Below are 72,089 nucleotides of genomic sequence, written 5' to 3'. Positions count from 1 at the left end.
AACTTAGGGCCTTAGTAAGAGAGAGTTCAGACCGTTAGTTAGGGACATCGTAAGAGACTTTCTTAGGGACATATTCAGGGCCTTAGTTATGGACAGGATCAGGGCGATAGTGTTGGATATCTCAGTCTATTAGGGTCACCGTCAGGGACTTAGTTAGAAATAGTTCAGGCTGTTCCTTAGGTATATTCTCATGGACTTAAATAATGCCAGAATCAGAGCTGTCAGGGCGAGTGTCAAGGTGTTATTGTGGGATGTCTGCAGCTATGAGGGACATCATCAGGGTATTAGTTAGGGAAAGAGGCAGGCCATTATTGTAGACAGTGTCAGGGCCTCAGGTAGACACAGCGTCAAGGCCTTAGTTAGGAAGAGCATCAGGGCCTTAGTTAGGGACAGTGTCAGGACCTCAGAGAAAACTTGAGGGCCTTAGTAAGAGATAGTTAGGGACACCTCACTGACTTTTTTAGGGACATATTTAGGACCTTAGTAATGGACAGGATCAGGGCATTATTTAGTGACCACTTAGGCTCTGAGGGACAGCGTCAGGGCCTAAGTTAGGGAGAGTGTCAGGGTCCTAGGGACAGGGTTAGGGACTTTGTAAGTTCTAGTTCAGACCATTAGCTTGGAACAGCATCAGGGGCTTCGTTAGGGAGAATGTCAAGGCTTCAGTTAGAGATAATTTGCGGGCCTTAATTGGACACAGTTCAGGCTGTTACTTAGGGACATCTTCAGAGCCTCAGTTAAGGACAGCATCAGGGTGTTAGTTAGGGAAAGAGTCAGGCCATTATTAGCCCTGATTTTCCCCAAATTTGTATGCACTTTGAAGCTGCAGAAGAAATGTTTGCTACGTGGTTCCCATGCAGTTTCCCATTAGTACTACATGATGAGTATTTAGAAATAACATCATCTGTGCCCTCCCCACAGAGTCTGTCTGTTGATCTGGGTGGGAGCATCCGTGTTGTTTTAACTCCAGGTGATTCTAAGGTGAGACCAGGTTTAAGCCCGAGGGCTGCTGGGTAATCGGTGAGAGGTGCTTCCAGTCTTTGGCCCTTCTTCCTTTGGGGAGGCATCGGTGTCTGCTCTACATGGGACTGGAAGGGGCAGGGCAGTATAGTCCACTGACTCTGTGCTGTAGCAGAGTTTTGGGGCATCTGCGTGAGGGGAGAGTATGTGTAGACAGGAAGGAAAAAGCTTACAGTTTGGTCTCCATTCAGGGGTCATCGTTCCTGAATCTCTCTTTTTCAAGACATTGGCATTTCAGCGTTTCGAGGTGTTTTGTCTGTGGCTCTAGTGGGAACAGGTGAAGGAGCTGTGCTGATGGTGCTGAAGGCATATTCTCAACATGCTGATGGGGTGCCTCAACATAATGTCCATGAGAAGACGACCAGAGCAGGAGGAAGATGAGGGAATGGCAGCTTCCCAGGTGAGTGTCCTGTCCTGGGTCAGAGGCTGTGTCTGCTTTTCCTCCTGAAATTTCATGGATTGCGAACCTACAAACCTTTAATTTTCTACTTCTGATGTTCCTGCCTTGCAAAGTTGTTTTCAACTACTTATTTTTTTCCTTCTTATGATAGTCAAAGTCCACTCTTTCGAATACCTGTCCCCTGTGATCCAGAGCCTTTTCCCCATTGTCTGCATCCAGGCTCCCTACAGAGCATGGAGAATTCTCACTATGAATAAACGACATTCAACTATTGAAATTATTCTCTTTGTGAAAGATCAACATGGGAAGGCAGTAATATCCGAAATGCCCTATGGCATAATTGCAGATGCTGGATATTAGTGAAGAAGGGAAAGTGGAATGCTTAATCTACATCTGAATGCAACAGAAACGTCAGCTTATCACAGCAGGATTAAGAAAATGCTCTTTTAAGTGGGATGGCATTAGTGGCCCAGATAACTCAAGGTTCTGGGAGAAAAAGTAATTAGGAGAGATTTGCTCTGTATACTGATAAGAAAGACTATTTAAATACAGTGTAACAGTCAGGGAACATGGGAGGTATATGCGGTCTGAAATTTGCATAAAACTGACATTTTTTTCATGATAGTTTCAGACTGTGCTTTTCTTATGTATTTTCACCCAGAATACCACAGTAGTGATAATGTGTCTTGTGAGCTTCAGTCACCTGATAATCATTTGTCCCATTACACCTGCTGTTCACTGGTTCAGGTGCTTTCTGCAAGATTCCTCCACTATGAAGTTCATATATTTTATCTTTAGTAAATGTCTGGTGCGATTCACTGAGAAAATGTGCATAAACCATCAAGGTAAATCTGGAAAATCCCATTTCTTCTTATTTTTATTTATTTATTTTTTGCTTGTAGTTTTCTTTGGAAAATGAACATTGTCACCTTTGTTTATTAAAGATATTGGCTTTTCCAGACTCATCAAGAGAAAAAGGGAGAAGACTCAAATCAATAGAATTAGAAATGAAAAAGGAGAAGTAACCACTGACACTGCAGAAATACAAAAGATCATGAGAGATTACTACAAGCAACTCTATGCCAATAAAATGGACAACCTGGAAGAAATGGACAGATTCTTAGAAATGCACAAACTGCCGAGACTGAACCAGGAAGAAATAGAAAATATGAACAGACCAATCACAAGCACTGAAATTGAAACTGTGATTAAAAACCTTCCAACAAACAAAAGCCCAGGACCAGATGGCTTCACAGGCGAATTCTATCAAACATTTTGAGAAGAGCTAACACCTATCCTTCTCAAACTCTTCCAAAATATTGCAGAGGGAGGAACACTCCCAAACTCATTCTACGAGGCCACCATCACCCTGATACCAAAACCAGACAAAGATGTCACAAAGAAAGAAAACTACAGGCCAATATCACTGATGAACATAGATGCAAAATTCCTCAACAAAATACTAGCAAACAGAATCCAACAGCACATTAAAAGGATCATACACCATGATCAAGTGGGGTTTATCCCAGGAATGCAAGGATTCTTCAACATACGCAAATCAATCAATGTGATACACCATATTGACAACTTGAAGGAGAAAAAGCATATGATCATCTCAATAGATGCAGAGAAAGCTTTCGACAAAATTCAACACCCATTTATGATAAAAGCCCTGCAGAAAGTAGGCATAGAGGGAACTTTCCTCAACATAATAAAGGCCATATATGACAAACCCACAGCCAACATTGTCCTCAATGGTGAAAAACTGAAACCATTTCCACTAAGATCAGGAACAAGACAAGGTTGCCCACTCTCACCACTATTATTCAACATAGTTTTGGAAGTGTTAGCCACAGCAATCAGAGAAGACAAAGAAATAAAAGGAATCCAAATCGGAAAAGAAGAAGTAAAGCTGTCACTATTTGCAGATGACATGATACTATACATAGAGAATCCTAAAGATGCTACCAGAGAACTCCTAGAGCTAATCAATGAATTTGGTAAAGTAGCAGGATACAAAATTAATGCACAGAAATCTCTTGCATTTCTATACACTAATGACGAAAAATCTGAACGTGAAATTAAGAAAACACTCCCATTTACCATTGCAACAAAAAGAATAAAATATCTAGGAATAAACCTACCTAAGGAGACAAAAGACCTGTATGCAGAAAATTATAAGACACTGATGAAAGAAATTAAAGATGATACAAATAGATGGAGAGATATACCATGTTCCTGGATTGGAAGAATCAACATTGTGAAAATGACTCTACTACCCAAAGCAATCTACAGATTCAATGCAATCCCTATCAAACTACCACTGGCATTTTTCACAGAACTAGAACAAAAAATTTCACAATTTGTATGGAAACACAAAAGACCCCGAATAGCCAAAGCAATCTTGGGAACGAAAAATGGAGCTGGGGGAATCAGGCTCCCTGACTTCAGACTATATTACAAAGCTTCAGTAATCAAGACAGTTTGGTATTGGCACAAAAACAGAAATATAGATCAATGGAACAGGATAGAAAGCCCAGAGATAAACCCACACACATATGGTCACCTTATCTTTGATAAAGGAGGCAAGCATATACAGTGGAGAAAAGACAGCCTCTTCAATAAGTGGTGCTGGGAAAATTGGACAGGTACATGTAAAAGTATGAAATTAGAACACTCCCTGACACCATGCACAAAAATAAACTGAAAATGGATTAAAGACCTAAGTGTAAGGGCAGACACTATCAAACTCTTAGAGGAAAACATAGGCAGAACACTCTATGACATACATCACAGCAAGATTCTTTTTGACCCAGCTCCCAGAGAAATGGAAATAAGAACACAAATAAACAAATGGGGCCTAATGAAACTTAAAAGCTTTTGCACAGCAAAGGAAACCATAAACAAGACCAAAAGACAACCCTCAGAATGGGAGAAAATATTTGCAAATGAAGCAACTGACAAAGGATTAATCTCCAAGATTTACAAGCAGCTCATGCAGCTCAATAAGAAAAAAACGAACAACCCAATCCAAAAATGGGCAGAAGACCTAAATAGACATTTCTCCAAAGAAGATATACAGGTGGCCTACAGACACATGAAAGAATGCTCAACATCATTAATCATTAGAGAAATGCAAATCAAAACTACAGTGAGATATCATCTCACACCAGTCAGAATGGCCATCATCAAAAAATCTAGAAACAATAAATGCTGGAGAGGGTGTGGAGGAAAGGGAACCCTCTTGCACTGTTGGTGGGAATGTAAATTGATACAGCCACTATGGAGAACAGTATGGAGGTTCCTTAAAAAACTACAAATAGAACTACCATACGACCCAGCAATCCCACTACTGGGCATATACCCTGAGAAAACCATAGGTCAAAAAGAGTCATGTACCAAAATGTTCATTGCAGCTCTATTTACAATAGCCAGGACATGGAAGCAACCTAAATGTCCATCGACAGATGAATGGATAAAGAAGATGTGGCACATATATACAATGGAATATTACTCAGCCATAAAAAGAAATGAAATGGAGGTATTTGTAATGAGGTGGATGGAGTTAGAGTCTGTCATACAGAGTGAAGTAAGTCAGAAAGAGAAAAACAAATACAGTATGCTAACACATATATACGGAATCTAAGGGAAAAAAAAAGCCATGAAGAACCTAGTGGCAAGAGGGGAATAAAGACACAGACCTACTAGAGAATGGACTTGAGGATATGGGGAGGGGGTGGGGTGAGATGTGAAAGGGTGAGAGAGTGTCACGGACATATATACACTACCAAATGTAAAATAGATAACTAGTGGGAAGCAGCCGCATAGCACAGGGAGATCAGCTCGGTGCTTTGTGACCACCTAGAGGGGTGAGATGGGGAGGGTGGGAGGGAGGGAGATGCAAGACGGAAGAGAAATGGGAACATACTGTATATGTATAACTGATTCACTTTGTTATAAAGCAGAAGCTAACACACCATTGTAAGGCAATTATACTTCAATAAAGATGTTTAAAAAAAAAATATTGGCTTTTCATGTGGAGGTTGCAATTGGTCAAGCCTTGTTCCTGTAAGTTTCCGTTATACTCCATACTCATGTAACAGACATATTCTTCTTTATCACTTCTTTGTATTTTCAGAAAAGTTTACAAGAATCACATTATTAATGTATGCTCATTTGTCTAATTTATGAAATAAAGCTCAACTCAAATGATAAATAATTTTTCAAAGAAATCAGAGATTAAGAACCAATAGCTCTAACTTATTTTATATCATTGTGGGTATGTCTTCCCTAGTGTATTTATAATATACAAAGTGTATCACCCACAAATAGATTTCTATGATTTACCCAATTAAAAATAATTCGTATTAATTCTTCTTTAAAAGTTTCGTAGACTTCACCAGTGAAGCCATCTAGTCTTGGTATTTTTTTGTTGGAAGGTTTTTGAGAACTGATTCAGTCTCCTTAATAGTAATTTGGTCTGTTTAGATTGTTTCATTTCTTCATGATTCAGTCTTCTAATTATTTATTTTTTTAATAAATTAATTTATTTATTTTTATTTTTGGCTGTGGTGGGTCGTCGTTGCTGCACGTGGGTTTTCTCTGGTTGCCGTGAGTAGGGGCTACTCTTCGTTGCGGTGCGCGGGCTTCTCATTGCGGTGGCTTCTCTTGTTGCAGAGCACGGGCTCTAGGCACGCAGGCTTCAGTACTTGTGGCGTGTGGGCTCAGTAGTTGTGGCTTGTGTGCTCTTGAGCACAGGCTCAATAGTTTGGCGCACGGGCTTAGTGGCTCCGCGGCATGTGAGATCTTCCTGGGCCAGGGCTCGAACCCGTGTCCCTTGCATTGGCAGGCAGATTCTTAACTACTGTGCCACCAAGGAAGCTTGTAATTTATTTGTTTATTTATTTATTTATTTATTTATTTATTTATTTATTTATTTGGCCCATTGATTATTTAGGATCATGTTGTTTAATTTCCACATATTTGTAAATTTTCCAGAGTCTGTCCTGTTGGTTTCTGGTTTCTTACCATTATGGTTGAAAAAATACTTAGTATGATGTCAGTCTTCTTAAATTTGTGAAGATTTGTTTAGTGACCCATCACATGATCTGTCCTGGAGAATGCTCAATGTGCACTTGAGAAAAATATGTATTCTGCTGCTGTTGGGTGGACTGTTCTGTTTTTGTCTGTTCAGTCCATTTGGTCTAATGTACAGCTCAGGTTCAGTACTTCCTTGTTAATTTTCTTTTTGGATGACCTATTCATTGTTGAAAGTTGGGTATTAAAGATCCCTACACTTTTTTTTTAGTATTGTCTATTTGTCTCTTCAAATCTGTTAGTATTTGCTTAATATATTAAGATCTTCCACTGTTGGGTGCATATTTATTTATGATTTTTGTCTTGATAAATTGAAAACATTATCATTATATAATGACCTTATTTTTTTTTTCCTTGTTGCAGCTTTAGGCTTAAAGTCTATTTTGTCTGGTATAACTCTAGCTACCACTCTTTTCTTTTGGTTTCCACTTGTATGGAATATCTTGTACCAGAGCTTCAATTTGAGCTTATTTGTGTTTTTAACTCTGAAGTGAGTCTCTGATAGCCAGCATATAGTTCGATCCTGTATTTTTATGTCTAGCCACTCTATGACTTTGGACTAAAGAATTTAATACATTTATGTTTACAGTAATTATTGACAGTTAAGGACTTACCGATGCCATCTTATTGTTTTCTGGATTTTTTGTTGTTTCTTGTTCCTTCCTCTGTTGCTGCCTTTCTTTGTGAATTAGTGATATTCTGTAGTGGTATGTTATGATTCCCTTCTCTTTATGTTTTCTGAATGTACTGTAAGATTTTTGCTCTGTGGTTCCATGAGGCGTACAGAAAACATCTTACAGATATAACAGTCTATTTTATGTTGATAATAATATAACTCCATGACACAAACACAAAGCTCTGCTTTTACTCCCCTCCATGAATTTTTGTATATGGTGTTACAACTTACCTCTTTGTATATTGTTTACATGTTAAAATTATTATAGCTGCAGTTATTTTAATAATCACATACTTTAACATTTATACTAAAGTTAACTGGTTAACACACCACCATATCACATTATTAAAAGTATTCTTACCTTAACTATATACTTATGTTTACAAGTCTTGTGTATTCTCATATGTTATCATGGTACTATTTAGTTTACTTTTATTGTAGCTTGAGGAACTCTTTTAGAATTTTTTTAAGACAGATATAGTGATTATGAACTCTCTCAGCTTTTTGGAGAAAGTTTTTAATCTCTTCATTTAAAAAGGACAATTATGATGAAGAGGATATTCTTTGTTGGCAGTGTTTTTTTTTTTGTCATTGGGTAATTTGAATGTATTATCCCACTCTCTCGTACCCTGTGAGGTTTGTGATGAGAAATCAATTGATAACCTTATGAGGTTTCTCCTGTAAGTTATAAGCTTCTCTCCTCTTGCTGCTTTTCAGATTCTTTGCTTTTGATGGTTGACAGTTTTACTATAATGTGTTTTGGGGAATGTTTTTCTTTTTTTTCTTTTTTTTTAATTTTGGTGCTCTATGAGCTTCATGAACTTGGATATCCAAATCTCTCCCCTGATTACAAAAGTTCTCAGCAACTATTTCTTTAAATAAGCCTTCTCTCTCTATCTCTTCCTTTTAAGACTCCATAATTCAGAGAAGATTTCTTTGGGTGATATCCTATAGATCACAAAATCCTTCTTCACTCTTTTTTTCGTTGTTCTCTTCTGAGTGGATACTTTCGACTTACTGTCTTCTAACTTACAGAAAATGTATTCTGCTTGATCTGTTTGTATATTGACTTTGCTTATTGCATTTCTTTTTTCTTATATTTAACATAAAATATTACTTGAATTTAATGGTGCTTTGATACATTTAAGCCTTATGCTTTGCCACTGTAGCAGTAGCTATCACCTCTATCATGTCACGTAATTATTATTTCTTTATTGTGGTTAGAAAAATTAAGATCTAGTCTCTTAGCAAGGTTGATGATCATAATACAATACCATGGTCTATACTGACTATCGTGTGCATCAGATCTTTAGGAATTATTTACTGTTAGTTAAAAGTTTGTATCCTTCGGCTTCCCTGGTGGCACAGTGGTTGAGAGTCTGCCTGCCAGTGCAGGGGGACGTGGGTTCGAGCCCAGGTCTGGGAGGATCCCACATGCCGTGGAGCAACTAGGCCCGTGAGCCACAATTACTGAGCCTGCGCGTCTGGAGCCTGTGCTCCGCAACAAGAGAGGCCGTGATAATGAGAGGCCCATGCACCGTGATGAAGAGTGGCCCCCACTTGCCACAACTAGAGAAAGCCCTCGCACAGAAACAAAGACCCAACACAACCATAAATAAGTAAGTAAATAAATAAATATTAAAAAAAAAAGTTTGTATCCTTAAATAACATCTCTCCTATTCCCCACACCCCAGCCCCTGGTGACCAACATTGTATTCTCTTCTTTTTATTTCTATATATAAAGGATATCACATAGTATTTGTCTTTTTCTTTTTGACTTATATCAGCATAATTACCCAAGGTACATCAATGTTAAAAATGGTAGAATTTCCTTCTTTCTAATGGCTAAATAATATCCATTGTGTGTATGTAGATATAGGTAAGTATATAGATATAGATATCATATCTTTCTTATCCATTCATCTTTTGATAGGAACTTAGGTTGATTCCATATATTGGTTATTGTGGATAATGCTGCAAGAAATATGGGGGTGCATATTTCTTTTCAAGTTAGTGCTTTTATTTTTTTTGGATAAATACCCAGAAGTGGAATTGCTGGATTGTGTAACAGGTCTATTTTTAACTTTTCTGAGCAACCTTCATATTGTTTTCCACAGTTGCTGCAAAATTATATCCCCACTAACAGTTCACAAGTGTTCCCTTTTGTCAACATCATCACCAACACTTATTTTCTTGTCTTTTGGATGATAACCATTCTAACAGGTGTGAGATAATATCTCATTGTGGTTTTTATGGGCACTGTACTGATGATTAGTCATGTTGAGCACATTTTTTGTATACTTATTGGCCATCTATATGTCTTTTTTAGAAAAATAATGTTTCCTTTGCCCATTCATACATTGGATTGTTTGATTTCTTGTGGTGTTTTATGAGTTTTTTTAAAAATGTATTTTGATTGCATGCCCCTTTTCCAGTCTATGGTTTGCATTTTTTTCCCATTTGGTAGGTTTACTTTTCATTTTGTTGATTGTCTATATTGTTGTACAGTAGCTTTTTTTAAGCTTTATTTATTATTTATTCATGTATTTTATTTATTTATTTTTGGTTGCGTTGGGTTTTAGTTGCGGCATGCGGGCTCTTTGTTCCAGTGTGCGGGCTTCTCCCTAGCTGTGGCATGCGGGGTTTTTTTCTTTCTTCTCTCTCTCTAGTTGTGGTGCGCAGGCTCCAGGGTGCATGGGCTCTGTAGTTTGCGGCACACAGGCTCTCTAATTGAGGCGGGCAAGCTGAGTAGCTGTGACGCACGGGATTAGTTTCCCTGCGGCATGTGAGATCTCAGTTCCCCGACCAGGGGTCAAACCCGTGTCACCTGCATTGTAAGGCAGATTCTTTACCACTGGACCACCAGGGAAGTCCCTAGAAGTTTTTAAGTTTGATTTCTTCTTGGTTGTGGATTTCTGCTTTTGTTGTTTGTGCTGTTAGCGTCATATTAAAAAAACTAATCATCAGAACCAATGTGGAAGAGTTTTTTATGCTTTCTTTTAAGACTTTTATGGTATCAGTCCTTAGGTTCAAGTCTTTGATCCATCTTGAGTTAATTTTGTGACTGACCTAAGATAGTGGTTCAAATTTCTGTTTTGCTTGTGCTTATCCAGATTTTCTAAACCCATTTATTGAAAACTCTATTAGTTCCCTATGGTTGTTCTTGGCTACCTTGTCAAAAATTAGTTAACCTTAAATGTAGGGGTTTAATTCTGGGCTCTCTGTTCTGTTGCATTGGTCTGGGTGTCTATTTTGATGCCAGCACTTTACTGTTTTAATTAATATAGATTGTAGTATAGTTTGAAATTAGGAACTGTGATGCCTCAGGTTTTGTTTTTCTTACTCAGGACTGTACTGGCTATTCAGATTTTCTCTGGTTCCATAGAAAGTTTAGAATTGAATTTTTTATTTCTGTGGAGAATGTCATTGGATTTTTGAGAGAGATTGTTAGAATCTACAGATGGTGTTAAGGACTTTTAATCTTAGAAATTCTTCCAATCTATGAACATAGGATATCTTTCCATTTTTTAGTGACTTCAATTTATTTTATCAGTGTCTTGCAGTGTTCAATATAGAGACTTTTCAACAACTTTGTCAAATTTATTTCTAGATACTTTATTGTTTTTGATGCTATTGTAAATTAGATTGTTTTCTTTATTTTTTCAGATGTTTTACTATCTGTGTATAGAAATACAACTGATGATGTATGTTGATTTTATATACTTCAATTTTACATACTTTGTTGATTAGTTACAACTTTTTGGTGAATTCCTTGGGATTTTTTACATACAAAGTCATACCATCTTCAAATAATGATAATTTTAGTTCTCCCTTTCTGATTTGGACACCTTTCTTTGTCTTGCCTAATTGCTCCAGCTAACACTGCCAGTACTATATTGAATAAGAGTGATTAAGAGGGCATCACTGTCTTGTTCCTGATCATAGAAAAATAGCTTTTACCTTTTTTACCAACGACTATGATGTTAGCTATGGGCTTGTTACATATGGCCTTAATTATGTTGAGGTACCTTCCCCCCTATACTCAATCTGTTCAGAGTTTTTAATCATAAAAGAATAGCATTCTGTCCATTGCTTTTTCTGAATGTATTGAAACGATCATGTGTTTTTAATTTTTACTCTATTAATGTGATGTATCTCGCCTATTCACTTGTGTATGTTGAAACATTCTTACATCCCAGCGATAAATCCCTCTTGGTCACCGTGTATGATCCTTTTAATGTATTGTTGAAGTTGATTTGCTAATATTTTGTTCAGAATTTTTACATCTATTTTAATCAATTTTATTGACCTGTAGTTTTCTTTTCTTACAGAGTCTTTATTTGACTTTGGTGTTTTGGAAATGCTGGCCTCATAGAACAAGTTTAGAAGTATTCGTTTCTCTTCAGTTTTTTGGAAGAGTTATTACTGGTGTTAATTTTTCTTCATAGGCTTGGTAGAATTTACCAATAACGTCATCTGGTCCTTGAGTTTTCTGTGTTGGGAGTTTTTTGATTACTGATTCAATCCCTTGTTATTGGTCTGTTTAGATTTTCTATTTCTTCCTGATTCAGTCTTGGTAGGTAGTGTGTTTCTAGGAGTTACCAGTTTCTTCTAGGATAGCTAATTTGTTGGCATATATTTGTTCATAGTAGTCTCTTATGATCCTGTATTTCTGTCTTATCAGTGGTAATGTCTCCTCTTTCATTTCTGATTTTGTCTTCTCTCTTTTTTCCTAGTCTAGCTGAAAGTTTGTGAATTTTATGGTTTTGAAAATCCAGCTTTTATTTCATTGATCCTTTCTATTGACTTTCTTTTATCTATTTTATTTATTTCCACTCTAGTCTTTATTGCATCCCTCCCTCTGCTAACTTTGGGATACATTTCTTCTGTTTCTAGTTCCTTGAAGTGTAGAGTTAGATTATTTAGGTGCTTTCTAATTTCTTGTCGTATGCACTTATGGCTGTAAACTTTCCTCTCTGACTGCTTTTGCAGCATCCCATAGGTTTCGGTAGGTCGTGTTTCCATTTTCATTTGTTTTGAGGGGTTTTTTTAATTCACTTTTTAAAAAAATTTATTTATTTAATTTATTTATTTTTGGCTGTGTTTGATCTTTGTTGCTGTGCACGGGCTTTCTCTAGTCGTGGCGAGCGGAGGCCACTCTTGGCTGCGGTGCATGGGCACTACTCTTCATTGCGGTGCACTGGCTTCTCATTGCGGTGGCTTCTCTTGTTGTGGAGCACAGGTGCTAGGCTCGTGGGCTTTAGTAGTTGTGGCACATGGGCTCAGTAGTTGTGGCCCATGGGCTCTAGAGCACAGGCTCAGTGGTCGTGGAGCACGGGCTTAGCTGCTCCACGGCATGTGGGATCTTCCCGGACCAGGGCTCGAACCCGTGTCTGCTGCATTGGCAGGTGGATTCTTAAGCACCACGCCACCAGGGAAGTCCTTTTAATTCACTTCTGATTTCTTTTTTGACCCATTGATTTTTCGGAAGTGTACTGTTTAGTTTCCACATTTTTGTAGATTTTCCAGATAGACTCTTGTTGATTTCTAGTTCTGTATCATTGTGTCCAGACAGTTGATATGATTGTGATCTCCTTAAATTTGCTAAGACGTATTTATGTTTTATGATATGACCTATCCTGGAGTATGTTCCATAAGAACAAGTTGTTGGATGAAATGTCCTCTATATGCCTGTTAAGTCCATTTGGTGTAACGTATAGGCCGGAATCTTCATTGTCAGGAAGTTGTGGTGGGGGATATGGGGGATGCTGTTCAAATGGTATAAAACTTTGGTTATGAAAGATGAGTGAATTCTCGAGCACTGAGTACAGCCTGGTGAAACAGTCGATTATGGAGTGTATTATACTTTTAAAAAAATAATTTAGATTTAATCAACAAATTATCAATAACATTCTGAAACATACCGTGCATTACAACAGGGTTCACCAGTTAAAGTATAATGTTAAAGCAAATCTTCTGCGGTGAAAAATTACTCCTTTTCCAAACTATCCTTGCACTCGTTTAACTTTTTTAATGCAATTTAGTTTTCATATTTTTTATTGAAGTATAGTTAATATACTATATTCCTCCCCCCCCCCCCCCATTTTCCCCTTTGGTAACCATAAGTTTGTTTTCTTTATCTGTGAGTTGGTTTCTGTTTTATAAATAAGTTCATGTGTGTCATTTTTTTTTAGGTTCCACATACCAGTGGTGTCATACGGTATTTGTCTTTCTCTGTCTGACTTACTTCACTTAGTATGATTATTTCTAGGTCCATCCATGTTGCTGCAAATGGCATTATTTCATCTTTTTTATGTCTGAGTAGTGTTCCATTGTATATATATATATACCACATCTTCTCTGTCCATTCATCTGTCAGTGGACATTCAGGTTGCTTCCATCCCTTGGCTATTGTAAATAGTGCTGCAGTGAACATTGGGGTGCATGTATTTTTTTTATTAATTAATTAATATATTTTAAACATCTTTATTGGACTGTAATTACTTTACATTGTTGTGTTAGCTTCTGCTGTATAACAAGGTGAATCAGCTATACTTATACACATATCCCCATATCCCCTCCCTCTTGCATCTCCCTCCTACTCTCCATATCCCACCCATCTAGGTGGTCACAAAGCACCAAGGTGATCTCCCTGTGCTATGCAGCTGCTTCCCACTAGCTATCTGTTTTACATTTGGTAGTGTACATATGTCAATGCTACCCTCTCACTTCGTCTCAGCTTAGCCTTCCCCCTTCCCATGTCCTCAAGCCTGTTCTCTCCATCTGCATCTTTATTCCCGTCCTGCTCCTAGGTTCATCAGAATTATTATTATTATTATTATTATATATATATATATTTTTTTTTAGATTCCATATATATGTGTTAGCATACAGTATTTCTTTTTCTCTTTCTAACTAACTTCACTCTGTAGGACAGACTCTAGGTCCATCCACCTCACTACAAATAACTCAGTTTCATTTTTTTTTATGGCTGAGTAATAGCCCATTGTATATATGTGCCACATCTTCTTTATCCATTCATCTGTCAGTGGACACTTAGGTTGCTTCCATGTCCTGGCTATTGTAAATAGTGCTGCAATGAACATTGTGGTACATGACTCTTTTGGAATTACGGATTTCTCAGTGTATATGCCCAGTAGTGGGATTGCTGGGTCTTATGGTATTTTTAGTTTTTTAAGGAACCTCCATACTGTTCTCCATAGTGGCTGTATCAATTTACATTCCCACCAACAGTGCAAAAGGGTTCCATTTTCTCCACACCCTTTCCAGCATTTATTGTCTGTAGATTTTTTGATGATGGCCATTCTGACCGGTGTGAGGTGATACCTCATTGTAGTTTTGATTTGCATTTCTCTAATGATTAGTGATGTTGAGCATCCTTTCATGTGTTTGTTGTCAATCTGTATATCTTCTTTAGAGAAATGTCTATTTAGGTCTTCTGCCCATTTTTGGATTGGGTTGTTTGTCTTTTTGATGTGGAGCTGCATGAGCTGCCTGTATATTTTGGAGATTAATCCTTTGTCAGTTGTTTCATTGGAAAATATTTTCTCCCATTCTGAGGGTGGTCTTTCCATCTTGTTTATGGTTTCCTTTGCTGTGCAAAAGCTTTTAAGTTTCATTAGGTCCCATTTGTTTATTTTTTGTTTTATTTCCATTTCTCTAGGAGGTGGGTCAAAAAGGATCTTGCTGTGATTTATTTCATAGAGTGTTCTTCCTATGTTTTACTCTAAGAGTTTGATAGTGTCTGGCCTTATGTTTAGGTCTTTAATCCATTTTGAGTTTATTTTTGTGTATGGTGTTAGGGAGTGTTCTAATTTCATTCTTTTACGTGTAGCTGTCCATTTTTTCCCAGCACCACTTATTGAAGAGGCTGTCTTTTCTCCTTTGTATATTCGTGCCTCCTTTATCAAAGATAAGGTGACCATATGTGCATGGGTTTATCTCTGGGCTTCCTATCCTGTTCCATTGATCTATATTTCTGTTTTTGTGCCAGTAGCATACTGTATTGATTACTGTAGCTTTGTAGTATAGTCTGAAGTCAGGGAGCCTCATTCCTCCAGCTCCGTTTTTCTTCCTCAAGACTGCTTTGGCTATTCGGGGTCTTCTGTGTTTCCACACAAATTGTGAAATTTTTTGTTCTAGTTCTGTGGAAAACGCCATTGGTAGTTTGATAGGGATTGCACTGAATCTGTAGATTGCTTTGGGTAGTATAGTCATTTTCACAATGTTGATTCTTCTAATCCAACAACATGGTATATCTCTCCATCTGTTTGTATCATCTTTAATTTCTTTCATCAGTGTCTTATAGTTTTCTGACTACAGGTCTTTTGTCTCCTTAGGTAGGTTTATTCCTAGGTATTTTATTCTTTTCGTTGCAGTGGTAAATGGGAGTGTTTCCTTAACTTCTATTTCAGATTTTTCATCATTAGTGTAAAGGAATGCAAGAGATTTCTGTGCATTAATTTTGTATCCTGCTACTTTACCAAATTCATTGATTAGCTCTAGTAGTTTTCTGGTGGCCTCTTTAGGATTCTCTATGTATAGTATCATGTCATGTGCAGACAGTGACAATTTTACTTCTTCTTTTCTGATTTGGATTCCTTTTCTTTCTTCTTCGTCTGTGACTGCTGTGGCTAAAGCTTCCAAAACTATATTGAATAATAGTGGTGAGAGTGGACAACCTTGTCTTGTTCCTGATCTTAGAGGAAATGGATTCAGTGTTTCACCATTGAGAATGATGTTGGCTGTGGGTTTGTTGTATATGGCCTTTATTATGTTGAGGTAAGTTCCCTCTATGCCTACTTTCTAGAGAGTATTTATCATAAATGTGTGTTGAATTTTGTCAAAAGGTTTTACTGCATCTATTGAGATTATAATATGGTTTTTATCCTTCACTTTGTTTATATGGTGTATCACATTGATTGATTTGCATATATTGAAGAATCCTTGCATTCCTGGGATAAACCTCACTTGGTCATGGTGTATGATCCTCTTAATATGCTGTTGGATTCTGTTTGCTAGTATTTTGTTGAGGAATTTTGCATCTATGTTCATCAGTGATATTGGCCTGTAGTTTTCTTTTTTTGTGACATCTTTGTCTGGTTTTGGTATCAGGATGATAGTGGCCTCGTAGAATGAGTTTGGGAGTGTTCCTCCCTCTGCTATATTTTGGAAAAGTTTGAGAAGGATAGGTGTTAGCTCTTCTCTAAATGTTTCATAGAATTTGCCTGTGAAGCCATCTGTTCCCAGGCCTTTGTTTGTTGGAAGATTTTAAATCACAGTTTCAATTTCAGTGCTTGTGATTGGTCTGTTTATATTTTTTATTTCTTCCTGGTTCAGTCTCAGAGGGTTGTGCTTTTCTAAGAATTTGTCCATTTCTTCCAGGTTGTCCGTTATATTGGCATATAGTTGCTTGTAGTAATCTCTCATTATCCTTTGTATTTCTGCTGTGTCAGTTGTTACTTCTTTTTCATTTCTAATTCTGTTGATTTGAGTCTTCTCCCTTTTTTTCTTGATGAGTCTGGTTAATGGTTTATCAATTTTCTTTATCTTCTCAAAGAATCGCTTTTAATTTTATTGCTCTTTGCTATCGTTTCCTTCTTTTTCATTTATTTCTGATCTGATCTTTATGATTTCTTTCTTTCTGCTAACTTTGGGGGTTTTTTTGTTCTTCTTCTTCTTTCTCTAATTGCTTTAGGTGTAAGTTTAAGTTGTTTATTTGAGATTTTTCTTTTTTCTTGAGGTAGGATTGTATTGCTATAAACTTCCCTCTCTGAACTGCTTTTGCTGCATCCCATAAGTTTTCGGCTGTCGTGTTTTCATTTTATTTTGTTTCTAGGTATTTTTTGATTTCCTCTTTGATTTCTTCAATGATCTCTTGGATAGTTTAGCCTCCATGTATTTGTAATTTTTACAGATTTTTTCCTGCAATTGATATCTAGTCTCATAGCATTGTGGTCGGAAAAGATACTTGATACAATTTCAATTTTCTTAAATTTACCAAGGCTTGATTTGTGACCCAAGATATGATCTATTCTGGAGGATGTTCCATGAGTACTTGGGAAGAAAGTGTATTCTGTTGTTTTTGGATGGAATGTCCTATAAATATCAATTAAGTCCATCTTGTTTAATGTATCATTTAAAGCTTGTGTTTTTTATTTATTTTCATTTTGGTTGATCTGTCCATTGGTGAAAGTGGGGTGTTAAAGTCCCCTACTTTTATTGTGTTACTGTCGATTTCCCCTTTTACAGCTGTTAGCATTTGCCTTATGTATTGAGGGGCTCCTATGTTGGGTGCATAAATGTTTACAATTGTTATATCTTCTGGGATTGATCCCTTGATCCTTATGTAGTGTCCTTCTTTGTCTCTTGTAATAGTCTTTATTTTAAAGTCTATTCTGTCTTATATGAGAATTACTACTCCAGATTTCTTTTGATTTCCATTTGCATGGAATATCTTTTTCCATGCCCTGACTTTCAGTCTGTATGTGTACCTAGGTCTGAAGTGGGGCTCTTGTAGACAGCATATATACTGGTCTTGTTTTTGTAGCCATTCAGCCAGTCTATGTCTTTTGGTTGGAGCTTTAATCCATTTACATTTAAGGTAATTATCGATATGTATGTTCCTATTACCATTTTCTTAATTGTTTTGGGTTTGCTTCTGTAGGTCTTTTCCTTCTCTTGTGTGTCCTGCCTAGAGAAGTTCCTTTAGTATTTGTTGTAAAGCTGGTTTGCTGGTGCTGAATTCTCTTAGCTTTTGCTTGTCTTTAAAGATTTTAATTTCTCCATCGAACCTGAAAGAGATCCTTGCTGAGTACAAGGATCAGCAAGGATGATTTTCCCTTTTATCATTTTAAATATGTCCTGCCAGTCCCTTCTGGCTTGCAGAGTTTCTGCTGAAACATCAGCTGTTAACCTTATGGGGATTCCTTTGTATGTTATTTGTTGCTTTTCCCTTGCTGCTTTTAATATTTTTTCTTTTTAGTTAATGTTTGATAGTTTGATTAATATGTGTCTTGGTGTGTTTCTCCTTGGATTTATCCTGTATGGGACTCTGAGCTTCCTGGACTTGATTGACTTTTTCCTTTCCCACATTAGGGAAGTTTTCAACTATAATCTCTTCAAATATTTTCTCAGTCCCTTTCTTTTTCTCTTCTTCTTCTGGGACCCCTATAATTCGAATGTTGGTGCGTTTAATGTTGTCCCAGAGGTCTCTGAGACTGTCCTCAGTTCTTTTCATTCTTTTTTCTTTATTCTGCTCTGTGGTAGTTATTTCCACTACCTAATCTTCCAGGTCACTTATCCGTTCTTCTGCCTCAGTTATTCTGCTATTGATCCCTTCTAGAGAATTTTTAATTTCACTTATTGTGTTGTTCATCATTGTTTGTTTGCTCTTTAGTTCTTCTAGGTCCTTGTTAAACGTTTCTTGTATTCTCTCCCCTCATTGTAGTTTTGATTTACATTTCTCTAATAGTTAGTAATTTGAGCATTATTTCACGTGCCTGTTGGCCATCTGTATGTCTTCTTGGGAGAAATGTCTATTTAGATCTTCTGCATTTTTTTCATTGCGTTTTTTTTATGTTGAGCTGCATGAGCTGTTTGTATATTTTATTTTATTTATTTATTTTATTTCTTATTTCTTTATTTATGTAAATTTTAAAACTTCAATTATTCCAGTTTTCTGTCCTGCATGCTTTAAAAAATGTACTTTTACAAAGGCAGTTTAGCTACATTGAAGGTCTCTGCCCCTATATTCCATGTGGCCCTATTTTCCATAAAATATGCTCCTAGTAGCACAAATTCTGTTTGTATTCTATGTGGCCACTTACATATATAGTCTTTCGTTCCACTGATCAACGCACTCCACCTCTAAGGCAGACTCAAATAGATCTATCTCCGTATGAAACCAGATGCCAAATGAACTTTGTGGTGACCACAGGTCTGTTTTCCCAGTCAATTCTGTCGCACTTGTTTACACTGGAGAGTCTGTTTCCAGCTGAAAAGAAGTATACTTGGCTGTCATCTCTTTGGATGTTTGACATGGTGGAAAGTTGCCAGATGTGATGTGTGACAACACTGGTTTTGATGGTTAAAAATGTTGCTTTAGTTATTTTACATCATATGTAATAAGAATGGTTTTGTTCAGATGGTTTGTATTTATTTATTTATTTATTTATTTATTTATTTATTTATTTATATTTATGGCTGTGTTGGATCTTCGTTTCTCTGTGAGGGCTTTCTCTAGTTGTGGCAAGTGGGGGCCACTCTCTTTTTTTTTTTTATACATCTTTATTGAAGTATAATTGCCTTACAATAGTGTGTTAGCTTCTGCTTTATAACAAAGTGAATCAGTTATACATATACAATATGTTCCCATATCTCTTCCCTCTTGCATCTCCCTCCCTCCCACCCTCCCCATCCCACCCCTCTAGGTGGTCACAAAGCACCAAGCTGATCTCCCTGTGCTATGTGGCTGCTTCCCACTAGCTATCTATTTTACATTTGGTAGTGTATATATGTCCATGACACTCTCTTACCCTGTCACATCTCACCCCACACCCTCCCCATATCCTCAAGTCCATTCTCTAGTAGGTCTGTGTCTTTATTCCCGTCTTGCCACTAGGTTCTTCATGGCTTTTTTTTTTCCCTTAGATTCCGTATATATGTGTTAGCATACTGTATTTGTTTTTCTCTTTCTGACTTACTTCACTCTGTATGACAGACTCTAACTCCATCCACCTCATTACAAATACCTCCATTTCATTTCTTTTTATGGCTGAGTAATATTCCATTGTATATATGTGCCACATCTTCTTTATCCATTCATCTGTCGATGGACATTTAGGTTGCGTCCATGTCCTGGCTATTGTAAATAGAGCTGCAATGAACATTTTGGTACATGACTCTTTTTGACCTATGGTTTTCTCAGGGTATATGCCCAGTAGTGGGATTGCTGGGTCGTATGGTAGTTCTATTTGTAGTTTTTTAAGGAACCTCCATACTGTTCTCCATAGTGGCTGTATCAATTTACATTCCCACCAACAGTGCAAGAGGGTTCCCTTTTCTCCACACCCTCTCCAGCATTTATTGTTTCTAGATTTTTTGATGATGGCCATTCTGACTGGTGTGAGATGATATCTCATTGTAGTTTTGATTTGCATTTCTCTAATGATTAATGATGTTGAGCATTCTTTCATGTGTCTGTTGGCAATCTGTATATCTTCTTTGGAGAAATGTCTATTTAGGTCTTCTGCCCATTTTTGGATTGGGTTGTTCGTTTTTTTGTTATTGAGCTGCATGAGCTGCTTGTAAATCTTGGAGATTAATCCTTTGTCAGTTGCTTCATTTGCAAATATTTTCTCCCATTCTGAGGGTTGTCTTTTGGTCTTGTTTATGGTTTCCTTTGCTGTGCAAAAGCTTTTAAGTTTCATTAGGCCCCATTTGTTTATTTGTGTTCTTATTTCCATTTCTCTGGGAGCTGGGTCAAAAAGAATCTTGCTGTGATGTATGTCATAGAGTGTTCTGCCTATGTTTTCCTCTACGAGTTTGATAGTGTCTGCCCTTACACTTAGGTCTTTAATCCATTTTCAGTTTATTTTTGTGCATGGTGTCAGGGAGTGTTCTAATTTCATACTTTTACATGTACCTGTCCAATTTTCCCAGCACCACTTATTGAAGAGGCTGTCTTTTCTCCACTGTATATGCTTGCCTCCTTTATCAAAGATAAGGTGACCATATGTGTGTGGGTTTATCTCTGGGCTTTCTATCCTGTTCCATTGATCTATATTTCTGTTTTTGTGCCAATACCAAACTGTCTTGATTACTGTAGCTTTGTAATATAGTCTGAAGTCAGGGAGCCTGATTCCCCCAGCTCCATTTTTCGTTCTCAAGATTGCTTTGGCTATTCGGGTCTTTTGTGTTTCCATACAAATTGTGAAATTTTTTGTTCTAGTTCTGTGAAAAATGCCAGTGGTAGTTTGATAGGGATTGCATTGAATCTGTAGATTGCTTTGGGTAGTAGAGTCATTTTCACAATGTTGATTCTTCCAATCCAGGAACATGGTATATCTCTCCATCTATTTGTATCATCTTTAATTTCTTTCATCAGTGTCTTATAATTTTCTGCATACAGGTCTTTTGTCTCCTTAGGTAGGTTTATTCCTAGATATTTTATTCTTTTTGTTGCAATGGTAAATGGGAGTGTTTTCTTAATTACACGTTCAGATTTTTCGTCATTAGTGTATAGAAATGCAAGAGATTTCTGTGCATTAATTTTGTATCCTGCTACTTTACCAAATTCATTGATTAGCTCTAGGAGTTTTCTGGTAGCATCTTTAGGATTCTCTATGTATAGTATCATGTCATCTGCAAATAGTGACAGCTTTACTTCTTCTTTTCCGATTTGGATTCCTTTTATTTCTTTGTCTTCTCTGATTGCTGTGGCTAACACTTCCAAAACTATGTTGAATAATAGTGGTGAGAGTGGGCAACCTTGTCTTGTTCCTGATCTTAGTGGAAATGGTTTCAGTTTTTCACCATTGAGGACAATGTTGGCTGTGGGTTTGTCATATATGGCCTTTATTATGTTGAGGAAAGTTCCCTCTATGCCTACTTTCTGCAGGGCTTTTATCATAAATGGGTGTTGAATTTTGTCAAAAGCTTTCTCTGCATCTATTGAGATGATCATATGGTTTTTCTCCTTCAATTTGTTAATATGATGTATCACGTTGATTGATTTGCGTATGTTGAAGAATCCTTGCATTCCTGGAATAAACCCCACTTGATCATGGTGTATGATCCTTTTAATGTGCTGTTGGATTCTGTTTGCTAGTATTTTGTTGAGGATTTTTGCGTCTATGTTCATCCGTGATATTGGCCTGTAGTTTTCTTTCTTTGTGACATCTTTGTCTGGTTTTGGTATCAGGGTGATGGTGGCCTCGTAGAATGAGTTTGGGAGTGTTCCTCCCTCTGCAATATTTTGGAAGAGTTTGAGAAGGATAGGTGTTAGCTCTTCTCAAAATGTTTGATAGAATTCGCCTGTGAAGCCATCTGGTCCTGGGCTTTTGTTTGTTGGAAGGTTTTTAATCACAGTTTCAATTTCAGTGCTTGTGATTGGTCTGTTCATATTTTCTATTTCTTCCTGGTTCAGTCTCGGCAGTTTGTGCATTTCTAAGAATCTGTCCATTTCTTCCAGGTTGTCCATTTTATTGGCATAGAGTTGCTTGTAGTAATCTCTCATGATCTTTTGTATTTCTGCAGTGTCAGTGGTTACTTCTCCTTTTTCATTTCTAATTCTATTGATTTGAGTCTTCTCCCTTTTTCTCTTGATGAGTCTGGCTAATGGTTTATCAATTTTGTTTATCTTCTCAAAGAACCAGCTTTTAGTTTCATTGATTTTTGCTATTGTTTCCTTCATTTCTTTTTCATTTATTTCTGATCTGATCTTTATGATTTCTTTCCCTCTGCTAGCTTTGGGGTTTTTTTGTTCTTCTTTCTCTAATTGCTTTAGGTGCAAGGTTAGGTTGTTTATTCGAGATGTTTCCTGTTTCTTGATGTAGGCTTGTATTGCTATAAACTTCCCTCTTAGAACTGCTTTTGCTGCGTCCCATAGGTTTTGGGTCATCGTGTCTCCATTGTCATTTGTTTCTAGGTATTTTTTGATTTCCCCTTTGATTTCTTAAGTGATCACTTCGTTATTAAGCAGTGTAGTGTGTAGCCTCCATGTGTGTGTATTTTTTACAGATCTTTTTCTGTAATTGATATCTAGTCTCATAGCGTTGTGGTCAGAAAAGATACTTGATACGATTTCAATTTCCTTAAATTTACCAAGGCTTGATTTGTGACCCAAGATATGATCTATCCTGGAGAATGTTCCATGAGCACTTGAGAAAAATGTGTATTCTGTTGTTTTTGGGTGGAATGTCCTATAAATATCAATTAAGTCCATCTTGTTTAATGTATCATTTAAAGCTTGTGTTTCCTTATTTATTTTCCTTTTGGATGATCTGTCCATTGGTGAAAGTGGGGTGTTAAAGTCCCCTGCTATGATTGTGTTGCTGTCGATTTCCCCTTTTATGGCTGTTAGTATTTGCCTTATGTATTGAGGTGCTCCTATGTTGGGTGCATAAATATTTACAATTGTTATACCTTCCTCTTGGATCGATCCCTTGATCATTATATAGTGTCCTTCTTTGTCTCTTGTAATAGTCTTTATTTTAAAGTCTATTTTGTCTGATATGAGAATTGCTACTCCAGCTTTCTTTTGATTTCCATTTGCATGGAATATCTTTTTCCATCCCCTCACTTTCAGTCTGTATGTGTCTCTAGGTCTGAAGTGGGTCTCTCGTATACAGCATATATATGGGTCTTGTTTTTGTATCCATTCAGCCAGCCTGTGTCTTTTGGTGGGAGCATTTAATCCATTTACATTCAAGGTAATTATCGATATGTATGTTCCTATTCCCATTTTCTTAAATGTTTTGGGTTTGTTATTGTAGGCGTTTTCCTTCTCTTGTGTTTCTTGCCTAGAGAAGTTCCCTTAGCATTTGTTGTAAAGCGGGTTTGGTGGTGCTGAACTCTCTCAGCTTTTGCTTGTCTGTAAAGGTTTTAATTTCTCCATCACATCTGAATGAGATCCTTGCTGGGTAGAGTAATCTTGGTTGTAGGTTTTTCTCCTTCATCACTTTAAGTATATCCTGCCACTCCCTTCTGGCTTGCAGAGTTTCTGCTGAAAGCTCAGATGTTAACCTTATGGGGATTCCCTTGTGTGTTATTTGCTGTTTTTCCCTTGCTGCCTTTAATATGTTTTCCTTATATTTAATTTTTGACAGTTTGATTAATATGTGTCTTGGCGTGTTTCTCCTTGGGTTTATCCTGTATGGGACTCTCTGTGCTTCCAGGACTTGATTAACTATTTCCTTTCCCATATTAGGGAAGTTTTCAACTATAATCTCTTCAAATATTTTCTCAGTCCCTTTCTTTTTCTCTTCTTCTTCTGGGACCCCTATAATTCGAATGTTGGTGCATTTAATGTTGTCCCAGAGGTCTCTGAGACTGTCCTCAGTTCTTTTTATTCTTTTTTCTTTATCCTGCTCTGTAGTAGTTATTTCCACCATTTTATCTTCCAGGTCACTTATCCTTTCTTCTGCCTCAGTTATTCTGCTATTGATCCCATCTAGAGTATTTTTAATTTCATTTACTGTGTTTTTCATCATTGCTTGGTTCCTCTTTAGTTCTTCTACGTCCTTGTTAAATGTTTCTTGCATTTTGTCTATTCTATTTCCACGATTTTGGATCATCCTTACTATCATTATTCTGAATTCTTTTTCAGGTAGACTACCTATTTCCTCTTCATTTGTTAAATCTGGCGTGTTTTGACCCTGCTCCTTCATCTGCTGTGTGTTTTTCTGTCGTCTCATTTTGCTTATCTTACTGTGTTTGGGGTCTCCTTTTCACAGGCTGCAGGTTCCTATTTCCCGTTGTTTTTGGTATCTGTCCCCAGTGGCTAAGGTTGGTTCAGTGGGTTGTGTAGGCTTCCTGGTGGAGGGAACTAGTGCCTGAGTTCTGGTGGATGAGTCTGGATCTTGTCTTTCTGGTGGGCACGTCCACGTCTGGTGGTGTATTTTGGGGTGTCTGTGGCCTTATTATGATTTTAGGCAGCCTCTCTGCTAATGGATGGGGCTGTGTTCCTGTCTTGCTAGTTGTTTGGCATAGGGTGTCCAGCACTGTAGCTTGCTGGTCGTTGAGTGAAGCTGGGTCTTGATGTTGAGATGGAGATCTCTGAGAGATTTTCGCCGTTTGGTATTACGTGGAGCTGGGAGGTCTCTTGTGGACCAGTGTCCTGAAGTTGGCCCTCCCACCTCAGAGGCACGGCCCTGATGCCTGGCTGGAGCACCAAGAGCCTTTCGTCCACACCGCTCAGAGTAAAAGGGAGAAAAAATAGAAAGAAAGAAAGAAAGAAAGAGACTATAATATAGTGAAGTAAAATAAAGCTATTATAAAGCAGAGCTATACAGACAAAATCTCACCCAGAAGCATATACATATACACTCACAAAAAAAAGGAAAAGGGGAAAAATTAATATATCCTGCTCCGAAAGTCCACCTCCTGAATTTGGGATGATTCGTTGTCTATTCAGGTATTCAACAGATGCAGGCACATCAAGTTGTTTGTGGAGTTTTAATCCGCTGCTTCTGAGGCTGCTGGGAGAGATTTCCCCTTCTCTTCTCTGTTCGCACAGCTCCTGGGCATCAGCTTTGGATTTGGACCCGCCTCTGCGTGTAGGTCACCTGAGGGCGTCTGTTCCCCGCCCAGACAGGACGGGGTTAAAGGAGCAGCTGCTTCGGGGGCTCTGGCTCACCCAGGCCGCGGGGAGGGAGGGGTACAGAGGAGGCGGGGCGAGCCTGCGGCGTCAGAGGCCGGCGTGACGTTGCAGCAGCCTGAGGTGCGCCGTGTGTTCTCCCGGGGAACTTGTCCCCGGATCACGGGAGCCTGGCGGTGGCGGGCTGCACAGGCTCCCGGGAGGGGCGGCGTGGAGAGTGACCTGTGCTCACACACAGGCTTTTTGGAGGCGGCAGCAGCAGCCCCAGCGTCTCACGCCCGTCTCCAGGGCCCGCGCCGATCGCTGCGGATCGCGCCCGTCTGTGGAGCCTGTCCAGGCGGCGCTCTGAATCCCCTCTCCCCGCGCGCCGTGAAACAAAGAGGCAAGAAAAAGTCTCTTGCCTCTTCGGCAGCTGCAGACTTTTTCCCAGACTCCCTACCAGCCAGCTAACCCCTTCAGGCTGTGTTCACACTGCCAGCCCCAGTCCTCTCCCTGCGATCCGACCGAAGCTGAGCCTCAGCTCCCAGCCCCGCCCGCCCCGGCGGGTGAGCAGACAAGCCTCTCGGGCTGGTGAGCGCTGCTCGGCACCGAGCCTCTGTGCGGGAGTCTCTCCGTTTTTCCCTCTGCGCCCCTGTTGCTGTGGGATCCGCGCTGTTAGCCGCGGCTCGTGCCCATCTCTGGAGTTCGTTTAGGCGGCGCTCTGAATCCCCTCTCCTCGCGCACCAGGAAACAAAGAGGGAAGAAAAAGTCTCTTGCCTCTTCGGCAGCTGCAGACTTTTTCCCGGACTCCCTCCCGGCTAGCTGTGGTGCACTAACCCCTTCAGGCTGTGTTTACGCCGCCAACCCCAGTCCTCTCCCTGCGATCCGACCGAAGCCCAAGCCTCAGTTCCCAGCCCCGCCCGCCCCCCGGCGGGGGAGCAGACAAGCCTCTCGGGCTGGTGAGGGCTGCTCGTTGCCGAGCCTCCGTGCAGGAATCTCTCCGCTTTGCCCTCCGCACCCCTGTGGCTGCGCTCTCTTCTGTGGCTCCGAAGATTCCCCCCTCTGCCACCCGCAGTCTCTGCCCACGAAGCGGCTTCCTAGTGCGTGGAAATCTTTCCACCTTCACAGCTCCCTCCCACTGGTGCAGGTGCCGTCCCTATTCTTTTGTCTCTGTTATTTCTTTTTTCTTTTGCCCTACCCAAGTACGGGGGGAGTTTCTTGCCTGTTTAGAGGTCGGACGTTTTCTGTCAACGCTCAGTGGGTGTTCTGTAGGAGCAATTCCACGTGTAGATGTATTTCTACTGTATCTGTGGGAAGGAAGGTGATCTCCGCGTCTTACTCTTCCGCCATCTTCTCTCCTCCTCCCTGTTTGTATATTTTAGAGTTTAATCCGTTGTGGGTTACATCGTTTGCAAACATTTTCTCCCATTCCACAGGTTGTCTTTTCATTTTGTTTATGGTTTCCTTTGTTGTGCAAAAGATTTTCAGTTTAACCAGGTCCCATTTGTTTATTTTTGTTTGTATCTTCATTACTCTAGGAGGTGGATCCAAAAAGATTTTGCTGCAATTATGTCAAATTGTCTTCTGTCTATGTTTTTCACTAGGAGTTTTATAGTATCCACTCTTACATTTAGGTCTTTAATTCATTTTAAGATTATTTTTGTGTATGATGTTAAAGAATGTTCTAATTTCATTCTTTTACACGTAGCTGTACAGTTTTCCCAGCACCACTTATTGAAGAGGCTGTCTTTTCTCCATTGTATATTCTTGCCTCTGTTGTCATAGATTAATTGACCATAGGCGATTGTGTTTACTTCTGGGCTTTCTTTCCTGCTCCATTGATCTATATTTCTGTTTTGTGCCAGTACCCTGTTGTTTTCAGGACTGTAACTTTGTAGTATGGCTTGAAGTCAGGAAGTCTGATACCTCCAGCTCCGGTTTTCTTTCTTAAGGTTAGTGTGGCTACTAGAGGTCTTTGTGTTTTCATACAAACTTAAAATTATTTTGTTCTAGTTCTGTGAAATATGCCATTGGTCATTTGATAGGGATTGCATTTAATCTGTGGATTGTCTTGCGTCATATGATCATTTTAACAATATTGATTCTTCCAGTCCAAGAACATAGTGTATCATTCCATCTGTTTGTGTCATTTTTAATTTCTTTAATCAGCATCTTATGGTGTTCTGAGTATGGTTTTTTGTCTCCTCACGTAGGTTTGTTCCTAGGTTTTTATTTCTTTTGATGTGATGGTAAATAGGATTGTTTCCTTCATTTTTCTTTCTGATCATTCATTGTGCTTTAAGGCTCCGGTTCCCCCCTGCACTCCCAGTCCAGCCGCACACACAGGGGCCTTGCCACCTGGCTTCCAGTCAAGACCTTGTAAAGATCCATGAAAAATCTGGACTGCAGAGGTGGTCCCTGGAGGCTCCAGCTTAAGAAGTGCTGCCCCAGGGGTTCCAGAAATTGAGAAAGGAAAAGTGAATGGAGTGGTAGGGTGGCATAGAGAAGGGTGAGTGCCCTGGGAGATCTTGAGAGAAATACCCTCCATCCAAAACCCCTGTCCCTGCAGCTGATCCAATGGTGTCATGGGATTTCAGTGCCTTTTTTGAGGTGATGGCTTTGCTTCTTTACTCCTGTGCTCAACACTGTGCCAAACCAAATCCTCGCCTCTTACTGATTTCCAATGCCTTTATATGCATGTGTGTGGGTGTGTTTATTTATTTGTTCATTCATCATTCATTCAGTCTCTCTTTTTCTTAGTTATTCTTGCTAACACTTTGTCAATTTTGTTTATCTTTTCAAAAAGAAACTCCAATATTATTTATCCTTGTATTGTTTTTGTAGTCTCTATTACTTTATTTTTAATTTTTATTGGAGTATAGTTGATGTACAATGTGTGTTCTGTAAAGTGAATCAGTTATATGTATATCCACTCTTTTTTAGATTATTTTCCCATATAGATCTCTACAGAGTATTGAGTAGAGTTCCCTGTCCTAGACAGTAGGCCCTTCTATTACTTTTATAACTGCTCTAATCCTTACTATTTATTTCATTCTGCAAATATTGGGCTTAGTTTGTTCTTTTCCTAGTTCCTTTCGTTGTAAAGTTAGGTTCTTTGAGGTTTTTTCAGAGACAAAAGGTTTTATTACCTATGGCACAGCAAGCGTGAGCATAATATTGTATTGGTTCTCCTTCCCTACACCCCAGTTCCCACTGGGATGACAGAGAGGGATCCAGTTGAGTGCTATGCATGTACTCGGTTGTGTTACACTAAGGAACCCTGAGTTTCAGGACTCCACTGCTTTTAAAGTGAGAGGTTAGCAGGTTCCTGTTTGTCTGAGGGAGAGACATTAGCTCATTCCTCAAGGCTGTTCATTACAAACACACTCCGAAGAAATGGCTCGGGGGAAATTCTGTCAGGGCATGCTTTCTTTTTCTTTCTTTCTTTCTTTTTTTTAATTGAAGAATAATTGACATATAAAATTACGTTAGTTTCATATGTACAACATAATGATTTAGGATTTAAGTATATTACAAATGATCACCTGATGAGGCTAGTAACCATCTGTCCCCATCCACAGTTACTGCAATATCATGAACCATATTCTTTATTCTGTATATTAAATTCTTGTCAATTTTTATCATATACCTGAAATTTTGTACTTCTTATACCCCTTCACCTGCCTTGTCCAAGACCCACTCACCTCCCCTTTTGCAACCACCAGTTTGTTCACTGTGTCTGTAAAACTGGTTTTGTTGTGTTTGTTTTGTTTTTAGATTACACATATGAGTGAGATCATGTGGCATTTGTCTTTCTATGTGTGACTGACTTCACTGTTCATAATACTCTCTAGGTCCATGGCAAAGGCAAGATTTTATCTTTTTATGGCTAATATATAATATATAACTGATATGTACATTTGTATACACATATATACATATATATATGAACGTATCTACATGTGTATAGATACATGTATATATGTGTATATGTGTATATGTGTATGTGCGTTGTGTATATTCATATGTATGTATGTGTATACGTGTGTGTGTGTATGTGTGTATATATATATATATATATATATATATATATATATATATATATATATATATATATATATATATATATAAAAAACACTTTTTTATCCATTTGGCTATCATTGAACATTTAAGTTTCTATCATATATCGGCTATTGTAAGTTATGTTGCAGTGAACACAGGGGTGCATATATCTCTTTAAATTAGTTTTTTGCTTTGTTTTGTTTTCTTTGGATAAATAACCAAAAGTGGAATTGCTAACTCATATGTAGTTTAATTTTTTTTATGTTTTCAGAACCCTCTGTAATGTTTTCAATAGTGGCTGCACTGATTTGCGTTCTTAGCAACAGTGCAGGTGAGTGCTCTTTTCTCCACATCCTCAGCAACACTAATTAATTGTTGTCATTTTGATGATAGCCATTCTAACACCTGTAAGGTGATCTCTTTTTGTGGTTTTGATTTGCATTTCCCTCCTGATGATTAGTGATGTTGAGCATGTTTCCATGTGCCTTTAGGCATCTTTTTTGTTTTCTTTTTTTTGGCAAAATGTGTATTCAGATCCTCTACCCAATTGTTTTTATTTTTGTTTTATTTATTTTTTAAAATTATAGTTTATTTACAATATTATAACAGTTTCAGGTGATCTGGGAGTTTTTACAGATTACAGTTGATTAAATGTTTTTACAAGAGAATGGCAATAATTCCCTGTCCTATACAATATATCTTTGTTGCTTATCTATTTTATACATAGTAGTTTGTACCTCTTAATCCTATATGCCTAATTTGCCCCTCCCCCTTACCTGTCCCCACTGGTAACTACTAGTTTGTTTATAGGTCTGTGAGTCTGTTTCTGTTTTGCATATACATTCATTTGTATTATTGTTAGATTCCACATATAAATAATATCACAGAGTATTTGTCTTTCTCTGACTTGCTTCATTAAGCGTAATATTCTTGAGGGCCATCCACGATGCTGCAAATGGCAGAATTTCATTCTTTTTATGGCTGTGTAATATTCCACTGTACATATATACCATATCTTCTTTATCCATTTGTCTGTTCATGGGCATTTCGGTTGCTTTCATATCTTGGCCATTGTCAATAGTGCTGCTATGCACATTGGGGCTTATGTATCTTTTTGAATTAGTGTTTTCATTTTTTTCCTAGATAGGTACCCAGGAGTGTTATTGAGGGATCATATGGTAGTTGTATTTTTAGTTTTTTGAGAAGCCTCCATCTTATTTTCCATATTGCCTGCAACAATTTACAATCCTACCCACAGTGTACAAGGGTTCACTTTTCTCCACATCCTCTCCAAAATTTGGTATTTGTAAACATTTTGATGAGAGATATTTTGACAGGTGTGGGGTTGATATCTCATGGTTGTTTTGAATTGAACTTCTCTAATAATTAGTGATGTGGGGCACTTTTTCATCTGCCTTTTAGCCATCTGTATCTTCTTTGGAAAGATGTCTATTCATGTCTTCTGACCATTATTGATTGTGTTGTCTGTTCATTTTTTGTGTATGTGTTATTGAGTTGTATGAACCATTTGTATATTTTGGATATTCACCTTTTGTCATATCATTTGCAAATATTTTCTTACACTTTGCACTTTGAATTTTGATTTTGTTGATGGTTTTCATGGCTGTGCAAAAGCTCTTAAATTTTATTTAGCTTCCATTTGTTTATTTTTGCTTTTATTTCTTTTGCCTTAGAGGCCAGATTCCAAAACAATATTGCTACAATTTATGTCAAAGAGTGTTCTGCCTATGTTCTCTCCTAGAAGTTTTATGGTTTGGTGTATTACCTTTAGGTCCTTAATCCATTTTGAATTTTGTGTCTGTTTGAGGAAATGTTCTAAATTCATTATTTTACATGTAGCCCTCCAGTTTTCACAACACCACTTATTGAAGAGACTGTCTTTTCTCCATTGTATATTCTTGCTTCCTTGGTGGTAGATTTTTTCACCATAAGTGTGTGGGTTCCTTTCTGGGCTCTCTAGTCTGTTCCCTTAACCTGTGTGTCTGTTTTTGTGATTATTGTAGCTTTGTAGTCAGGGAGCATGCTATCTCCAGCTTTCGTCTTTTTTTCTCAGGATTGCTTTGGCAGTGTGGGTATTTTGTGGTTCTATATTTATTTGGAGATTATTTGTTCTGTGTGTGAACAATGTCATGGGTATTTTGATAGGGACTGCTTTAAATCTGTAGGTTGCTTTGAGTAATAGGCCTATTTTAAAAAGATTAATTCTTCCGATCCAAGAACATGGGATATCTTTTCATTTATTTGTGTCATCTTCAATTTCCTTCATCAATATCTTATAATTTTTAATATATAAATCTTTCACCTCCATGGTAAATTTATTCCCAGGTATTTTATTATTTTTGGTACAATTGTAAATTGTTTTTCTTAATTTCTCTGATAGTTTGTTATTAGAGCAGAGAAAAACTCTGTATATTAATTGTGTATACTTCAATGAAAATAAAAACAAAAATTAAAAAATGGGACCTAATTAAACTTAAAAGCTTTTTTACACAGCAAAGGAAACCATAAACAAGACGAAAAGACAACACTCACAATGGGAGAAAATATTCGCAAATGAAGCAACTGACAAAGGATTAATCTCCAAAATATACAAACAGCTCATGTAGCTCAGTATCAAAAAAGACAAGCAAACCAATCAAAAAATGGGTGGAAGACCTAAATAGGCATTTCTCCAAAAAAGACATACAGAAGGCCAATGGGCACATGAAAAGATGCTCAACACCTTTAATTATTAGGGAAATGCAAATCAAAACTATAGTGAGGTATCACCTCACACCGGTCAGAATGGCCATCATCATAAAATCTACAAACAATAAATGCTGGAGAGGGTGTGGAGAAAAGGGAACCCTCTTGCACTGTTGGTGGGAAGGTAAATTGATACAGCCACTATGGAGAACAGTATGGAGGTTCCTTAAAAAACTAAAAATAGAACTACCATATGACCCAGCAATCCCACTACTGGGCATATACCCAGAGAAAACCATAATTCAAAAAGACACATGCACCCCAATATTCACTGTGACACTGTTTACAGTAACCAGGACATGGAAGCAACCTAAATGTTCATCAACGGAGTAATGGATAAAGAAGATGTGGTACAAATATACAATGGAATATTTTTCAACTATAAAAAGGAACGAAATTGGGTTATTTGTAGAGACGTGGATGGACCTAGCTAGAGTCATACAGAGTGAAGGAAGTCAGAAAGAGAAAAACAAACATCGTATATTAACGCATATCTGTGGAATCTAGAAAAATGGTATAGATGATCTAATTTGCAAAACAGAAATAGAGACACAGATGTAGAGAACAAACGTATGGACACGAAGGGGGGAAAAGGGGGGATGGGAGAAATTGGGAGATTGGGATGGACAGATGTACACTATTGATACTATGTGTAAAATAGATAACCAATGAGAACCTACTGTATAGCACAGGGAAATCTACTCAGTGCTCTGTGGTGACCTAAATGGGAAGGAAATCCAAAAAAGAGGGGATATATGTATATGTATAGGTGCTTCACTTTGCTGTATAGTAGAAACTAACACAACATTGTAAAGCAACTATACTCCAAAAACCTTAATTAATAAAAAGAAAAAAATTGTGTATACTTCAAATTTACTGAGTTTATTTGTGCTAATAATTTGATGGTGAGATCTTTAGGGTTTTCTCTACATATTATCATGTCATCTGCAAACAGTGACAGTTCTACTTCCTTTACAAGTTAGATCTTATTTTTTACTTTTATTTTTGTCTTTTGGCTGTGGCTAGAACTATTCATCCTGTGTTGAATAAAAGTGGTGAGAGTAGGCATCATTGTCTTGTTCCTGTTCTTAGAGGAGATGCTTTCAGCTTTTCACCATTAAGTATGATATTAGGTCTGCTTTTGTCCTATATCCCCTTTATATTTATTTATTCATTCATTCATTCATTCAGGCCACATCGCACAGCATGGGGGACCCTAGTTCCCTGACCAGGGATTGAACCCACACCCACTGCAGTGGAATCGCGAATTCCCAACCACTGGACTGCCAGGGAAGTCCCTGTCCTTTTTTATAAAAAGGTATGTTGCCTCTATTCCCACCTTATTGAGAGTTTTTATCATAATTCAAATATTGCATTTTGTGGAATTTTGCCAGATCCTCTGCTGGAGGTATGAAGTTGATCATATGATTTTATTCTTTGTTCTGCTAATCTGGTTTGTCACTTAATTGATCTGCATAGACTGAATCATTCTGCATTGCTGAGATGATCCATTTGATCATGGTGTATGGTTCTTTTAGCGTATTGTTGAATTCAGTTTACTAATATTTTGTTGAGGGTTTTTGCATCTATGTTCATCAGGGATATTGGTCTGTAATTTACCTTTTTTGATAGTGTGTTTATCTGGTTTTAATATATGGGTGATGCTGGCCTCAGAAAATAAGTTTGGAAGCACTCCTTCATCAATTGTTTGGAATAGTTTGAGAAGGATAGATGTTAACTGTCCTTTAAATGTTTGGTAGAATTTATTAGTAAAGCCACCTGGTCCTGGACGTTTATTTATTGGGAGTTTTTTGATTATTGATTGATTTCATTTCTAGTAATTGATCTGTTTAGATTTTTTATTTATTGCTAACTCAATCGTGGAAGATTTACGTTTTTAGGAACTTATCCATTTCTTCTCGGTTGTCCCATTTGTTGGTGTATAGTTGTTTGTCATAATCTCTTAGGATACTTTGTATTTCTGTGGTGTCTGTTGTAACTTCATCTCTATCATTTCTGATTTATTTGGGCCCTCTCTTTTTAAAAAACATACTACTCCTGTCTTTTATTCTTTACAGAAGCTTAATAAGTGTTTGATCTACTACCCTTACTGTATGTATACTTTTTGCCGTGAGATTTTTTTACTTTTGTTTGTTTTCTTGTTACTATCAATAATTAGTGAGACTTCTTTTAAGCTTAAGTAAATTCCTTCCACATTGCTTATAAGGCTGTTTTATTAGTGATGAACTCTTTTAGCTTTTGTTAGTCTGGGAAACTCTTAATCTCTCCTTCAATTGTTTTTTTTCCCCTTAAATTTACTTATTTATTTATTTTTGGCTGCATTGGGTGTTCGTTGCTGCGCACGGGCTTTTCTCTAGTTTTGGCCAGCGGGGGCTACTTTTCGTTGTGGTGCGTGGGCTTCTCATTGCGGTGGCTTCTCTTGTTACAGAGCACAGGCTCTAGGTGCGCGGGCTTCAGTAGTTGTGGCTCACGGGCTCTAGACCACAGGCTCAGTAGTTGTGGCGCACAGGCATAGTTGCTCCGCGGCATGTGGGATCTTCCTGGACCAGGGCTCGAACCCATGTCCCCTGCATTGGCAGGCAGATTCTCAACCACTGTGCCACCAGGGAAGCCCTCTCCAATTCTGAATCATAATCTTGCTGGTAGAGTATTCTTGTTGTAGGCTTTTTCCTTTTAGCTCATTGAATATATCCTGTCATTCCTTCCTAGTCTGCAAAGTCTGCTGAAAAGTCAGCTGACTGTCTTATGGGAATACCTTGAACATAACTAGATGCTTTTATTTCACTGCTTCTTTGGTCTCTCTTTACCTTAAATTTTTGGCACGTTATAATATGTCTTGGTTTGGACCTGTTTGTCTTCATCTTGTTTGGGACTCTGTGTTTCCTGGACCTGGATGTGTGTTTCCTTCCCCAGGTTAGGAAAGTTATCAGTTACTATATCCTCTAATAAGCTCTCTGCCCCTTTCTCTCTTCTCCTCTTTCTGGGACCCCTGTAATGCTCATGTGAATATTCTTGATGTTGTCTCAGAGGTCCCTTTACCTATAGTCTTACTTCTTTTTTCTTCGTGCTATTAAGCTTGGGTGATTTTCACTACTCTGTTTCCATTTCACTGATCTGTTCTTCTGTATCATATAATATAATTTTGCTTCCCTCATATGTGTGTGTGTGTGTGTGTGTGTGTGTGTGTTAATCTCATTTATTGTATTTTTCAGCTGTTTGGTTCTTTTTGACATTTTATTACTCTTTGTTGAAATTCTCACTATATCCATCTATTCTTCTGACTTGGGTGAGCATCTTTATAATCATTACTGTGAACACTTTTTTTTTCAGGTAGAATGCTTATCCCTGTTTTATTTAGTTCTTTTTCTGATGTCGTGTCTTGTTACTTCATTTGTAATATATTCCTCTATTTCCTTATGTTTCCTAATTCTCTGTGCTTTTCTACTCATTAGGTTTAGGTTGTTACATTCCCTGGTCTCAGAGAAGTGACCTTATATAGGAGATGACTGATAGGGCCCAGCAGCACATTGTCCTCTGGCCAGCAGAGCCACATGCTCCAGGGGTGTCCCCTGTGTGGGCTGCACACACCTTTCTCTTACGGCAGGGCCAGCTACTGTGGACAAGCTGATAGGTGGGGTTGGACCCTGGCCTAAATGGCTGTGAGGCCCTGCAGTATGTGATTGCCGTGGGTGTGCTGGTAGCCATGGCAGCCCTCCGTTATGGGTGGCTGTGTGGTGCTCCAGGTGCACAGGCGGACAGGGTAGGCCCCCAGTGTGTCTGGTCATGAGGCCTTGTGGTGCAGGAGTGCTATGGGCATGTTGGTCGATGGGGGCAGGCCCCTGATTCTAATCAGTTCCAGGGAAGACTCTAAAATGTTGCTTGCCAATGTCTCAATTCCTAGCAGGAGTCTCAGCTGCCTCTTGCCTCTCCACGAAGCTATCTGAGATTAGCAAGTGGGTCTGACCCAGGTGTCTTTCACACTACTGGCTCTGCACAGGGACTGAAAACGTGTGAGATTTGTGTGTGCCCTATGAGAGCAAAGTCTCAGTTTTCTTTAGCCTCCAGCTTTCCTGAAAGTAAGCCCTGCAGGTTTTCAAAGCCACACCTGCTGTGTTCTTTTCTTCCCAGTGCAGGAACCCTGGGCTGAGCAGCCTGATGCAGGGCTCAGACCCTTCCCTCCGTGTGGAGGACCTATGCAATTGTGATATCTTCCAGCTGTGGGTCACGGTGCTCGAGGTGTGGGTTCCAACTAGCCTGTGTTCCCAGTGCTTCTACCTGCCTTGTGGTTTCTCCTTCCTTATATCTTTAGTTGTGGAAATATTCTGTGCTAGTCTTCAGGTCATTCTCAGAGATAATTTCCATGTAGATTGTTGTAATTTGGGTGTGTCCGTGGCAGGAGGGGAGCTCAGTATCTTCCTACTCTATCATCTTGATCCCCTCTCAAGAATGTTTTTTAAATATATGCATTTATTACTGTAAACATAGCTCTTTGAATAGCACTGTTTCTCTTGTATTCCATAAATTTAGGTACTTTGTATTTTCAATTTTGTTTAAGATTTTTTTTAAATTTCCCTTTTGATTTATTCCTGTATGCATTGGCTTCTCAGGAGCTTATTGTTGAATTTCTAAGTGTTCTTGAATTTTCAATTTTTCTTTTTAATATTGAATTTCAGTTTCATGCCATTGTGGTTGGAAGTGACACGTGATATGATTTCAGTATTCTTGGATTTTGAAGACTTGTTTTGTGGCTTAACATATGACCTACCCTAGGAAATGTTCTTTGTGTACTTAAGAAAAATGGAAATTTTGCTGCTGTCGAGTGGAATGTACTGTATATGTCTGTTAGGTTCATTGGATATCAATTGTTATATGTTGAGAGGCTCCAATGTTGGATACATACATATTTATAATAGTGATAATTTCTTTTTTTTTAACATCTTTATTGGAGTATAATTGCTTTAATGTGATAATTTCTTGATGAATGAATCCCTTTATCATTATATGATAACCTTCTTTCCTTTGAGAGGTTTGACTTCAAGTCTGTTTTGCCTGATAATAGACTAGTCAGGCAAGTATCATTTTCATGGAGTATCTTTTTTCCAATCGTTCAATTTTATGCTATATATGGATTTAAAGTTAACATGAATCTCTTGTACACAGTATGTAACTGAACTTTCTTTAATCCATTCAGCCTCCCTAGGGATTATTTAAATTGAAGTATAGTTGATTTACAATATTACATGAGTCTCAGTGCTACAACATATGGATTTGATATTTTTATAGATCCTGCTCCACTTAAAGTTATTACAAAATAATGGCTATATTTCCCTATGTTGTACTATATATCCTTGTTTGTTTATTTCATACATAGGAGTGTTGGATTTAGAGAAACAGACTACTGTCTTTCCCTCCCCCTTCACTCGCCCCACCAGTAACCACTAATTTGTTCTCTGTGAGTCTAGTTCTATTTTGTTCTATACATTCCTTTCTTGCATTTTTTAGATTCCACAGAGAAGTGAGAACATAGAGTATTTGCCTGTCTCTAACTTATTTAAGTAGGTATAAATAGTGTAGGCCTATCCATGTTGTTGCAAGTGGCAGAATTGGATCCTTTTTAATGGCTGAGTAATAGTCTATTGTGTATACATACCACATCTTCTTTATCCACTCATCTGTTGATGGACATTTAGTTTGCTTCCATATGTTGGCAATTGTAAATAATGCTGCTATGAACATTGGGATGCATGTATCTTGTCAAATTGGTGTCTTCATTTTCTTTGGACATATACCAAGCAGTGGAATTGTTGGCTAATATGCTAATTCTACTTTTAGCTTTTTTCAGGACCTCCATATTGTTTTCATAGTGGTTGTACCAATTTACAATCCCACCAACAGTGTACTAGGATTCCCTTGTCTCCATGTCATGAACAACATTTCATATTTGTAGACTTTGGAATAATAGCCATGTTGAGAGGTGTGACGTGATGTCTCATTGTGGGTTTTTTTGTGGGTCATTCATTAAATTTAATTTACAAAAGAACGTGATAGGCTGGATGTGATCTGCAGGTTTAGTTTGCTAATGCCTGGTATAGGTTAATTTGAGGAGGATTAATACCTTTACAATGTTATTTATTGCTTAATTTTTTCAGGGTGACATTTACTGATCGGTAACAGATTTAAAAACTTTTCTCCCTAAAGGATATCTGAAGTCTGTCGGTTTGTTTCCGTTTTATAAATTCGTTCATTTCTATCATTTTTTAGACTCCTATAAGTGATATCATGTGATATTTGTCCTTTTCTATCTGACTTACTTCACTTAGAATGAAATAATGCCATTTGCAGCAACAGGGATGGACCTAGATATGATCATGCTTTTTCATTTCTGAGTAATAATCGATTACGTACATGTACCACTTTTTCTTTGTCCATTCATCTGTTGATGGACATTTTGGTTGCTGCCATGTCTTGGCTATTGTAAATAGTGATGCAGTGCATGTTTGGGTTTGGGTGCATTTGTCTTTTCGAATTCTGGTTTTCTGCAGATGTACTCCCAGAAGCAGGACTGCTGGATGATATGGTAACTCTATTTTTACTTTTTAAAGGCATCTTACTGTGCTTTATAATGCCTGTTACCAGCTTACATCCCACCAACAGCATAGGAGCGTTCCCTTTTCTCCACATCCTCTCCAGCATTTATGGTTCATAGACTTTTTGATGATGGCCATTCTGACTGTGCGAGGTGGTACCTTGTTGTAGTTTTGATTGCATGTGTCTTATAATTTGAGATGTTGAGCATCTTTGCATGTGTTTTTTTAAACACTGTGAGAAAAAGTTACAGTTGACATTGGCTTTTTGAAATTCTGACTATTTTGAATTTTTTTTCGATAACTACCACAGGACATTTGTTAAGGGCGGGTGTCATTTACACCCTGGCAGTCCTTGTGAATATTAAGTGCCCATAAGCACATGTTTTAAAGTTGCTATTGTGGAAATGGGCACAAGCAGTTGGATTTCCTTCATGCCCCTCTCTGGTTACTTGGGTAACCAGAGCCACTGTGGAAGACGGGCACCTGGATTGTAAATGAGTGTGGACTGTGCCAGAACAAACACCCAAAATCTTGTGTTTTGTTATTTCTTGTCTTTTTTTTAATTTAATGTTTCTTTTTTATTGGAGTAAAGTTGATTTAACATATTGTGTTTGTGCTAGGCGTACAGAATCTTGTTCAGTTGTGTATATTCATATGTCTATTCATCTTCAGATTCTTTTCCCCTATAGATTATTAGAGAGTGTTGAGTAGACTTCCCTTTGTTATACAGTAGGTCTTTGTTGATTACCTATTTTATATGTGTTAGTGTGTAAATGTTTTTCCCAACCTCCTGATTTATTCCTTCCCCCCACCTTTCTCATTGGGTAACCATAAGTTTGTTTTCTAAGTCTGTGAGTCTGTTTCTCTCTCTTTTATTTCTTTGGCTGCACTGCGAGGTATGCGGGATATTATTTCTCCCAACACCAGGGATCGAAACCACACCCCCTGCAGTGGAAGCTAAGATTCTTAACCATTGGACCACCAGGAGAGTTCCTGTTTCTCTATTGTAAATTAGTTCATTGGTATCAATTTTTAAATTTCACCTGTAAGTGGTATCATATGATATTTGACTTTCTCTTTCTGACTTCACTTAGTATGATTATCTCTAGGTCCATCCATTATGCTGCAAACGGCATTCTTTCATTCTTTTTCATTTCTGAGTAATATTTCACTGTGAACATGTACCACTTCTTTATCCATCCATCTTCCGATGGATAGTTTGGTTGCTTCCATGTATTAGACATTGTAAATTGTGCTGCAGTGCACATATGGGTGCATGTGGGTTTTCCAATTCTGGTTTTCTCTTGATATACGCCTGGGAGTGGGACTGCTGGATCATATGGCAGCTCTAATTTTACCTTGTAAAGGCACCTCCATACTGTTCTCTATAGTGGCTGTTACCACCTTAGATCCCAACAGCAGCATAGGAGGGTTCCCTTTTTTCTACAAACTCTCAAGCATTTATTATTTGTAGACTTTTCGATGATGGCTATTCTGACTCACGTGAAGTGATCCCTCATTGTAGTTTTGATTTCCATGCCGCTAATAAACACGAATGAGAGCATCTTTCCAAGTGCTTTTCTTTTATACAGTGTGAGTAAAATTTACCGATTGAAATAGGATCCTGAAAGTCTGTTTCTTTTGAATTTTTTTTTGCGTACCTACCCCTGGAAATTTCCTGATTGCAGGTGTCATTTACAGCCCTACAGACCTTGTGAATATTAAGAACCCATAAGCATTGGTTTTAAAGTTGCAGTTGCCGGAAAGGGCAGCAAGGCAGCGGAATTTATTCATACTCAACTTGATAGCTAGGGCAAACAGGGCCTCAGTGGAACTCCTGTTCCTAGGTTGTAAATTAGAGTGGAAAATGCCAGGACAAATACCCAAAAGCTTGTGTCACATTACTTCTTGTTTAATTTAATTTTTATTTCTTACCAGAGTAAATTTGTAAATTTTTTTTGGTAAAAATTTGTAAAAAAAAAATTGGTAAAAAAATTTGTAAAAATACATTGTAAACATTACAATGTTTTGTTTATTCTAGGTGTACAAAATCTGGATCATTCATACATATACATATATCTAATCAAGTTTAGATTATTTCCCATGTTGGTCATTACAGAGCATTGATCAGACCTCCCTTGGCATCCAGTAGGTCCTTCTTGATATATATATTTTATATGTATTATTAAATGTATGTTAACCCCCAACCTTCTAATTGTTCCATTCCTTTCACCTTTTTCTAAGTCTGTACGGGTCTTTCTCTGTGGAAATATGTTCATGGGTATCAATTTTTAGATAACACCAGTAAATGATATCATCGGATATTTGTCATTCTTTTTCTGACTTACTTTATGTAGTATGATTAACTCTAGGCTCATCTGCGGTGCTGCAAAAGGCACTGTTTCATCTTTTCCATGGCTAATATTCCATTCTGTACATGTACCTCTTCTTCTTTGTCCATTCATCTGTAGATGGACATTTTGGTTGCATCCATGTCTGGCTATTTTAAGTATCACTGCAGTGCACGTTTGGGTGCCTGTGTCTTTCTGAATTCTGGTCTTCTCGGGTTATAGGCCCATTAGTGGTTCGGCAGGATCATATGGTAGCTCAATTGTTACCTTTTCAAGGCACCTTCATTCTGTTCTGATTAGTGGCTGTTACCAGTTTACAACCCAGCAACAGCAGAGGAGGGTACACATTCTAGGAAATGCATTCAGAATGTATGCTTTGCAGACATTTTTTTCTGATGGCCATTCAGACTACTGTGAGGTAATACCTTTCTGTAGTTTAAAATTGCATGTCCCTAAAAATTCTTGATGTTGAGCACTTTTTCATGTACCTTTAAAAAACAAAAAAGAAAAACACTGTGAGAAAATTTACCTGTTGAAATTGTCTTCTCGAGAGTTTGCCGGGCTTTGAATATTAATGTCCATTCCTGACCCCAGGATATTTTTTGAGAGCAGGTGTCATTGACAGCCCTGCAGTCCTTGTGAGTATTAAGTGACCATTAGCACAGTGTTTATAGCTGCTGTTGTGGGAAATAGCAACAAGGGGGCGGCATTTCTACGTTCTCAACTCTTGTTACTAGGACAACCCAGTCTTCCTGGACGTCCTGTTCCTTGGTTATAAATTAGAGTGGAATGTGCTCGGACAAACCCTCAAGAAGTTTATGTCTCCTTACTTATGTTTGTTTTTTAAATTTAATTTACATTTCTTCTTGGAGTAATTTTGATTAGAGTGTTGTGATTGTCTGGCAGTACAGAATCTGGTCAATTATTCATAGATATATCTGTTCATCTTTGGATCCTGTTACCATGTATGTTATTACAGAGTGTGGAGTAGACCTCCCTTGGTATTTGGTAGGTGTTTGGTCATTATATACTTTATATGTCTTGGTGCCTATATAATTCATATAGTTTATATGTTTATAAAAATTTAACATACATTAGTATATGTATGTTAACATACATTAGTATATGTATGTTAACATACATTAGTATATGTATGTTACCCCCATAATCATAATTTATCGGTCCTCCCACCTTTCATTTTTTAGTTTGTTTATAAGTCTGTGAGTGTCTTATAACCATTAGTTTGTTTATAAGTTAACCATTAGTTTGTTTATAAGTCTGTGAGTGTCTTTCTCTGGGGAAATATGTTCATTGGTAGCAATCTTAGGATAACATCTGTAAATGATATCATGGGATATCTGTCATTCCCTTTTGACTTACTTGACGTAATATGATTATTTTAGCCTCCTCTGTAGTCATGAAAATGGCAATGTTCTTTTGTTCCGGGGCTAAGATTCAATTCGGTACATATACCACTTCTTCTTTGCCCATTTGTCTGTTGATGGACATTGTGTTTGCTTGCATTTCTTGGCTATTGTAAATATTGCTTCAGTGCATGTTTGCCTGTCTGTGTCTTTCCGATTCTGGTCTTCTTAGGTGATAGGCCCATTAGGGGATCGGCTGCATCATATGGTAGCTCAATATTTACCTTTTAAATGCAGCTCGATTTTGTTCTCATGATTAGCTGTTACCAGTTTACATCCAACCAACAGCATAGTGGGTATGCATTTCTCCACAGACACGTGAGCATTCATAGTTTATAGACGTTTTACTGATGGCATTTTGAATATTGGGTGGCGACATCTTTTTGTAGTTTGGATTTGCATCCAACCAATAATGCCTGATATTGAGCTTTTATCCATGTTCCTCCTTTTTTTTTTTAAATAAAAGAGTGAGTAAAACTTACCTCTTCAAATTGTTTTCTGGAAAAATTTTCCGTGTTGTGAACTTTTTGGCCATTACCTACCCAGGACATTTTCTGAGGACACGTGTCATTTACAGCTCTACAATTGCTGTGAATCTTAAGTGACCGTTAGCCCTGAGTTTAAAGCTGCTGTTGTGGGAAACGGCCACCAGGCGGCAGCATTTCTTCATTCCCAAAACTGGTACTAGGGCAGCAGAGCCTTCCTGAAAGTCGTGTTCCTAGCTTGTAAATTAGAATGGAGTGTGCCAGGGAAAACCCCAATAAGTTTATGTCTCATTAATTGTTGTTCATGGTTTTAATTTTTTAAATTGGGGTCATGATTAGAATAGTGTTTGTTCTAGGTGTGCACAATCAGGTTCAATTGAACATTACATATATGTATTCATGTGCAGATCCTCTTCCTATGTAAATTACTATTATTTTATTTAATAGATTTATTTTATTTCATTATTTATTTTTGGCTGAGTTGGATCTTCGTTGCTGCATGTGGGCTTTCTCTACTTTCTGTGAGCGGGGGCTACTCTCCATTGTGGTGGACGGGATTCTCATTGCAGTGGCTTCTCTTGTTGCAGAGCACGGTCTCTAGGTGTGCGGACTTCTAGTAGTTCTGGTGCGTGGGCTCAGTAGTTGTGGCTCGTGGGCTCTAGAGCCGAGGCTCAGTACTTGTGGTGCACGGGCTTAGTTGCTCTGCAGCATGTGGTATCTTCCCAGACCAGGGATCGAACCCGTGTGTTCTGCACTGGCAGGCGGATTCTTAACCATGGCGCCACCAGGGAAGCCCCCGTGTAAATTATTACAGCGTGTCCTGTAGACCTCCCTTGGTATATGGTTGGTCTTTTTGATATATATATTTAATATGTATTTGTATACGTATGGTAACCTTACTCTTCATTTATCCATTGCTCCCAGCTTTCCTTTTACATAACCATAGTTTGTTTTCCAAGTCTGTGAGTGTCTTTCTCTGTGGAAATATGTTCATTTGTGTCCGTTGTTAGGTAACGCCTAGAAGTGATATCACAGGATATTTGTCGTCTGCTTTCCGACTTACCTCCTGTTCTGTGATTATATCTAGGCTCACCTATGGTGCTGCAAAGAGCAGTGTTTCATTCTTTTCCATGCCGAATATTCCATTGTGTACATGGACCAGCTCTTCTTTGGGCATTCATCCGTAGATGGACATTTTGGTTTCTTCCAACTCTTAGCTATGCTAAATATTGATGCAGTGCAGGATTGCCAGCCTGTGTCTTTTGGATTCCGGTCTTCTCAGGGGATAGGCTCAGCAGTGGACCTACCAGATCATATGACAGTTCAATTTTTACCTTTAAACGCACCTCCATTCTGTTCTCACTACTGGCTGTTACCAGTTGACATCCCACCAGCAGCTAGAGGGTACACAGTTCTCTAAAACCCCATCAGCATTTATTGTTTGTAGACTTTCTACTGATGGCGTTTTGAGTGTTGGGAGGTGATACCTTTTTGTACTTTGGATTTGCATGCGTCTAATACTTCCCGTTATTAAGCTTTTAAACCACGTCCGTTTTCTTTCTTTCTTTTTTTTTTAAAGTAAAACAGAAAAACTTACCTCTTCAAATTGTTTCCTTGAATAATTGGCCGTGTTCTGAATTCCTGTGGCCATTACCTACACCAGAATATTTTCTGTGAGCAGGTGTCATTTACAACTCTGTAGTAATTGTGCATATTAAGTTACCATTAACACTGGGTTTAAAGCTGCTGTTGCAGGAAACGGCCACAAGGCGGCAGCACGTCTATATTCCCAACTCTGCTTACTAGGGCAACAGAGCCTTCCTGGAAGTCCTGTTTGTAGGTTGTAAATTAGAGTGGAATGCGCCGGGACAAACTCCCCAAAACTTATGTCTACTTATTTGTTGTTGGTATTCTTAGTTTAATTTTCATTTTTATCAGAGCAAATTTGATTGCAATGTTGTGTTTGTTCTAGGTGTACAGAATCTGTTTCATTTATACATATATCTTTTCATGTTTGGATCCTGTTCCATAAAGGCTTTACAGAATGTTGTGTAGACCTCTCTTGGTATTTGGTATGTGTTTGGTGATTCCTATATTTTATAAATATTAGCATATGTCTGTTAAAACCCATTATCCTGCGTTATACAGTCGTCACACCTTTCCGCTTGGTTAAGCACAAGTTTGTGTTCTGAATACGTGACTGTCCTTCTCTGTGGAAATAAGTTCATTAATATCAATTTTCCGGAATCACCTATACGTGATATCATAGGATATGTGTCTCTTGCTTTCTGACTTATTTCAAGTTGTGTGATTATCTCTAGCCTCATCTGTGGTGCTGCAAATGGCATTGTTTGATTTGTTTTCATGGCTAATATTCCATTCCGTACATATGCCACTTGTTCTTTGTCCATTTATCTGTTCATGGACCTTTTTTTGCTTCCATGTCTTGGCTATTTAAATATTGCTGCAGTGCACATTTGCCTGCTTCTGTCTTTCCGATTCTGGTGGTCTTCAGTTATAGGCCCAGAAGGTGCCCTGCCGGATCATATGGTAACTCAATTTTTACCTTTTAAAGCACCTCCATTCTATTTTCATTAGTGCTGTTACCACTTTCCATCCCACCAGCAGCTAGAAGGTACACAGTTCTCTAAAACCCCTTCAGCATTTATAGTTTGTAGACTTTTTGCTGATGGTCATTTGACTGGTGTGCGGTGAAACCTTTTCGGAGGTTGATTTGCATGCGTCTAATAATTCCTTATACTACACTTTAGGCATGTCATTTTCTTTCCTTTTTTCTTGGTTTTTAAAGAGTGAGTACAACTTCCCTCTTCATATTGACTTCTTGAAAAATTTGTCATGTGTTGTATTTTCTTGGCTATTCCCTACCCCAGGACATTTTTTGAGGGCAGGTGATATTTACAGCCCTGCAGTCCTTGTGAATATTAAGTGACATTTGGCGGTGTTGAAAGCTGCTGTTGTGAGAAACAGCCACAAGGCGGCAGCATTATTACGTTCTCAACTCTTGTTACTAGGGCAACAGAGTCTTCCTGGACATCGTGCTCCTCGGATGTAAATTAGAGTGGAATGTGCTCGGACAATCCCCCAGAAGTTTAGGTCTCCTTACTTATGTTTGTTTTTGAAATTGAATTTATATTTCTTCTCCGAGTAATTTTGATTAGAGTGTTGTGATTGTCTGGCAGTACAGAATCCGGTCAATTATTCATAGATATATCTGTTCATCTTTGGATCCTGTTACCATGTATGTTATTACAGAGTGTGGAGTAGACCTCCCTTGGTATTTGGTAGGTGTTTGGTCATTATATACTTTATATGTCTTGGTGCCTATATAATTCATATAGTTTATATGTTTATAAAAATTTAACATATATTAGTATATGTATGTTACCATGCATTAGTATATGTATGTTAACATACATTAGTATATGTATGTTACCCCCACGATCCTAATTTATCGATCCTCCCACCTTTCATTTTGGTTCACCATTAGTTTGTTTATAAGTCTGTGAGTGTCTTTCTCTGGGGAAATATGTTCATTGGTAGCAATCTTAGGATAACATCTGTAAATGATATCATGGGATATCTGTCATTCCCTTTTGACTTACTTGACGTAATATGAATATTTTAGCCTCCTCTGTAGTCATGAAAATGGCAATGTTCTTTTGTTCCGGGGCTAAGATTCACTTCGGTACATATACCACTTCTTCTTTGCCCATTTGCCTGTTGATGGACATTGTGTTTGCTTGCATGTCTTGGCTATTGTAAATATTGCTGCAGTGCATGTTTGCCTGTCTGTGTCTTTCCGATTCTGGTCTTCTTAGGTGATAGGCCCATTAGGGGATCGGCTGCATCATATGGTAGCTCAATATTTACCTTTTAAATGCAGCTCGATTTTGTTCTCATGATTAGCTGTTACCAGTTTACATCCAACCAACAGCATAGTGGGTATGCATTTCTCCACAGTCACGTGAGCATTCATAGTTTATAGACGTTTTTCTGATGGCATTTTGAATATTGGGTGGCGACATCTTTTTGTAGTTTGGATTTGCATCCAACCAATAATGCCTGATATTGAGCTTTTATCCATGTTCCTCCTTTTTTTTTTTAAATAAAAGAGTGAGTAAAACTTACCTCTTCAAATTGTTTTCTGGAAAAATTTTCCGTGTTGTGAACTTTTTGGCCATTACCTACCCAGGACATTTTCTGAGGGCACGTGTCATTTACAGCTCTACAATTGCTGTGAATCTTAAGTGACCGTTAGCCCTGAGTTTAAAGCTGCTGTTGTGGGAAACGGCCACCAGGCGGCAGCATTTCTTCATTCCCAAAACTGGTACTAGGGCAGCAGGGCCTTCCTGAAAGTCGTGTTCCTAGGTTGTAAATTAGAATGGAGTGTGCCAGGGAAAACCCCAATAAGTTTATGTCTCATTAATTGTTGTTCATGGTTTTAATTTTTTAAATTGGGGTCATGATTAGAATAGTGTTTGTTCTAGGTGTGCACAATCAGGTTCAATTGAACATTACATATATGTATTCATGTGCAGATCCTCTTCCTATGTAAATTACTATTATTTTTTTTAATAGATTTATTTTATTTCATTATTTATTTTTGGCTGAGTTGGATCTTCGTTGCTGCATGTGGGCTTTCTCTACTTTCTGTGAGCGGGGTCTACTCTCCATTGTGGTGCACGGGATTCTCATTGCAGTGGCTTCTCTTGTTGCAGAGCACGGTCTCTAGGTGTGCGGACTTCTAGTAGTTCTGGTGCGTGGTCTGTAGTTGTGGCTCGTGGGCTCTAGAGCCGAGGCTCAGTACTTGTGGTGCACGGGCTTAGTTGCTCTGCAGCATGTGGTATCTTCCCAGACCAGGGATCGAACCCGTGTGTTCTGCACTGGCAGGCGGATTCTTAAACATGGCGTCACCAGGGAAGCCCCCGTGTAAATTATTACAGCGTGTCCTGTAGACCTCCCTTGGTATATGGTTGGTCTTTTTGATATATGTATTTAATATGTATTTGTATACGTATGGTAAACCTACTCTTCATTTATCCATTGCTCCCAGCTTTCCTTTTACATAACCATAGTTTGTTTTCCAAGTCTGTGAGTGTCTTTCTCTGTGGAAATATGTTCATTTGTGTCCGTTGTTAGGTAATGCCTAGAAGTGATATCACAGGATATTTGTCGTCTGCTTTCCGACTTACCTCCTGTTCTGTGATTATATCTAGGCTCACCTATGGTGCTGCAAAGAGCAGTGTTTCATTCTTTTCCATGCCGAATATTCCATTGTGTACATGGACCAGCTCTTCTTTGGGCATTCATCCGTAGATGGACATTTTGGTTTCTTCCAACTCTTGGCTATGCTAAATATTGATGCAGTGCAGGATTGCCAGCCTGTGTCTTTTGGATTCCGGTCTTCTCAGGGGATAGGCTCAGCAGTGGACCTACCAGATCATATGACAGTTCAATTTTTACCTTTAAACGCACCTCCATTCTGTTCTCACTACTGGCTGTTACCAGTTGACATCCCACCAGCAGCTAGAGGGTACACAGTTCTCTAAAACCCCATCAGCATTTATTGTTTGTAGACTTTCTACTGATGGCGTTTTGAGTGTTGGGAGGTGATACCTTTTTGTACTTTGGATTTGCATGCGTCTAATACTTCCCGTTATTAAGCTTTTAATCCACGTCCGTTTTCTTTCTTTCTTTTTTTTTTTTAAAGTAAAACAGAAAAACTTACCTCTTCAAATTGTTTCCTTGAATAATTGGCCGTGTTCTGAATTCCTGTGGCCATTACCTACACCAGAATATTTTCTGTGAGCAGGTGTCATTTACAACTCTGTAGTAATTGTGCATATTAAGTTACCATCAACACTGGGTTTAAAGCTGCTGTTGCAGGAAACGGCCACAAGGCGGCAGCATGTCTATATTCCCAACTCTGCTTACTAGGGCAACAGAGCCTTCCTGGAAGTCCTGTTTGTAGGTTGTAAATTAGAGTGGAATGCGCCGGGACAAACTCCCCAAAACTTATGTCTACTTATTTGTTGTTGGTATTCTTAGTTTAATTTTCATTTTTATCAGAGCAAATTTGATTGCAATGTTGTGTTTGTTCTAGGTGTACAGAATCTGTTTCATTTATACATATATCTTTTCATGTTTGGATCCTGTTCCATAAAGGCTTTACAGAATGTTGTGTAGACCTCTCTTGGTATTTGGTATGTGTTTGGTGATTCCTATATTTTATAAATATTAGCATATGTCTGTTAAAACCCATTATCCTGCGTTATACATTCGTCACACCTTTCCGCTTGGTTAAGCACAAGTTTGTGTTCTGAATACGTGACTGTCCTTCTCTGTGGAAATAAGTTCATTAATATCAATTTTCCGGAATCACCTATACGTGATATCATAGGATATGTGTCTCTTGCTTTCTGACTTATTTCAAGTTGTGTGATTATCTCTAGCCTCATCTGTGGTGCTGCAAATGGCATTGTTTGATTTGTTTTCATGGCTAATATTCCATTCCGTACATATGCCACTTGTTCTTTGTCCATTTATCTGTTCATGGACCTTTTTTTGCTTCCATGTCTTGGCTATTTAAATATTGCTGCAGTGCACATTTGCCTGCTTCTGTCTTTCCGATTCTGGTGGTCTTCAGTTATAGGCCCAGAAGGTGCCCTGCCGGATCATATGGTAACTCAATTTTTACCTTTTAAAGCACCTCCATTCTATTTTCATTAGTGCTGTTACCACTTTCCATCCCACCAGCAGCTAGAAGGTACACAGTCCTCTAAAACCCCTTCAGCATTTATAGTTTGTAGACTTTTTGCTGATGGTCATTTGACTGGTGTGCGGTGAAACCTTTTCGGAGGTTGATTTGCATGCGTCTAATAATTCCTTATACTACACTTTAGGCATGTCATTTTCTTTCTTTTTTTCTTGGTTTTTAAAGAGTGAGTACAACTTCCCTCTTCATATTGACTTCTTGAAAAATTTGTCATGTGTTGTATTTTCTTGGCTATTCCCTACCCCAGGACATTTTTTGAGGGCAGGTGATATTTACAGCCCTGCAGTCCTTGTGAATATTAAGTGACATTTGGCGGTGTTGAAAGCTGCTGTTGTGAGAAACAGCCACAAGGCGGCAGCATTATTACGTTCTCAACTCTTGTTACTAGGGCAACAGAGTCTTCCTGGACATCGTGCTCCTCAGTTGTAAATTAGAGTGGAATGTGCTCGGACAATCCCCCAGAAGTTTAGGTCTCCTTACTTATGTTTGTTTTTGAAATTGAATTTATATTTCTTCTCGGAGTAATTTTGATTAGAGTGTTGTGATTGTCTGGCAGTACAGAATCCGGTCAATTATTCATAGATATATCTGTTCATCTTTGGATCCTGTTACCATGTATGTTATTACAGAGTGTGGAGTAGACCTCCCTTGGTATTTGGTAGGTGTTTGGTCATTATATACTTTATATGTCTTGGTGCCTATATAATTCATATAGTTTATATGTTTATAAAAATTTAACATATATTAGTATATGTATGTTAACATGCATTAGTATATGTATGTTAACATACATTAGTATATGTATGTTACCCCCATGATCCTAATTTATCGATCCTCCCACCTTTCATTTTGGTTCACCATTAGTTTGTTTATAAGTCTGTGAGTGTCTTTCTCTGGGGAAATATGTTCATTGGTAGCAATCTTAGGATAACATCTGTAAATGATATCATGGGATATCTGTCATTCCCTTTTGACTTACTTGACGTAATATGATTATTTTAGCCTCCTCTGTAGTCATGAAAATGGCAATGTTCTTTTGTTCCGGGGCTAAGATTCACTTCGGTACATATACCACTTCTTCTTTGCCCATTTGCCTGTTGATGGACATTGTGTTTGCTTGCATGTCTTGGCTATTGTAAATATTGCTGCAGTGCATGTTTGCCTGTCTGTGTCTTTCCGATTCTGGTCTTCTTAGGTGATAGGCCCAATAGGGGATCGGCTGCATCATATGGTAGCTCAATATTTACCTTTTAAATGCAGCTCGATTTTGTTCTCATGATTAGCTGTTACCAGTTTACATCCAACCAACAGCATAGTGGGTATGCATTTCTCCACAGTCACGTGAGCATTCATAGTTTATAGACGTTTTTCTGATGGCATTTTGAATATTGGGTGGCGACATCTTTTTGTAGTTTGGATTTGCATCCAACCAATAATGCCTGATATTGAGCTTTTATCCATGTTCCTCCTTTTTTTTTTTTAAATAAAAGAGTGAGTAAAACTTACCTCTTCAAATTGTTTTCTGGAAAAATTTTCCGTGTTGTGAACTTTTTGGCCATTACCTACCCAGGACATTTTCTGAGGACACGTGTCATTTACAGCTCTACAATTGCTGTGAATCTTAAGTGACCGTTAGCCCTGAGTTTAAAGCTGCTGTTGTGGGAAACGGCCACCAGGCGGCAGCATTTCTTCATTCCCAAAACTGGTACTAGGGCAGCAGGGCCTTCCTGAAAGTCGTGTTCCTAGTTTGTAAATTAGAATGGAGTGTGCCAGGGAAAACCCCAATAAGTTTATTTCTCATTAATTGTTGTTCATGGTTTTAATTTTTTAAGTTAGGGTCATGATTAGAATAGTGTTTGTTCTAGGTGTGCACAATCAGGTTTAATTGAATATTATATATATGTATTCATGTGCAGATCCTCTTTCTATGTAAATTACTATTATTTTTTTTAATAGATTTATTTTATTTCATTATTTATTATTGGCTGAGTTGGATCTTCGTTGCTGCATGTGGGCTTTCTCTACTTTCTGTGAGCGGGGGCTACTCTCCATTGTGGTGCACGGGATTCTCATTGCAGTGGCTTCTCTTGTTGCAGAGCACGGTCTCTAGATGTGCGGACTTCTAGTAGTTCTGGTGCGTGGGCTCAGTAGTTGTGGCTCGTGGGCTCTAGAGCCGAGGCTCAGTACTTGTGGTGCACGGGCTTAGTTGCTCTGCAGCATGTGGTATCTTCCCAGACCAGGGATCGAACCCGTGTGTTCTGCACTGGCAGGCGGATTCTTAACCCTGGCGCCACCAGGGAAGCCCCCGTGTAAATTATTACAGCGTGTCCTGTAGACCTCCCTTGGTATATGGTTGGTCTTTTTGATATATGTATTTAATATGTATTTGTATACGTATGGTAACCCTACTCTTCATTTATCCATTGCTCCCAGCTTTCCTTTTACATAACCATAGTTTGTTTTCCAAGTCTGTGAGTGTCTTTCTCTGTGGAAATATGTTCATTTGTGTCAGTTGTTAGGTAACGCCTAGAAGTGATATCACAGGATATTTGTCGTCTGCTTTCCGACTTACCTCCTGTTCTGTGATTATATCTAGGCTCACCTATGGTGCTGCAAAGAGCAGTGTTTCATTCTTTTCCATGCCGAATATTCCATTGTGTACATGGACCAGCTCTTCTTTGGGCATTCATCCGTAGATGGACATTTTGGTTTCTTCCAACTCTTGGCTATGCTAAATATTGATGCAGTGCAGGATTGCCAGCCTGTGTCTTTTGGATTCCGGTCTTCTCAGGGGATAGGCTCAGCAGTGGACCTACCAGATCATATGACAGTTCAATTTTTACCTTTAAACGCACCTCCATTCTGTTCTCACTACTGGCTGTTACCAGTTGACATCCCACCAGCAGCTAGAGGGTACACAGTTCTCTAAAACCCCATCAGCATTTATTGTTTGTAGACTTTCTACTGATGGCGTTTTGAGTGTTGGGAGGTGATACCTTTTTGTACTTTGGATTTGCATGCGTCTAATACTTCCCGTTATTAAGCTTTTAATCCACGTCCGTTTTCTTTCTTTCTTTTTTTTTTTAAAGTAAAACAGAAAAACTTACCTCTTCAAATTGTTTCCTTGAATAATTGGCCGTGTTCTGAATTCCTGTGGCCATTACCTACACCAGAATATTTTCTGTGAGCAGGTGTCATTTACAACTCTGTAGTAATTGTGCATATTAAGTTACCATTAACACTGGGTTTAAAGCTGCTGTTGCAGGAAACGGCCACAAGGCGGCAGCATGTCTATATTCCCAACTCTGCTTACTAGGGCAACAGAGCCTTCCTGGAAGTCCTGTTTGTAGGTTGTAAATTAGAGTGGAATGCGCCAGGACAAACTCCCCAAAACTTATGTCTACTTATTTGTTGTTGGTATTCTTAGTTTAATTTTCATTTTTATCAGAGCAAATTTGATTGCAATGTTGTGTTTGTTCTAGGTGTACAGAATCTGTTTCATTTATACATATATCTTTTCATGTTTGGATCCTGTTCCATAAAGGCTTTACAGAATGTTGTGTAGACCTCTCTTGGTATTTGGTATGTGTTTGGTGATTCCTATATTTTATAAATATTAGCATATGTCTGTTAAAACCCATTATCCTGCGTTATACAGTCGTCACACCTTTCCGCTTGGTTAAGCACAAGTTTGTGTTCTGAATACGTGACTGTCCTTCTCTGTGGAAATAAGTTCATTAATATCAATTTTCCGGAATCACCTATACGTGATATCATAGGATATGTGTCTCTTGCTTTCTGACTTATTTCAAGTTGTGTGATTATCTCTAGCCTCATCTGTGGTGCTGCAAATGGCATTGTTTGATTTGTTTTCATGGCTAATATTCCATTCCGTACATATGCCACTTGTTCTTTGTCCATTTATCTGTTCATGGACCTTTTTTTGCTTCCATGTCTTGGCTACTTAAATATTGCTGCAGTGCACATTTGCCTGCTTCTGTCTTTCCGATTCTGGTGGTCTTAAGTTATAGGCCCAGAAGGTGCCCTGCCGGATCATATGGTAACTCAATTTTTACCTTTTAAAGCACCTCCATTCTATTTTCATTAGTGCTGTTACCACTTTCCATCCCACCAGCAGCTAGAAGGTACACAGTTCTCTAAAACCCCTTCAGCATTTATAGTTTGTAGACTTTTTGCTGATGGTCATTTGACTGGTGTGCGGTGAAACCTTTTCGGAGGTTGATTTGCATGCGTCTAATAATTCCTTATACTACACTTTAGGCATGTCATTTTCTTTCTTTTTTTCTTGGTTTTTAAAGAGTGAGTACAACTTCCCTCTTCATATTGACTTCTTGAAAAATTTGTCATGTGTTGTATTTTCTTGGCTATTCCCTACCCCAGGACATTTTTTGAGGGCAGGTGATATTTACAGCCCTGCAGTCCTTGTGAATATTAAGTGACATTTGGCGGTGTTGAAAGCTGCTGTTGTGAGAAACAGCCACAAGGCGGCAGCATTATTACGTTCTCAACTCTTGTTACTAGGGCAACAGAGTCTTCCTGGACATCGTGCTCCTCAGTTGTAAATTAGAGTGGAATGTGCTCGGACAATCCCCCAGAAGTTTAGGTCTCCTTACTTATGTTTGTTTTTGAAATTGAATTTATATTTCTTCTCGGAGTAATTTTGATTAGAGTGTTGTGATTGTCTGGCAGTACAGAATCCGGTCAATTATTCATAGATATATCTGTTCATCTTTGGATCCTGTTACCATGTATGTTATTACAGAGTGTGGAGTAGACCTCCCTTGGTATTTGGTAGGTGTTTGGTCATTATATACTTTATATGTCTTGGTGCCTATATAATTCATATAGTTTATATGTTTATAAAAATTTAACATATATTAGTATATGTATGTTAACATGCATTAGTATATGTATGTTAACATACATTAGTATATGTATGTTACCCCCATGATCCTAATTTATCGATCCTCCCACCTTTCATTTTGGTTCACCATTAGTTTGTTTATAAGTCTGTGAGTGTCTTTCTCTGGGGAAATATGTTCATTGGTAGCAATCTTAGGATAACATCTGTAAATGATATCATGGGATATCTGTCATTCCCTTTTGACTTACTTGACGTAATATGATTATTTTAGCCTCCTCTGTAGTCATGAAAATGGCAATGTTCTTTTGTTCCGGGGCTAAGATTCACTTCGGTACATATACCACTTCTTCTTTGCCCATTTGCCTGTTGATGGACATTGTGTTTGCTTGAATGTCTTGGCTATTGTAAATATTGCTGCAGTGCATGTTTGCCTGTCTGTGTCTTTCCGATTCTGGTCTTCTTAGGTGATAGGCCCAATAGGGGATCGGCTGCATCATATGGTAGCTCAATATTTACCTTTTAAATGCAGCTCGATTTTGTTCTCATGATTAGCTGTTACCAGTTTACATCCAACCAACAGCATAGTGGGTATGCATTTCTCCACAGTCACGTGAGCATTCATAGTTTATAGACGTTTTTCTGATGGCATTTTGAATATTGGGTGGCGACATCTTTTTGTAGTTTGGATTTGCATCCAACCAATAATGCCTGATATTGAGCTTTTATCCATGTTCCTCCTTTTTTTTTTTTAAATAAAAGAGTGAGTAAAACTTACCTCTTCAAATTGTTTTCTGGAAAAATTTTCCGTGTTGTGAACTTTTTGGCCATTACCTACCCAGGACATTTTCTGAGGACACGTGTCATTTACAGCTCTACAATTGCTGTGAATCTTAAGTGACCGTTAGCCCTGAGTTTAAAGCTGCTGTTGTGGGAAACGGCCACCAGGCGGCAGCATTTCTTCATTCCCAAAACTGGTACTAGGGCAGCAGGGCCTTCCTGAAAGTCGTGTTCCTAGTTTGTAAATTAGAATGGAGTGTGCCAGGGAAAACCCCAATAAGTTTATTTCTCATTAATTGTTGTTCATGGTTTTAATTTTTTAAATTAGGGTCATGATTAGAATAGTGTTTGTTCTAGGTTTGCACAATCAGGTTTAATTGAATAATATATATATGTATTCATGTGCAGATCGTCTTTCTATGTAAATTACTATTATTTTTTTTAATAGATTTATTTTATTTCATTATTTATTTTTGGCTGAGTTGGATCTTCGTTGCTGCATGTGGGCTTTCTCTACTTTCTGTGAGCGGGGGCTACTCTCCATTGTGGTGCACGGGATTCTCATTGCAGTGGCTTCTCTTGTTGCAGAGCACGGTCTCTAGGTGTGCGGACTTCTAGTAGTTCTGGTGCGTGGGCTCAGTAGTTGTGGCTCGTGGGCTCTAGAGCCGAGGCTCAGTACTTGTGGTGCACGGGCTTAGTTGCTCTGCAGCATGTGGTATCTTCCCAGACCAGGGATCGAACCCTTGTGTTCTGCACTGGCAGGCGGATTCTTAACTCTGGCGCCACCAGGGAAGCCCCCGTGTAAATTATTACAGCGTGTCCTGTAGACCTCCCTTGGTATATGGTTGGTCTTTTTGATATATGTATTTAATATGTATTTGTATACGTATGGTAACCCTACTCTTCATTTATCCATTGCTCCCAGCTTTCCTTTTACATAACCATAGTTTGTTTTCCAAGTCTGTGAGTGTCTTTCTCTGTGGAAATATGTTCATTTGTGTCAGTTGTTAGGTAACGCCTAGAAGTGATATCACAGGATATTTGTCGTCTGCTTTCCGACTTACCTCCTGTTCTGTGATTATATCTAGGCTCACCTATGGTGCTGCAAAGAGCAGTGTTTCATTCTTTTCCATGCCGAATATTCCATTGTGTACATGGACCAGCTCTTCTTTGGGCATTCATCCGTAGATGGACATTTTGGTTTCTTCCAACTCTTGGCTATGCTAAATATTGATGCAGTGCAGGATTGCCAGCCTGTGTCTTTTGGATTCCGGTCTTCTCAGGGGATAGGCTCAGCAGTGGACCTACCAGATCATATGACAGTTCAATTTTTACCTTTAAACGCACCTCCATTCTGTTCTCACTACTGGCTGTTACCAGTTGACATCCCACCAGCAGCTAGAGGGTACACAGTTCTCTAAAACCCCATCAGCATTTATTGTTTGTAGACTTTCTACTGATGGCGTTTTGAGTGTTGGGAGGTGATACCTTTTTGTACTTTGGATTTGCATGCGTCTAATACTTCCCGTTATTAAGCTTTTAATCCACGTCCGTTTTCTTTCTTTCTTTTTTTTTTTAAAGTAAAACAGAAAAACTTACCTCTTCAAATTGTTTCCTTGAATAATTGGCCGTGTTCTGAATTCCTGTGGCCATTACCTACACCAGAATATTTTCTGTGAGCAGGTGTCATTTACAACTCTGTAGTAATTGTGCATATTAAGTTACCATTAACACTGGGTTTAAAGCTGCTGTTGCAGGAAACGGCCACAAGGCGGCAGCATGTCTATATTCCCAACTCTGCTTACTAGGGCAACAGAGCCTTCCTGGAAGTCCTGTTTGTAGGTTGTAAATTAGAGTGGAATGCGCCAGGACAAACTCCCCAAAACTTATGTCTACTTATTTGTTGTTGGTATTCTTAGTTTAATTTTCATTTTTATCAGAGCAAATTTGATTGCAATGTTGTGTTTGTTCTAGGTGTACAGAATCTGTTTCATTTATACATATATCTTTTCATGTTTGGATCCTGTTCCATAAAGGCTTTACAGAATGTTGTGTAGACCTCTCTTGGTATTTGGTATGTGTTTGGTGATTCCTATATTTTATAAATATTAGCATATGTCTGTTAAAACCCATTATCCTGCGTTATACAGTCGTCACACCTTTCCGCTTGGTTAAGCACAAGTTTGTGTTCTGAATACGTGACTGTCCTTCTCTGTGGAAATAAGTTCATTAATATCAATTTTCCGGAATCACCTATACGTGATATCATAGGATATGTGTCTCTTGCTTTCTGACTTATTTCAAGTTGTGTGATTATCTCTAGCCTCATCTGTGGTGCTGCAAATGGCATTGTTTGATTTGTTTTCATGGCTAATATTCCATTCCGTACATATGCCACTTGTTCTTTGTCCATTTATCTGTTCATGGACCTTTTTTTGCTTCCATGTCTTGGCTACTTAAATATTGCTGCAGTGCACATTTGCCTGCTTCTGTCTTTCCGATTCTGGTGGTCTTAAGTTATAGGCCCAGAAGGTGCCCTGCCGGATCATATGGTAACTCAATTTTTACCTTTTAAAGCACCTCCATTCTATTTTCATTAGTGCTGTTACCACTTTCCATCCCACCAGCAGCTAGAAGGTACACAGTTCTCTAAAACCCCTTCAGCATTTATAGTTTGTAGACTTTTTGCTGATGGTCATTTGACTGGTGTGCGGTGAAACCTTTTCGGAGGTTGATTTGCATGCGTCTAATAATTCCTTATACTACACTTTAGGCATGTCATTTTCTTTCTTTTTTTCTTGGTTTTTAAAGAGTGAGTACAACTTCCCTCTTCATATTGACTTCTTGAAAAATTTGTCATGTGTTGTATTTTCTTGGCTATTCCCTACCCCAGGACATTTTTTGAGGGCAGGTGATATTTACAGCCCTGCAGTCCTTGTGAATATTAAGTGACATTTGGCGGTGTTGAAAGCTGCTGTTGTGAGAAACAGCTACAAGGCGGAAGCATTATTACGTTCTCAACTCTTGTTACTAGGGCAACAGAGTCTTCCTGGACATCGTGCTCCTCAGTTGTAAATTAGAGTGGAATGTGCTCGGACAATCCCCCAGAAGTTTAGGTCTCCTTACTTATGTTTGTTTTTGAAATTGAATTTATATTTCTTCTCGGAGTAATTTTGATTAGAGTGTTGTGATTGTCTGGCAGTACAGAATCCGGTCAATTATTCATAGATATATCTGTTCATCTTTGGATCCTGTTACCATGTATGTTATTACAGAGTGTGGAGTAGACCTCCCTTGGTATTTGGTAGGTGTTTGGTCATTATATACTTTATATGTCTTGGTGTCTATATAATTCATATAGTTTATATGTTTATAAAAATTTAACATATATTAGTATATGTATGTTATCATGCATTAGTATATGTATGTTAACATACATTAGTATATGTATGTTACCCCCATGATCCTAATTTATCGATCCTCCCACCTTTCATTTTGGTTCACCATTAGTTTGTTTATAAGTCTGTGAGTGTCTTTCTCTGGGGAAATATGTTCATTGGTAGCAATCTTAGGATAACATCTGTAAATGATATCATGGGATATCTGTCATTCCCTTTTGACTTACTTGACGTAATATGATTATTTTAGCCTCCTCTGTAGTCATGAAAATGGCAATGTTCTTTTGTTCCGGGGCTAAGATTCACTTCGGTACATATACCACTTCTTCTTTGCCCATTTGCCTGTTGATGGACATTGTGTTTGCTTGCATGTCTTGGCTATTGTAAATATTGCTGCAGTGCATGTTTGCCTGTCTGTGTCTTTCCGATTCTGGTCTTCTTAGGTGATAGGCCCATTAGGGGATCGGCTGCATCATATGGTAGCTCAATATTTACCTTTTAAATGCAGCTCGATTTTGTTCTCATGATTAGCTGTTACCAGTTTACATCCAACCAACAGCATAGTGGGTATGCATTTCTCCACAGTCACGTGAGCATTCATAGTTTATAGACGTTTTTCTGATGGCATTTTGAATATTGGGTGGCGACATCTTTTTGTAGTTTGGATTTGCATCCAACCAATAATGCCTGATATTGAGCTTTTATCCATGTTCCTCCTTTTTTTTTTTTTAAATAAAAGAGTGAGTAAAACTTACCTCTTCAAATTGTTTTCTGGAAAAATTTTCCGTGTTGTGAACTTTTTGGCCATTACCTACCCAGGACATTTTCTGAGGACACGTGTCATTTACAGCTCTACAATTGCTGTGAATCTTAAGTGACCGTTAGCCCTGAGTTTAAAGCTGCTGTTGTGGGAAACGGCCACCAGGCGGCAGCATTTCTTCATTCCCAAAACTGGTACTAGGGCAGCAGGGCCTTCCTGAAAGTCGTGTTCCTAGTTTGTAAATTAGAATGGAGTGTGCCAGGGAAAACCCCAATAAGTTTATTTCTCATTAATTGTTGTTCATGGTTTTAATTTTTTAAATTAGGGTCATGATTAGAATAGTGTTTGTTCTAGGTGTGCACAATCAGGTTTAATTGAATATTATATATATGTATTCATGTGCAGATCGTCTTTCTATGTAAATTACTATTATTTTTTTTAATAGATTTATTTGATTTCATTATTTATTTTTGGCGGAGTTGGATCTTCGTTGCTGCATGTGGGCTTTCTCTACTTTCTGTGAGCGGGGGCTACTCTCCATTGTGGTGCACGGGATTCTCATTGCAGTGGCTTCTCTTGTTGCAGAGCACGGTCTCTAGGTGTGCGGACTTCTAGTAGTTCTGGTGCGTGGGCTCAGTAGTTGTGGCTCGTGGGCTCTAGAGCCGAGGCTCAGTACTTGTGGTGCACGGGCTTAGTTGCTCTGCAGCATGTGGTATCTTCCCAGACCAGGGATCGAACCCGTGTGTTCTGCACTGGCAGGCGGATTCTTAACTCTGGCGCCACCAGGGAAGCCCCCGTGTAAATTACTACAGCGTGTCCTGTAGACCTCCCTTGGTATATGGTTGGTCTTTTTGATATATGTATTTAATATGTATTTGTATACGTATGGTAACCCTACTCTTCATTTATCCATTGCTCCCAGCTTTCCTTTTACATAACCATAGTTTGTTTTCCAAGTCTGTGAGTGTCTTTCTCTGTGGAAATATGTTCATTTGTGTCAGTTGTTAGGTAACGCCTAGAAGTGATATCACAGGATATTTGTCGTCTGCTTTCCGACTTACCTCCTGTTCTGTGATTATATCTAGGCTCACCTATGGTGCTGCAAAGAGCAGTGTTTCATTCTTTTCCATGCCGAATATTCCATTGTGTACATGGACCAGCTCTTCTTTGGGCATTCATCCGTAGATGGACATTTTGGTTTCTTCCAACTCTTGGCTATGCTAAATATTGATGCAGTGCAGGATTGCCAGCCTGTGTCTTTTGGATTCCGGTCTTCTCAGGGGATAGGCTCAGCAGTGGACCTACCAGATCATATGACAGTTCAATTTTTACCTTTAAACGCACCTCCATTCTGTTCTCACTACTGGCTGTTACCAGTTGACATCCCACCAGCAGCTAGAGGGTACACAGTTCTCTAAAACCCCATCAGCATTTATTGTTTGTAGACTTTCTACTGATGGCGTTTTGAGTGTTGGGAGGTGATACCTTTTTGTACTTTGGATTTGCATGCGTCTAATACTTCCCGTTATTAAGCTTTTAATCCACGTCCGTTTTCTTTCTTTCTTTTTTTTTTTAAAGTAAAACAGAAAAACTTACCTCTTCAAATTGTTTCCTTGAATAATTGGCCGTGTTCTGAATTCCTGTGGCCATTACCTACACCAGAATATTTTCTGTGAGCAGGTGTCATTTACAACTCTGTAGTAATTGTGCATATTAAGTTACCATTAACACTGGGTTTAAAGCTGCTGTTGCAGGAAACGGCCACAAGGCGGCAGCATGTCTATATTCCCAACTCTGCTTACTAGGGCAACAGAGCCTTCCTGGAAGTCCTGTTTGTAGGTTGTAAATTAGAGTGGAATGCGCCAGGACAAACTCCCCAAAACTTATGTCTACTTATTTGTTGTTGGTATTCTTAGTTTAATTTTCATTTTTATCAGAGCAAATTTGATTGCAATGTTGTGTTTGTTCTAGGTGTACAGAATCTGTTTCATTTATACATATATCTTTTCATGTTTGGATCCTGTTCCATAAAGGCTTTACAGAATGTTGTGTAGACCTCTCTTGGTATTTGGTATGTGTTTGGTGATTCCTATATTTTATAAATATTAGCATATGTCTGTTAAAACCCATTATCCTGCGTTATACAGTCGTCACACCTTTCCGCTTGGTTAAGCACAAGTTTGTGTTCTGAATACGTGACTGTCCTTCTCTGTGGAAATAAGTTCATTAATATCAATTTTCCGGAATCACCTATACGTGATATCATAGGATATGTGTCTCTTGCTTTCTGACTTATTTCAAGTTGTGTGATTATCTCTAGCCTCATCTGTGGTGCTGCAAATGGCATTGTTTGATTTGTTTTCATGGCTAATATTCCATTCCGTACATATGCCACTTGTTCTTTGTCCATTTATCTGTTCATGGACCTTTTTTTGCTTCCATGTCTTGGCTACTTAAATATTGCTGCAGTGCACATTTGCCTGCTTCTGTCTTTCCGATTCTGGTGGTCTTAAGTTATAGGCCCAGAAGGTGCCCTGCCGGATCATATGGTAACTCAATTTTTACCTTTTAAAGCACCTCCATTCTATTTTCATTAGTGCTGTTACCACTTTCCATCCCACCAGCAGCTAGAAGGTACACAGTTCTCTAAAACCCCTTCAGCATTTATAGTTTGTAGACTTTTTGCTGATGGTCATTTGACTGGTGTGCGGTGAAACCTTTTCGGAGGTTGATTTGCATGCGTCTAATAATTCCTTATACTACACTTTAGGCATGTCATTTTCTTTCTTTTTTTCTTGGTTTTTAAAGAGTGAGTACAACTTCCCTCTTCATATTGACTTCTTGAAAAATTTGTCATGTGTTGTATTTTCTTGGCTATTCCCTACCCCAGGACATTTTTTGAGGGCAGGTGATATTTACAGCCCTGCAGTCCTTGTGAATATTAAGTGACATTTGGCGGTGTTGAAAGCTGCTGTTGTGAGAAACAGCTACAAGGCGGAAGCATTATTACGTTCTCAACTCTTGTTACTAGGGCAACAGAGTCTTCCTGGACATCGTGCTCCTCAGTTGTAAATTAGAGTGGAATGTGCTCGGACAATCCCCCAGAAGTTTAGGTCTCCTTACTTATGTTTGTTTTTGAAATTGAATTTATATTTCTTCTCGGAGTAATTTTGATTAGAGTGTTGTGATTGTCTGGCAGTACAGAATCCGGTCAATTATTCATAGATATATCTGTTCATCTTTGGATCCTGTTACCATGTATGTTATTACAGAGTGTGGAGTAGACCTCCCTTGGTATTTGGTAGGTGTTTGGTCATTATATACTTTATATGTCTTGGTGTCTATATAATTCATATAGTTTATATGTTTATAAAAATTTAACATATATTAGTATATGTATGTTATCATGCATTAGTATATGTATGTTAACATACATTAGTATATGTATGTTACCCCCATGATCCTAATTTATCGATCCTCCCACCTTTCATTTTGGTTCACCATTAGTTTGTTTATAAGTCTGTGAGTGTCTTTCTCTGGGGAAATATGTTCATTGGTAGCAATCTTAGGATAACATCTGTAAATGATATCATGGGATATCTGTCATTCCCTTTTGACTTACTTGACGTAATATGATTATTTTAGCCTCCTCTGTAGTCATGAAAATGGCAATGTTCTTTTGTTCCGGGGCTAAGATTCACTTCGGTACATATACCACTTCTTCTTTGCCCATTTGCCTGTTGATGGACATTGTGTTTGCTTGCATGTCTTGGCTATTGTAAATATTGCTGCAGTGCATGTTTGCCTGTCTGTGTCTTTCCGATTCTGGTCTTCTTAGGTGATAGGCCCATTAGGGGATCGGCTGCATCATATGGTAGCTCAATATTTACCTTTTAAATGCAGCTCGATTTTGTTCTCATGATTAGCTGTTACCAGTTTACATCCAACCAACAGCATAGTGGGTATGCATTTCTCCACAGTCACGTGAGCATTCATAGTTTATAGACGTTTTTCTGATGGCATTTTGAATATTGGGTGGCGACATCTTTTTGTAGTTTGGATTTGCATCCAACCAATAATGCCTGATATTGAGCTTTTATCCATGTTCCTCCTTTTTTTTTTTTTAAATAAAAGAGTGAGTAAAACTTACCTCTTCAAATTGTTTTCTGGAAAAATTTTCCGTGTTGTGAACTTTTTGGCCATTACCTACCCAGGACATTTTCTGAGGACACGTGTCATTTACAGCTCTACAATTGCTGTGAATCTTAAGTGACCGTTAGCCCTGAGTTTAAAGCTGCTGTTGTGGGAAACGGCCACCAGGCGGCAGCATTTCTTCATTCCCAAAACTGGTACTAGGGCAGCAGAGACTTCCTGAAAGTCGTGTTCCTAGGTTGTAAATTAGAATGGAGTGTGCCAGGGAAAACCCCAATAAGTTTATGTCTCATTAATTGTTGTTCATGGTTTTAATTTTTTAAATTGGGGTAATGATTAGAATAGTGTTTGTTCTAGGTGTGCACAATCAGGTTCAGTTGAATATTATATATATGTATTCATGTGCAGATCCTCTTCCTCTGTAAATTACTATTATTTTTTTAAATAGATTTATTTTATTTCATTATTTATTTTTGGCTGAGTTGGATCTTCGTTGCTGCATGTGGGCTTTCTCTACTTTCTGTGAGCGGGGCCTACTCTCCATTGTGGTGCACGGGATTCTCATTGCAGTGGCTTCTCTTGTTGCAGAGCACGGTCTCTAGGTGTGCGGACTTCTAGTAGTTCTGGTGCGTGGGCTGAGTAGTTGTGGCTCGTGGGCTCTAGAGCCGAGGCTCAGTACTTGTGCTGCACGGGCTTAGTTGCTCTGCAGCATGTGGTATCTTCCCAGACCAGGGATCGAACCCGTGTGTTCTGCACTGGCAGGTGGATTCTTAACCCTGGCGCCACCAGGGAAGCCCCCGTGTAAATTATTACAGCGTGTCCTGTAGACCTCCCTTGGTATATGGTTGGTCTTTTTGATATATGTATTTAATATGTATTTGTATACGTATGGTAACCCTACTCTTCATTTATCCATTGCTCCCAGCTTTCCTTTTACATAACCATAGTTTGTTTTCCAAGTCTGTGAGTGTCTTTCTCTGTGGAAATATGTTCATTTGTGTCAGTTGTTAGGTAACGCCTAGAAGTGATATCACAGGATATTTGTCGTCTGCTTTCCGACTTACCTCCTGTTCTGTGATTATATCTAGGCTCACCTATGGTGCTGCAAAGAGCAGTGTTTCATTCTTTTCCATGCCGAATATTCCATTGTGTACATGGACCAGCTCTTCTTTGGGCATTCATCCGTAGATGGACATTTTGGTTTCTTCCAACTCTTGGCTATGCTAAATATTGATGCAGTGCAGGATTGCCAGCCTGTGTCTTTTGGATTCCGGTCTTCTCAGGGGATAGGCTCAGCAGTGGACCTACCAGATCATATGACAGTTCAATTTTTACCTTTAAACGCACCTCCATTCTGTTCTCACTACTGGCTGTTACCAGTTGACATCCCACCAGCAGCTAGAGGGTACACAGTTCTCTAAAACCCCATCAGCATTTATTGTTTGTAGACTTTCTACTGATGGCGTTTTGAGTGTTGGGAGGTGATACCTTTTTGTACTTTGGATTTGCATGCGTCTAATACTTCCCGTTATTAAGCTTTTAATCCACGTCCGTTTTCTTTCTTTCTTTTTTTTTTTAAAGTAAAACAGAAAAACTTACCTCTTCAAATTGTTTCCTTGAATAATTGGCCGTGTTCTGAATTCCTGTGGCCATTACCTACACCAGAATATTTTCTGTGAGCAGGTGTCATTTACAACTCTGTAGTAATTGTGCATATTAAGTTACCATTAACACTGGGTTTAAAGCTGCTGTTGCAGGAAACGGCCACAAGGCGGCAGCATGTCTATATTCCCAACTCTGCTTACTAGGGCAACAGAGCCTTCCTGGAAGTCCTGTTTGTAGGTTGTAAATTAGAGTGGAATGCGCCGGGACAAACTCCCCAAAACTTATGTCTACTTATTTGTTGTTGGTATTCTTAGTTTAATTTTCATTTTTATCAGAGCAAATTTGATTGCAATGTTGTGTTTGTTCTAGGTGTACAGAATCTGTTTCATTTATACATATATCTTTTCATGTTTGGATCCTGTTCCATAAAGGCTTTACAGAATGTTGTGTAGACCTCTCTTGGTATTTGGTATGTGTTTGGTGATTCCTATATTTTATAAATATTAGCATATGTCTGTTAAAACCCATTATCCTGCGTTATACAGTCGTCACACCTTTCCGCTTGGTTAAGCACAAGTTTGTGTTCTGAATACGTGACTGTCCTTCTCTGTGGAAATAAGTTCATTAATATCAATTTTCCGGAATCACCTATACGTGATATCATAGGATATGTGTCTCTTGCTTTCTGACTTATTTCAAGTTGTGTGATTATCTCTAGCCTCATCTGTGGTGCTGCAAATGGCATTGTTTGATTTGTTTTCATGGCTAATATTCCATTCCGTACATATGCCACTTGTTCTTTGTCCATTTATCTGTTCATGGACCTTTTTTTGCTTCCATGTCTTGGCTATTTAAATATTGCTGCAGTGCACATTTGCCTGCTTCTGTCTTTCCGATTCTGGTGGTCTTAAGTTATAGGCCCAGAAGGTGCCCTGCCGGATCATATGGTAACTCAATTTTTACCTTTTAAAGCACCTCCATTCTATTTTCATTAGTGCTGTTACCACTTTCCATCCCACCAGCAGCTAGAAGGTACACAGTTCTCTAAAACCCCTTCAGCATTTATAGTTTGTAGACTTTTTGCTGATGGTCATTTGACTGGTGTGCGGTGAAACCTTTTCGGAGGTTGATTTGCATGCGTCTAATAATTCCTTATACTACACTTTAGGCATGTCATTTTCTTTCTTTTTTTCTTGGTTTTTAAAGAGTGAGTACAACTTCCCTCTTCATATTGACTTCTTGAAAAATTTGTCATGTGTTGTATTTTCTTGGCTATTCCCTACCCCAGGACATTTTTTGAGGGCAGGTGATATTTACAGCCCTGCAGTCCTTGTGAATATTAAGTGACATTTGGCGGTGTTGAAAGCTGCTGTTGTGAGAAACAGCTACAAGGCGGAAGCATTATTACGTTCTCAACTCTTGTTACTAGGGCAACAGAGTCTTCCTGGACATCGTGCTCCTCAGTTGTAAATTAGAGTGGAATGTGCTCGGACAATCCCCCAGAAGTTTAGGTCTCCTTACTTATGTTTGTTTTTGAAATTGAATTTATATTTCTTCTCGGAGTAATTTTGATTAGAGTGTTGTGATTGTCTGGCAGTACAGAATCCGGTCAATTATTCATAGATATATCTGTTCATCTTTGGATCCTGTTACCATGTATGTTATTACAGAGTGTGGAGTAGACCTCCCTTGGTATTTGGTAGGTGTTTGGTCATTATATACTTTATATGTCTTGGTGTCTATATAATTCATATAGTTTATATGTTTATAAAAATTTAACATATATTAGTATATGTATGTTAACATGCATTAGTATATGTATGTTAACATACATTAGTATATGTATGTTACCCCCATGATCCTAATTTATCGATCCTCCCACCTTTCATTTTGGTTCACCATTAGTTTGTTTATAAGTCTGTGAGTGTCTTTCTCTGGGGAAATATGTTCATTGGTAGCAATCTTAGGATAACATCTGTAAATGATATCATGGGATATCTGTCATTCCCTTTTGACTTACTTGACGTAATATGATTATTTTAGCCTCCTCTGTAGTCATGAAAATGGCAATGTTCTTTTGTTCCGGGGCTAAGATTCACTTCGGTACATATACCACTTCTTCTTTGCCCATTTGCCTGTTGATGGACATTGTGTTTGCTTGCATGTCTTGGCTATTGTAAATATTGCTGCAGTGCATGTTTGCCTGTCTGTGTCTTTCCGATTCTGGTCTTCTTAGGTGATAGGCCCATTAGGGGATCGGCTGCATCATATGGTAGCTCAATATTTACCTTTTAAATGCAGCTCGATTTTGTTCTCATGATTAGCTGTTACCAGTTTACATCCAACCAACAGCATAGTGGGTATGCATTTCTCCACAGTCACGTGAGCATTCATAGTTTATAGACGTTTTTCTGATGGCATTTTGAATATTGGGTGGCGACATCTTTTTGTAGTTTGGATTTGCATCCAACCAATAATGCCTGATATTGAGCTTTTATCCATGTTCCTCCTTTTTTTTTTTTTAAATAAAAGAGTGAGTAAAACTTACCTCTTCAAATTGTTTTCTGGAAAAATTTTCCGTGTTGTGAACTTTTTGGCCATTACCTACCCAGGACATTTTCTGAGGACACGTGTCATTTACAGCTCTACAATTGCTGTGAATCTTAAGTGACCGTTAGCCCTGAGTTTAAAGCTGCTGTTGTGGGAAACGGCCACCAGGCGGCAGCATTTCTTCATTCCCAAAACTGGTACTAGGGCAGCAGGGCCTTCCTGAAAGTCGTGTTCCTAGTTTGTAAATTAGAATGGAGTGTGCCAGGGAAAACCCCAATAAGTTTATTTCTCATTAATTGTTGTTCATGGTTTTAATTTTTTAAATTAGGGTCATGATTAGAATAGTGTTTGTTCTAGGTGTGCACAATCAGGTTTAATTGAATATTATATATATGTATTCATGTGCAGATCGTCTTTCTATGTAAATTACTATTATTTTTTTTAATAGATTTATTTGATTTCATTATTTATTTTTGGCGGAGTTGGATCTTCGTTGCTGCATGTGGGCTTTCTCTACTTTCTGTGAGCGGGGGCTACTCTCCATTGTGGTGCACGGGATTCTCATTGCAGTGGCTTCTCTTGTTGCAGAGCACGGTCTCTAGGTGTGCGGACTTCTAGTAGTTCTGGTGCGTGGGCTCAGTAGTTGTGGCTCGTGGGCTCTAGAGCCGAGGCTCAGTACTTGTGGTGCACGGGCTTAGTTGCTCTGCAGCATGTGGTATCTTCCCAGACCAGGGATCGAACCCGTGTGTTCTGCACTGGCAGGCGGATTCTTAACTCTGGCGCCACCAGGGAAGCCCCCGTGTAAATTACTACAGCGTGTCCTGTAGACCTCCCTTGGTATATGGTTGGTCTTTTTGATATATGTATTTAATATGTATTTGTATACGTATGGTAACCCTACTCTTCATTTATCCATTGCTCCCAGCTTTCCTTTTACATAACCATAGTTTGTTTTCCAAGTCTGTGAGTGTCTTTCTCTGTGGAAATATGTTCATTTGTGTCAGTTGTTAGGTAACGCCTAGAAGTGATATCACAGGATATTTGTCGTCTGCTTTCCGACTTACCTCCTGTTCTGTGATTATATCTAGGCTCACCTATGGTGCTGCAAAGAGCAGTGTTTCATTCTTTTCCATGCCGAATATTCCATTGTGTACATGGACCAGCTCTTCTTTGGGCATTCATCCGTAGATGGACATTTTGGTTTCTTCCAACTCTTGGCTATGCTAAATATTGATGCAGTGCAGGATTGCCAGCCTGTGTCTTTTGGATTCCGGTCTTCTCAGGGGATAGGCTCAGCAGTGGACCTACCAGATCATATGACAGTTCAATTTTTACCTTTAAACGCACCTCCATTCTGTTCTCACTACTGGCTGTTACCAGTTGACATCCCACCAGCAGCTAGAGGGTACACAGTTCTCTAAAACCCCATCAGCATTTATTGTTTGTAGACTTTCTACTGATGGCGTTTTGAGTGTTGGGAGGTGATACCTTTTTGTACTTTGGATTTGCATGCGTCTAATACTTCCCGTTATTAAGCTTTTAATCCACGTCCGTTTTCTTTCTTTCTTTTTTTTTTTAAAGTAAAACAGAAAAACTTACCTCTTCAAATTGTTTCCTTGAATAATTGGCCGTGTTCTGAATTCCTGTGGCCATTACCTACACCAGAATATTTTCTGTGAGCAGGTGTCATTTACAACTCTGTAGTAATTGTGCATATTAAGTTACCATTAACACTGGGTTTAAAGCTGCTGTTGCAGGAAACGGCCACAAGGCGGCAGCATGTCTATATTCCCAACTCTGCTTACTAGGGCAACAGAGCCTTCCTGGAAGTTCTGTTTGTAGGTTGTAAATTAGAGTGGAATGCGCCAGGACAAACTCCCCAAAACTTATGTCTACTTATTTGTTGTTGGTATTCTTAGTTTAATTTTCATTTTTATCAGAGCAAATTTGATTGCAATGTTGTGTTTGTTCTAGGTGTACAGAATCTGTTTCATTTATACATATATCTTTTCATGTTTGGATCCTGTTCCATAAAGGCTTTACAGAATGTTGTGTAGACCTCTCTTGGTATTTGGTATGTGTTTGGTGATTCCTATATTTTATAAATATTAGCATATGTCTGTTAAAACCCATTATCCTGCGTTATACAGTCGTCACACCTTTCCGCTTGGTTAAGCACAAGTTTGTGTTCTGAATACGTGACTGTCCTTCTCTGTGGAAATAAGTTCATTAATATCAATTTTCCGGAATCACCTATACGTGATATCATAGGATATGTGTCTCTTGCTTTCTGACTTATTTCAAGTTGTGTGATTATCTCTAGCCTCATCTGTGGTGCTGCAAATGGCATTGTTTGATTTGTTTTCATGGCTAATATTCCATTCCGTACATATGCCACTTGTTCTTTGTCCATTTATCTGTTCATGGACCTTTTTTTGCTTCCATGTCTTGGCTACTTAAATATTGCTGCAGTGCACATTTGCCTGCTTCTGTCTTTCCGATTCTGGTGGTCTTAAGTTATAGGCCCAGAAGGTGCCCTGCCGGATCATATGGTAACTCAATTTTTACCTTTTAAAGCACCTCCATTCTATTTTCATTAGTGCTGTTACCACTTTCCATCCCACCAGCAGCTAGAAGGTACACAGTTCTCTAAAACCCCTTCAGCATTTATAGTTTGTAGACTTTTTGCTGATGGTCATTTGACTGGTGTGCGGTGAAACCTTTTCGGAGGTTGATTTGCATGCGTCTAATAATTCCTTATACTACACTTTAGGCATGTCATTTTCTTTCTTTTTTTCTTGGTTTTTAAAGAGTGAGTACAACTTCCCTCTTCATATTGACTTCTTGAAAAATTTGTCATGTGTTGTATTTTCTTGGCTATTCCCTACCCCAGGACATTTTTTGAGGGCAGGTGATATTTACAGCCCTGCAGTCCTTGTGAATATTAAGTGACATTTGGCGGTGTTGAAAGCTGCTGTTGTGAGAAACAGCTACAAGGCGGAAGCATTATTACGTTCTCAACTCTTGTTACTAGGGCAACAGAGTCTTCCTGGACATCGTGCTCCTCAGTTGTAAATTAGAGTGGAATGTGCTCGGACAATCCCCCAGAAGTTTAGGTCTCCTTACTTATGTTTGTTTTTGAAATTGAATTTATATTTCTTCTCGGAGTAATTTTGATTAGAGTGTTGTGATTGTCTGGCAGTACAGAATCCGGTCAATTATTCATAGATATATCTGTTCATCTTTGGATCCTGTTACCATGTATGTTATTACAGAGTGTGGAGTAGACCTCCCTTGGTATTTGGTAGGTGTTTGGTCATTATATACTTTATATGTCTTGGTGTCTATATAATTCATATAGTTTATATGTTTATAAAAATTTAACATATATTAGTATATGTATGTTATCATGCATTAGTATATGTATGTTAACATACATTAGTATATGTATGTTACCCCCATGATCCTAATTTATCGATCCTCCCACCTTTCATTTTGGTTCACCATTAGTTTGTTTATAAGTCTGTGAGTGTCTTTCTCTGGGGAAATATGTTCATTGGTAGCAATCTTAGGATAACATCTGTAAATGATATCATGGGATATCTGTCATTCCCTTTTGACTTACTTGACGTAATATGATTATTTTAGCCTCCTCTGTAGTCATGAAAATGGCAATGTTCTTTTGTTCCGGGGCTAAGATTCACTTCGGTACATATACCACTTCTTCTTTGCCCATTTGCCTGTTGATGGACATTGTGTTTGCTTGCATGTCTTGGCTATTGTAAATATTGCTGCAGTGCATGTTTGCCTGTCTGTGTCTTTCCGATTCTGGTCTTCTTAGGTGATAGGCCCATTAGGGGATCGGCTGCATCATATGGTAGCTCAATATTTACCTTTTAAATGCAGCTCGATTTTGTTCTCATGATTAGCTGTTACCAGTTTACATCCAACCAACAGC

Source organism: Eschrichtius robustus, chromosome 8 (assembly GCF_028021215.1).
Source record: "Eschrichtius robustus isolate mEscRob2 chromosome 8, mEscRob2.pri, whole genome shotgun sequence".
NCBI lineage: Eukaryota > Metazoa > Chordata > Mammalia > Artiodactyla > Eschrichtiidae > Eschrichtius > Eschrichtius robustus.
This window is presented reverse-complemented; position numbering follows the sequence as displayed.